This window comes from Anabrus simplex, chromosome 2 (assembly GCF_040414725.1).
Source record: "Anabrus simplex isolate iqAnaSimp1 chromosome 2, ASM4041472v1, whole genome shotgun sequence".
Classification (NCBI taxonomy): Eukaryota; Metazoa; Arthropoda; class Insecta; order Orthoptera; family Tettigoniidae; genus Anabrus; species Anabrus simplex.
Window position 1 is genome coordinate 163636553 of NC_090266.1, and position 72089 is coordinate 163708641.

The following is a 72089-nucleotide window of genomic DNA, read 5'->3' on the forward strand; positions in this document are numbered from 1 at the left end:
CTATAATATCGCGATTGTCCGGCTCCATGGCTAAATGGTTAGCGTGCTGGCCTTTGGTCACAGGGGTCGCGGGTTCGACTCCCGGCAGGGTTCGGAATTTTAACCATAATCGGTTAATTTCGCTGACACGGAGCTGGGTGTATGTGTCGTCCACATCATTTCATCCTCATCACGACGCGCAGGTCGCCTACGGGAGTCAAATAAAAAGAACTGCATCTGGCGAGCCGAACTTATCCTCGGACACTCCCGGCACAGAAAGCCATACGCCACTTCATTTCATATCCCGATTAATTCTGAAAATTGAAGTATTAGGTCAACGAATATCAGACATGTAATTTTCAAATTTATGGACAAATTTTAACTTTGATTCCGTCCGGCTCCTTGGCTAAATGGTTATCGTTTAGGCCGTTGCATCAATGGGGTCCCGGGTTCGATTCCCAGGAGGGTCGGTAATTTTAACCATAATTGGTTAATACCGCCGGCACGGGGACTGGGTGTATGTGTCGTCTTCATCGCAATTTCATCCTCATCACGTAGCGCAGGTCGCCTACGGGGGTAAAATCAAATGGCCTGCATCTGGCGAGCAGATCTTGTCCTCGGACACTTCCGGCACAGAAAGCCATACGCCATTTCATTTCAACTATGATTCCAGTTGTAGAGAAACATGGGTGGTCATAATACTGAAATTCCAGGAAGTTATTTCATCATATTTGTCCACAGACGTAGGCGGAGTCTGAAGAGGATGTAACTGGCAGAATATGCTAATTACAGTTTTGAGAAGCGACATCAGAGTATAACACTCTGCTCCTGTTAAAGTGGCTTCCATGCAGACGATTAGAGCCCTATTTCTATTTGCATGAAAGAAGCCGTTATTGTACTGTAAAAATCATTCACTCTTGAGCGTGGTGTTGTGCAGCGGCCTTATTATGCATTCATGTGATGATGCAGGCAATGGTGGTCTGTTAGTGTTTTGTGTCCTGTTTACAGCCAATAAACAGCGTGTAAGTCAAAGGAGTCTCTTCATACTCGTTGAAATTCCTCTTATAACTACAGCCAGAGATTTGTTGGCATTTTCTTTAGCTTAGAGTCTGATATGAGTCCAACTTCCGCTCCTCTGATAATAATGAAGTATTATTAACAAATACATCGCAAATGGGAAATATACCGGAGGCAATGGTCACTTACAGTAGTGTAATAATAAAGTTAAAACATAGTTACACAACAACAACTACAACAAGAGTACAACAAGCAACTCCATGGAAAGAAAATATTACAAGAAATTCTACTAGATTAACATTCTAAATCCAGCATCATCATATACAAATTCACATACATCGTTTACGATGTGTATTTCAATATATCATTTGGTAATAATACCTCTTACGTTATGGCATTTCTTTTTGCGTCGACACCAGTAAGTCGTACTGACATTTTCGTGGGAAGTGTAAATGGAACTGGTAATTAATACGGATCAGAATATTCCAATCTCAAAGTTCTAAGTTCCCATAATAATTTTCACGTAGGGGAAGGGGGGCAAGATGGGGACGCTAAGGTAAAAGTAGTTCAGGTGCGTTATACATGCTGATAATATGTTCATAAATAGTTCCATTTTGTTGCGTCACTATCTGTTTCTCATAGTGCACTAAAATAGTTTTTGAAAAGTTAAACACAAAATCTCCACACACAAAAAATCATGCATACTACCAATGCCCCGTCTTGCCCCATATGTGGGGCAAGACGGGGTGGAGGTTTCTTTGTCTCCATGGTGCTGCCACTGGCCTGCAAACTTGCATTCTTCAGTAAAAGTTATACTAAAATTTGAATCTATTCCCATAACCTTGAATTACTAATATCAAAGTAAAGTATTACACCATAATAAACCATCATAAGGCTCGTAGATGGCATAATGAGCAAGAATACAATTTAAATTCATTTTTATGGTAAGAATGTATGGATTTAATGACCGATTTTTTCGTGTGACCTCCTGAGAGACCGTGTGCAGGTCTTTAAAGTCGACTCCCGTGGGCGACCTGAGCGTCGGGATGAGAGATGGAATGGATGAAGATGAATGAAACTAGGCAGGGGTGTCGAAGGAAGTGGCCGTGGACTGTCAGAAGGTACCGTCCCAGCATTTGACTGGTGTTGAAAATGGGAAACCACGGAAAACCATTTCAAGGACGGCCGACGGTGAGGCTCGAACCCACGCGTCTACCGAGTCAGCAGAGAGCTTGGTCCCATGACCTATCGCTGCGCTTTAGCCTGCGTAGCCACTGCTGTCGGTAATGACTGATTGAGAAATCCACTACCCTTTGCACTCAGTATTTGGTCCCATGGCCTATACCAGGGGGCATAATTTATAAAAATGAAATATGACTAGAAATTATATAAGTACCTATAAGGGAAATACTATTTATCCTAAAGGGCAAGATTAGGACTGCGGCAAGATGGGGACTAGGGCAAGATGGGGACTAGGGCAAGATGGGGACTGGGGCAAGACGGGGACGTCCCCATCTTGCCCCAAATGTTATACTGAGACTAACGGAATAAAACTATCTTCATTTATTTATGAATTACCTCCACAAGCTCAATATATATACATTAAGGTACAGTCTAATGGATAGTGTTCAAGAACAAATGTATTGCAATTCCAGCTTACCTCATCAAAGTCCAAAGGATACATATGTATAAGATCACAGGGGTGAGAAACAGTAAAAAGGCCACTCCAAGCATCCAGACAGCTCACACTGACTAGAAGTCGTACAAACTGTGTAACCTACATCTGCCCTTCAAGTTATTTCCATTTTCAGGCCAGTGGCAGCACCATGGTGACAAGGAAACCCCCACCCCGTCTTGCCCCGTGTCCCCATCTTGCCCCCCTTTCCCCTACTCATGTACAATTATACTCAATGTCTTCCCTGAGGCATATATCCATAGAAACCTAATTCGAAATATCGTCGCTCCTACGCCAAAACCGCAAATGTGTCAGTGAGTGCTCTTCCTATCCATTATTTTCCTTAAGACTGATCACGCCCCTCATCTACATACTGATATGCAGTCCATGAGAACAATTTTCGTTGAGTTCATTTTCCTATGCGCGTCTGTAAAGGAAAATGCACTTTAAATACATCATTCTCTAGTAGCGGGTAAATATGACATGCAAACATACATTCCTACAGTACGATACTGTAAGGTTCATTTTCCTTTACACATTAGCATAGGAAAATCAACTCGACGACATTTGTTCTGATAGACTGCATATCAATACGTAGCTGGAAGGCGTGACCAGTCTTAAGGGAAATAATGGATAGGAAGAGCGTTGTCACATTCCCGGTCTTGACATAGGAGCGACGATATGATTAACGACGCCGGGATCGTTACTGTCGTTGACGGTGGAAGAACTACCTCATAGGGGCGCCTCGAATGGTTTTCTTGAGTGTCCGTCCTCACTGACTCCCGGGACAGAATATTTGGTGAATTTTATTTCTTACCGACACTGAGGTAAAATGAAATGTCGTATGGCTTTTAGTGCCGGGATATCCCAGGACGGATTCGGCTCACCAGGAGCAGGTCTTTCTATTTGACTCCCTTAGGCGACCTGCGCGTCGTGATGAGACAACACATAAACCCAGCCCCCGTGCCATTGGAATTAACCAATTAAGGTTAAAATCCCCGACCCGGCCGGGAATCGAACCCGGGACCCTCTGAACCGTCGGGCAGTACGCTGACCGTTCAGCCAACGAGTCGGACGACACTGAGGTTAATGAAATACAGTAGTTTTGTATGATGTGTTCGTATATTGTATGATATACGAATTGTGTTTGTTCTTTGAGATCGTTCATTCCTTGAGACAGTGTGTGTGTGTGTGTGTGTGTGTGTGTGTGTGTGTGTGTGAATAGTTCATACTGCTCTAGAGCAGAGGTCCTCAAAATGTGGTACGCGTACCCCTAGGGGCACGCCTGAGACTTTTAGTTGGGTACGACCTACGCGAGCAGCCTTCAAGGGAAAATTTGAAGAAAAATTAAAATATTGAAAGAAAACCGAATAAAGTTAAAATATATTTACTTTAAAAAGTCCTCATGTCGCTGACTGTGCCATCAAATATATGATCCGTTTTTCAATAACTTATCTACACAAGGGCGGGTTTTCATTCATGGTGTATCTAAGCAGTAAGTACGGTACCACACATCAGAAAACTGTGTCACGCCATGTAGGCACACCCATCCCTCTGAAATTTTGATGATTCGTTATATCTAAATTGCAGAATTAATGTTAAAGTTATTCATTCTTGGTTATTGTTTTGGTATTGAGGCGAATATCTAACGTTTAGTGAAACATTCATACAAACAGGGAATGGGGCGTTGTTTTATTATCGTTGCATAATACTTGACGCAGATAAGTTACAAACGATTACATTTCTTGTGGTTCGTTATAAAAATTGTATTTCATTTCATGATATTGTCTTATTTATTCTGTGCATTTAAAAACTGCCTTAATAATTAGGCAAATACCGCACTCATATTTTTTAATCATTTAAGGATTTTTTTCGTGGGTAGGGGGTCATAAGGGAAATAATGGATAGGGAGAGCTTTGTCACATTCGCGGTTTTGACATAGGAGCGACGATAGGATAAATGACGCTGGCTTGGTTACTGTCGTTGACGGTAGAAGGACTACCTCATAGGGGCGCTTTCAATGGCTTTCTTACCGAGCTCGATAGCTGCAGTCGCCTAAGTGCGGCCAGTATCCAGTAATCGGGTGATAGTGGTTTCGAGCTCCACTGTCGGAAGCCCTGAAGATGGTTTTCTGTGATTTCCCATTTTCACACCAGGCAAATGCCGGGGCTGTACCTTAATTAAGGCCACGGCCGCTTCCTTCCAATTTCTAGGCCTTTCCTATCCCATCATCGCCATAAGGCCTATCTGTGTCGGTGCGACGTAAAGCGAATAGCAATTTTAAAAATGGCTTTCTTGAGTGCCCGGCCTCAGTAACTGACTCCCGGGACAGGATATTTGGTGTATTTTGTTGGTTACTAACACTGAGGTTAAAGAAATAGAATTTTTTTTTTCCAATTTGCTTTACGTCGCACCGATTCAGATAGGCCTTACGGCGACTATGGGACAGGAAAAAGGCTAGGAGTGGGAAGGAAGCGACCGTGGCCTTAATTAAGGTACGGCCGCAGTATTTGCCTGGTGTGAAAATGGGAGACCACGGAAAACCATATTCAGGGCTGCCGACAGTGGGGTTCGAACCCGCTATCTAACGAATTCTGGATACTGGCTGCACTTACGCGAAAGTTTGAGAACCTCCGCTCTAGAGTGTTAAGATGGTGTCCTTTTGAGCTGAATTGGAGAAATCCATGTTTGCGTTACTGTGTCCTGTGTCTAGTAAGTAGCTTATTTTTGTCTTAAGGTTTTTCTTATTATGTTATAAATTGTAATACCTTCGTTGCCCCTGAGAAAACCCCCATGTCATAAGGCTGTGGGAGAAATATTGGCCCGCAGCACATATATATCAACCAGAGCTAGGGCTGTGTGAAATTACTCGCAAAATATTGAACCTTAGATGGCAGAGAACCTTACCGATCAAAGTTGAAATATTTCGCATGGCGGTTTTCGCAGGCGCAACGGCGATGTACCAATGCATTTGTTGGATGTTTGACAAGATGTAACTCAGACGAATATCAAAAGAAATACAGACCATGACGAACATTTAATTAAAATTACCTCCAACGTAATATTTTAAAACAATTTTTAAATTGAATGGTCGTTCGGTGGATTGTAATTTTGACAATGTGGCTGTAGAATAAATCGTGAGGACGACTCGATTTCCAAGGAATGCCGAGTAGATTCATTCCGTTCATGGTAACTCAATGAACTGACTGGGTTTTTATGGACCGAGAATTCTTCGGTAGGTCGATATATTTTGGATTTGGATGGTGAGAAAGTTCAGTGTTATATTGGAGGGCACCTACTGTATAATTAAAGACGAGGAAGCTGTTGCCTGAACAATAAGTTCATTGGTAATCGAGGAGATGGATTTTAAACCCAAATAAGTCAAAATTTTACTTTTTCCAGTAAAGCGGAAAAACTAAAAGAATGATTTTGGGGCTGACAGTAGGAATGATTTTTGTTTTACTAGATTCGCCACAACATCGGTGCGTTTTTACAAAGATGTTATGTAGTTAATACTTATTGTACATTCTTCAATTTATAGACAAGTATTTTTTTCAAAATTGTACGTGTTCGGGTTCTTTTACTTTTTCACGTATAAAATTTGAAAATCCTAGTTTTACTTGGAAAATAATTTAGAATATTTCACAGTACCGTTTGTTTGAAACATGGTGCATTAACGGAAGGAAGCATTCATATATTTATTATTACATACTAAAAATATTTACATGCCAAATTTAACAAGAAATTTTACATTTTAATGCACTGAAACAAAATAGTGGACCATAATAGTTGTAAAAAGTGAAAGAAAAATATTACACTTTAATGATGATTATCGACGATACTTTCACACTTTACATGTTCGTGATCTTTTACTTTTTCGACATTTTTTAAAAAATCTTGAATTGAACATTTGTTAATGTACCGGGCGGTACACCTCCACGCCGCTAATTCAAACTTTGCGCCAGTTGAAACTCCTCTGCTGGAGGAAGTCTGAACTTTATCTACTGTATTAATTTTCAAGTTTCTCAGAAGATGTCACTACTTGGAAATTTTGGAGTTTCTGAACTGGGTCGTTTTCGATGTATTTTTGTTTTACCTGTAGTAAGAAGTGTGAACTTTCTCTTCTAGAGGACACTACTGAAGAACTACCATGGTGCACCCTAGTGCGAAGTGAAAGAACTGTTTTTTGGAGAAATTTTTATTTCAAAAGTTTGTTCCTTGTTAAATTTCTTTCTGTTATTGTTTTAGTTGGCTGTATAACCCTTTCTTTCCCCTTGTTTTGAATTTAGCCAATCCCGAATTTCTTTAATTAATTTATGACCAATCAGATGTATCTTCTCCAACTTGAATATCTTGCTTAACCCTAGCCAATAAAGTTTTTGTGGGCGGGTGTTCTCATTTCCGAAACGCCTCGAACTTTCCACGAGAGTATATAAACTGCTGATTTTCGGGTCTCTGCGCCACTTCAGTACCAACTTTCAAAGTGTAAAGTACGTAGCAGGGGGCGGAAAGCGCCTGTTTCTTCGGGCAGCAGTTCAACAACAAGGTAATGGCCGTTTAATAACTTCTTTTCTTGCTAGCTCAGCAGTTTAACTCTCGGGGCGGGTCCGAAGCGTTTCCACCATGTAACCTTCCCTAAAATGTAAAGACTCTTAGCATCTATTCTCTTTTAAAGCTACATATTGGGATAGAGAGTGCTTAACCCTCTCGAGCTCCCACTCATATTGTTTTGGGGTGAACTTATTTTTCATAACCGATTCTTCCTTAACGTAATGTAAATTGTTTCCTTCTAAAGTCACCTCTTTAGTATGGGATTAGCCCTTGCATTAGCGGCCTAGAGCCAGATTAGGTTTTAAACAAAAGGTATTAGGAGTGCAGATCGCCTCCTATCAAATTGTTATTTTGGAGGTCATGTAATTAACCTTTTTCTCACTTAATAGACCTCAGTAGGTTGGGTATTTTACCCCCGTGTCTATGTCCTTAGAGGACAACTTGAAGGTGGAGTTTGGTGTGGCCTTTGATAGGCTTAAAGTTGAGAGCGAGTGGCTCTTTCTTGAAAATTGAGTACGTATACCTCGAGGAGGCTTTTCTGTGTAATTTAGAGCAAGTGCTCCTGGGCATGAATGGGGTTTTCTGCCCCTCTGTTAAATCTTGTTTTGGGGTAAAGTTGGGCTAGTTGCCCAAGAATTGTGAGTTCGGGGCTCGAAGCCCAAATCCTGTAAATACTGTAATTGTACTTTTGTTGCCTTGCTACTCTGTACCTGCCATTCTTGTTATTTCTGAATTTTGAAAAGAAAATATAACCTTGTTAAATTTTAAATTAACTTTAATGTCGTAGCCTGAGACCTGTTCACCCCCGCACCTTCTTTCACCTCTGCTAATCCAGCAAACCACGGTAACAGTTAATTTTATGACACAGTGATGTAGGAGGAGTGGTGGAAAGATAAACATAGCTTGGTGGAAAGTAAAATAAGAGGAACCATATTTGCCTGATAATAATAATAATAATAATAATAATAATAATAATAATAATAATAATAATAATAATAATAATATGATTAAAGCCACGGCCGCTTCCTTCACTCCTAGCCCTTTCCTACCCCATCGTCATTATAAGACCTATTTGTGTCCTGCGACGTAAAGTAGCTTGTAAGAGGAAGAAGAAGAAGAAGAAGAAGAAGAAGAAGAAGAAGAAACTCGATGGGTAGATTTGTTATATCTACTCGGGGACTTTTTCGCAAGTCTAGAGCAAGAATATTGGAACATGTTATCAAGATAAAAGGCAGTGAGAACTGGATATCCACTTACTTAAATTCGACAACGAAAAATCTTATAAATAAAATTGTAGGGGTCCGGCTGTCTGTATTTTCACTTATGTCATCTTATTTTGATATATTTCTCCGTTTTAGGTCAACTCAAGACCGTGCCAGTAGTTTTTAGCTTTCGTGTCTGTTTGTTTATCTGTTTGTTCCACCAACAGGGTTAAACGTTCGAATAGATCTCAATCAAACTTTATATTTGAAGTCTACTCATCCAGGAGCTGGCTTTGATATGCATATGATTTAAAAATCGCTGAATAGTCTGGGAGTTTATAGGAAGACCAGAAGAGCTTTTTTTAATGTTCTCTTACACCATTGATTAAATCTCTACCAAATTTCATATTTAGAGCCTACTAATCCAGGAGCAGGTTTCGATATGCATGCAATTTAAATATCACTGAATACACTGGGGGTTTATAGGAATACCAGAAGTGGTTTCGTTAGAGGCGCGTGGCTGTGAGCCAGCATCCGGGAGATAGTGGGTTCGAATCCCACTGTCGGCAGCTCTGAAGATGATTTTCCGTGGTTTCCCATTTTCACACCAGGCAAATACTGGTGCTGTACCTTAATTTTTTTTTCTAGGGGCTTTACGTCGCACCGACACAGATAGGTCTTATGGCGACGATGGGATAGGAAAGGCCTAGGAGTTGGAAGGAAGCGGCCGTGGCCTTATTTAAGGTACAGACCCAGCATTTGCCTGGTGTGAAAATGGGAAACCACGGAAAACCATCTTCACGGCTGCCGATAGTGGGATTCGAACCTACTATCTCCCGTATGCAAGCTCACAGCCGCGCGCCTCTACGCGCACGGCCAACTCGCCCGGTGTACCTTAATTAAGGCCACGGCCGCTTCCTTCCAATTCCTAGGCATTTCCTATCCCATCGTCGCCATAAGACCTATCTGTGTCGGTGCGACGTAAAGCAAAATAGCAAAAGAAAAGGTCTTATGGCGACGATGTTTTTTTTTATTCGTGACCAGTTAGGGCTCAAGTCCCTCTCTTACACTTAACCACCAGAAGAGTACACATCTGCATAACTTATAATTAAAAATACAAATACTATTGAAGGTAACGATAGGCAGTGTTTCAAGCAGGTAAAAAACAATAAGGGGCCATCCATTCCAGTCGTATTTATAGTTCATAGCAGGCAGCCACATTCAGCAACGCAATTATTTCCACAAAGGAAAATTGAAGTAAACACGTTTTTAAATGAGGTGACGTCGGACCCATAGATCAAGAAATCAAGGTTTACAATACCTCGTACTGATGTCAAAGGGAAGACTGAACCTGAACATAACCTCTGACAGATAATCATAACCATGCCATCACATATGAAAACGTGAAAATATTCATTTTCACAGCGTTACATGTCTGACTGCGAAAAATAACTGCATCGCTGAATGTGGCTTCCAATAACCATCTATGTATGCGACAAAAAGAGATATATTTCAATTTTAAGAGAGCAACTTGGTATCGCTACCTCGGTGGTTGTTACTAAAACACAGGACTGAGTACGTCGGTTGGCGGCTTAGTTCAGGTCACATAGATGTGAGTTAACATTCGGGAGACAGTGGGTTTGATCCCCACTCTTGGCATCCCTGAACGTGATTTTCCGTAGCTTCCCATTTTTACACCATACCAATGCTGGGGCTGTACCTTACTTAAGGCCATGGTTGCTTCCTTCCCATCCCTAGACCTGCCCTAAACCATCATCGTCATAAGAGCTGTCTATGTCGGTGCGACGAAAACAATTGCAAATAAATAAATAAATAAATAAATAAATAAATAAATAAATAAATAAATAAATAAATAAATAAATAAATAAATAAATAAATAAATAAATAAATAAATAAATAGCAAAGCAAAGTCATCTCCATAGAGGCCATGAAGGCCCTTAGAGGGGTGGAAGGTAAAGGCTTCCACTATCCGTCACCTCGGCACTTGATGATGTAGAGTGGTTAGCTCTACGCCCGGCCATCTTTGCCCCCAGGAAGTAACCTGGTACTCATTTTTGATGTAGGCTGAGTGAACCTCAGGGCCATGTGCACGTCCGGAAGTGGAAATCTCGTTTCTTGAGTTTTCGACTTCCTGACGGGCAACTGAACCCATCTCCTTCCGGGCGAACCAAGCACACCTTTACCGCCTCGGTCAGGCAGCCCTTAAATAATAAATAAATAAAATTATTATTATTATTATTATTATTATTATTATTATTATTATTATTATTATTATTATTATTAAGGAATGATTGTCGAAGAAAAATAAAGGACAGAGGATAACAGTGCACAGGTTTTATAAACTTTATGCCACAGCGTAACGTTTAAACCCCCACCTCCTCCTATTTGTGAGATCAGCAGATTAGTAAGATTTAACACTTGGCGTATCTTTACTTTAACTTGCTTCATACATAGGACTCGGTATTTTGAGTATCATGAAGTTAGTCACCATAGGTGGAACGGAAATTTACCCAAAAAATAATATGAATATGTTGTGGAACGCTTTGCAGTAAGGTGTTCGTGAGAAAGCAGCCCCATCGCGTGACACGAACCTGCATATCATTAGCTTTAATCCAATCTCAGTGGTTCCACGGGTTGAACATACCCACAGATGAGTTTTTCACAACACAGGGCTCTTGTAAGGCAACACTTCACGGAAGTACAATAGGAATTACTGAAGGTGTGTGTGTGCTCTAGTTCCACGGCGGCAAGTCTATTCATTGCTCAAAGAATGGACGGATTAGAGCAATCTGATATTCTGTGGCATAATTCCTTTATTGTTCCACTTGTCACCGTAGTTGCCGATTTTATTCTTGTTGTTTTATTTCAGAGAAATTTCCGCCTCCTGGGCTGAATGGTCAACGTAACTGTTTTCGGTCCCGTGGGCCCCGGCTTCGAGCGCCGTCCGAGCTGGGGATTTTGATTGCGTCTGATTAATTCCTTTAGCTCGGGGAGTGGGTGTTATTGTTTGTCTTGATACACATCTTCATTTTTTATTTACATACTGCACAGCATATCACACTACAAACCACCAGAGAAACACGCAGTAATGAATACTTCCCTCCACATAGGATTGACGACATGGAAGGACTTCATTTTCTTCTACCTCTTTTCCCACACCTGTGGGGTTGGTTTAGGAACTGTGCCGCACATGCTTAACGGTCTGATGTCCTTCCTGACACCAACCTTATGTGCAGAGATGTAATCACTATTGCGTGTTTCTGCGGTAGTTGGTAGTGTGTTTTCTGAATAAGAAGAGGAACGTGTCGGAACAAACACAAACACCCAGTTCCCGAACCAGAAGAATTAATTAGACGCAGTTAAAATCTTCGAACCCGGGACCTTCTGAACCAAAGGCCTCAACGCTGACCCTTCAGCCAAGGAGTCGGGCGGTTAATGTAATGGGAGGTATCTGGCAATAAAACTAGTTTTTTTCTACGACTAGTGTCGACCCCAATTAATTCGGAAAAGGACAGGTAGAAACATATTTGTTCAGAAAAAAGTACTATTCCATTATTAAAGATATGTTTCTAACGTTCTCTTCACCCCACACCCCTCTCCGGGCTAAATAGCTCAAATGGAAGAGCCCAAACTGAAGGGTTCGATTCCGGTTCAGTCTGTTGTTGTTGAAGGTGCTTAAAGACGCCAGCCTCGTGGCCAGATTAAATGTTCTACAACTCGGCGTCACAAGAACTGTGAACGTAGTGAGTGGGGTGTAAAATTATTATCATTATTACTATTACTATACCTTAACCAACTGGCAATGCCAAATCTACAATCGGGAAGGAAACTTCAGCTCCGATGTCTAATGCACGACATTTAAATAGCCTACATTTAAATCTACAGTAAATTGCTCCTGTCCAGCATCCAAATTAGCCTATCTCAGCAATTAATCATTCCGGCGCCCTTTCTTACAATAGGAACACCCTCACCATCACCAAACGGTGCTGCAAATTTCTTCACCATTGGTGAAGTACGTGTCTGGAACTCGAGACGACAGGAGTTACGGGACCTGACGTCAAATCATAATTCAAAAAGATAAGAAAAAATCTCTTTTGGGAACTACACTTACGGCAATTAATATTCAAATGATGATGATGATGTTGATTATTATTATTATTATTATTATTATTATTATTATTATTATTATTATTATTATTATTATTATTATTATTTTCGTTTCAGCCATCTATGGGCTGCGATTACGCAACTTCCATTGCTTTCTCAAGTTCTTTCTCCTTCCTCTTTCGGCAGTATTTCTTCATCCGTTGGCTTGCTCGTGCTCGTTCTTCTGCCGAAAATACTCTATTCTTCCTCGTTTTCTCATCAGCTAGGTCCTTCACCTCCGCAACTCTCTGCCTGAAGATTTTTATGGTTGTTATATCTTCTGCCGTGATCCCACATTTTTCTAAATCTCGGTGGACTTCTTTTACCCATGGGACTTGTGTCTTCCTGTTCTCCTGGAAGGTGAGGATCCTGTTGGCGAGTCTCTCCGATCCCATCCTTTTAATATGTCCGTAGAACGTCAATCTCCTCTTCTTCATCGTGGTAGTGGTGGTGTTTTCAAATTGTTGGTATAGTTCTCAGTTTGGTCTCATGCGAAACATAAACTTGTCTGATGATTTTATAGGTCCAAGAATCATTCTAAGGAACCTCCTTTCTTTCTTTTCCAAATCTGCGAGTCCCTTCGTGGCTATCGTCTCAGCTGCGTATAAACATTCAGATTTGACTATCGTGCTGTAGTGCTTGAATTTGGCCTGGTAGGAGAGTGACTTAGATTTGTAGGTGTTCTGACATAATCTAAACGCAGTTTCAATCTTTCTTGCACGTTCTTGAATTGCTGCTTTCTCATTCATGTTTGGTGTCAAAATCTCTCCCAGGTATTTGAATTTTGTAGCTCTTTTGATGTCACCGTACTTCGTCCTCATTGTCCAGGTTGGGTCAGTGGTATTTATGTTTATGTACTCCGTCTTCTCAAAGGATATTTGCAATCCTGTTTTGTCTGCTGTTTCTTTGAGGACTTCAATCTGCTTAATTGTAATTTGCAATTTCTCTGCAAGAAAGACTATATCATCTGCAAATGCGAGGCATTCAAATTTAAGCCCAGTTCTCTTGTGACCTAATCTAATTCAATTTGGAAAGTTGAATTTGCTCATTTCTTTTCGCCATCCCTGATAACTTTCTCTAAAACACAGTTGAACAAAACTGGAGAGAGGCCATCTCCTTGTCTCAAACCTGTTTTGATTTCAAAGGGCTCTGACAGTTCTCCTAAAAATTTTACCTGCGATCGTGTGTTTTTTAGTGTTTGATGAATCAAGGTTGTTGTCTCATTGTCTATTCGAAATTCCTTAAGCACTTCCATTAGTGTGTCCCGGTCTATGGAGTCGTATGCTTTTTTGAAATCCACGAATGTCATTATCACTTTCTTATCTACTGCTAATGTCTTAGTTTTGATTAAGGTCTTAATGGTAAAAGCCTGTTCCGCACATGACCGCCCCTTTCGAAAGCCAGCTTGATATACTCCTAATTGTTTATCTATATGTCCTTCTATCCTACGCTTGAGTGCTATAGAAAGTATCTTGTAGGCTACTGGCAAAAGTGATATCCCTCTGTAGTTATTGACATTCGTTCTGTCTCCTTTCTTGTTCAGGAGGTGGATGATAGCCTCCCTCCATTCTTCTGGGATCTCTCCTGCGGACCAGATCTGTTGAAAGAGTGTTTCAAATTGTTCCAGGAAGTTATCCCCTGCATATTTAAGAAGTTCAGCCACAAGTGAGTCATTGCGAGATGCTCTGTTATTTTTTAAGCTTTTGATGATCTCCTTTATTTCGTTCTTATCTGGCGGGGTTGATTCATGCAGTGTACTTTCTGGTTTCTGGAACGTCAGTTTTTCTTGAGGTGGATCACAGTTGAGCAGTTCTTTGAAATATTTAGCCAAGTGTTCACAGTTCTGTTTGTTGCTCATGATCAGCTTACCTTGATCATTTTCGAAATAAATGTTGGGTGACGAGTAACCTCGAAGTTTTGTCTCAAACGTCGATAGAAGTTCCTGGTGTTGTTTTTCTTGAAATTACCTTCTGTCTCTCTCAGCTGGTATCTTTCGAATCTTCTTTTGGCACTCTTGAACACCTTTGCTGTCCTTTTCCTTTTATTATTATTATTATTATTATTATTATTATGCCAGCTTCCGTACCGTAACGGTTAGTGTTATTAGCTGCCGTCCTCGGACGCCCGGGTTCGATTCCCTGTACTGTCAGAAATTCAAGAATGGCAGGAAGGCTGGTGTGTGGATGGAATGGCACATGCAGCTCACCTCCAATGGGGGTGTGCCTGAAAAGAGCTGCACCACCTCGGGATGAAGACTTGAGTTTACTACTACTACTACTACTACTACTACTACTACTACTATTATGTCCGGCTCCATGGCTAAATGGTCAGCGTGCTGGCCTTTGGTCACCCAGGGGTCCTGGGTTCGATTCCCGGCAGGGTCGGGAATTTTAACCATCATTGGTTAATTTCGCTGGTACGGGGACTGGGTGTAAGTGTCGTCTTCATAATCCATTTCATCCTCATCACGACGCGCAGGTCGCCTACGGGAGTCAAATAGAAAGACCTGCACCTGGCGAGCCGAACTTGTCCTCGGACACTCCCGGCACTAAATGCCATACGCCATTTCATTTCATTTTACTACTATTATTATTTTTATTTTTGCTTCCTTCCTTCCTTCCTTCCTTCCTTCCTTCCTTCCTTGCTTCCTTCGTAAAACTTCGGTGGTTACACACAAAAAGTTTCAGTGGTTCTGATCATATGACAGCTGTCCTATATAACTGCCTCTGCAGTTTCTAATAGATGATGTAGCCTATGGCAGATTCGGTTGGTGTAGAACTGTCAGCGACTGGTTTTTTTTTTTCGACTCCAGTTTCAGTAGCTTTAACTGTTTGCTCTTTTCAGATGAGTTTCATTTCTGCTGCCAGGTCCGTGTATTTACTGGATTTTTCTTAGTTTTCGGGTTATAGGGAATAGGTATAGTAATGTCTACGATGTATGTGTTCCTATGTATTTTATCTGTGACAAGAAAATCAGGTTTCTCAGCAGCTATAGGCCAGTTAGAAATATTATTATTATTATTATTATTATTATTATTATTATTATTATTATTATTATTATTATTAGTAGTAGTAGTAGTAGTAGTAGTAGTAGTAGTAGTAGTAGTATGATTAAGTGTTAAAAATTAATATAAGTTTATTAATCCAAGCTGTATTATTTCCTAGTGTCTGTAGATGGTATTAGTTTCATATTTCGCCTTGGCTCAGTACAAGAGAAGACATCATAGCCTCACGCAGTCGATTAGTCTTTGTCCTTTCTTCTCACGATAGCAAGTTCGATCCCAGCAGAGGCCAGTGGCATTTAAAGGTGCATAAATGCAACACTCCAGCGGGTCAAAATTTCGATATTGCGGCATTTCGTAAAATTTGTACCATTCGAAGAGACGTTAAAAAGTTAACATTGTCATCAAAAGAAAGAAAGACAGAAAGAAAGAAAGAAAGAAAGAAAGAAAGAAAGAAAGAAAGTAAGTGCAATATTTAGGAGCGATAGGCCACCGGCCGCCATGCCACCTGGCGGTGGCGATAGGTTGCTTTAATTGTTCATTTTTGTGCCTCTTGGTTGCGTGTGAAGTAAAATAAAACAAAATCGAAGCTTGAGAATGACTAACAAAATAATACGTATACACTGGAACAACAGTCACTAATGCTATATTTATTGAGAACTTCAAAACAGGATATAACTTCCCTTTTTGCAATTAATTCACTAATTCAACAGCAATACCGTTACCGGGCGAGTTGGCCGTGCGATTAGGGGCGCACAGCTGTGAGCTTGCATCCGGGAGATAGTGAGTTCGAACCCCACTGTCGGCAACCCTGAAGATGGTTTTCCGATATTTCCCATGTTCTCACCAGGCAAATAGTGGGGCTGTACCTTAAATAAAGGCACGGCCGCTTCCTTCCCGTTTCTAGGCCTTTTCCTATCCCATCGTCGCCGTACGACCTATCTGTGTCGGTGCGACGTAAATTAGATTGTTAAAAAAAAGAACGGGTAATCTCGCAGAATGTTTTGGATAATTCCGCGTTAGTCCGTAAATTCATAGCCAATAACTCTGCAAAAAATACTTCCTGGAAACGGTAATAAATACTGTACAAGTACTGAAGTTTCTTGACGCTACCATCAAATGGATACGCTGCTACTATTTGCAACATTTACCATTAAAGTACAAGATGTTTTGATGACTTAATAAGCCGATAATTGAATGGCGTGTGACCTCCGAAGAGGCCTGGTGCAGGTCTCTCGAGCTGACGCCGTATAGGCGACCTGCGCGTCTGTAAGGATGGGGCCCTAACTACGATGAACTGTAATGATGAAGACGGCACACACCCCCAGCCACCGAACCATCGGAATTAACCAAGGAAGATTAAAATCTCCGACCCGGCCTGAATTTGAACCCGGGATCCACTGGAGCAAAGGCCAGCACGCTAACTATTTATCCATAGAGCCGGACCAATAAGCCAATTAAACCTTCTCCTCACGCTGGGGCAAAGCTGCAGTAATGTTTTATTTCATTTAATGTGGAATTGGCCGTAGTGTGTATTTAGCCGGCCAGACCTCCTTTTTGCTATCGAGGCAAAGGTAATTCCGTCAGTAAATAAATAAATAAATAAATAAATAAATAAATAAATAAATAAATAAATAAATAAATAAATAAATAAATAAATAAATAAATAAATAAATATTGAGAAGCAGGTTTTTCACAGGACCTACCTTACCTATCCATGTATAGACGGTTACGTCCGTGAGGGTAGACTTGTAAGACCATTGCGATTTAGATGCACCCATCCATCTTCCTTGCTTGACCCCCATCAAGTGTAATCACTCCTCCCTCTTCGGATCGCTTTGAGTGCAGTTGATGACCCACTGCGGTACTTCCTCCTAGCCATGAATTATGACATTTACAATTCCTGGTTCAACTCTCCATTGAATTTGAATAGTAAATTGAGAAGCAGTTGTGGAATATTCATGAAGTCTTGAGAATTGAACTGTGGCTCCAAACCTCGGGAGGTGAGGTAGGAGTTTCTCTACGGGCAAAGAGCACAAAGTACTTCATGAGAAGCGTGGAATAAAAATCGTGACAGTAAATACACCTTAGAAGTGTGAGATAGATCGCTCAGTGTTAAGAAATGTACTCCCACGTTCCTACTTCAAGTCCAACGGCTTGTTCGGTGAAACTACACAGTTAACCGTGGACCTGTACATCTTTATGTAATGCATATCTATCGATGGCTTACTTCTAAAACCTCGTATTTCCCAATGCTCTTCCTATCCATTGCATTCCTTAAGACTGGCCACGCCTCCCAACCACATATGGATATGCAGCCCATCAGAACAATTTTCGTTGTGTTCATTTTCCTATGGTTATGTGTAAAGGAAAATGGACCTTATCTACATTATACTGTGGGAGTGCGTAAATTCGCTTGCACCGAGCTCGATAGTTGCAGTTGTTTAAGTGCGGCCAGTATCCAGTATTCGGGAGATAGTGGGTTTGATCCCCACTCTCGGCAGCCCTGAAGATGGTTTTTCGTGGTTTCCCATTTTCTCACAAGGCAAATGCTGGTGCTGTACCTTAAGGCAACAGCCACCTCCTTCCGACTCCTAGCTCTTTCCTATCCCATAGTCGGTGCGACGTAAAGCAACTTGTAAAAATAACAAAAAACAAAAAACACTTGCACCGGGCGAGTTGGCCGTGCGCGTAGAGGCGCGCGGCTGTGAGCTTGCATCCGGGAGATAGTAGGTTCGAACCCCACTATCGGCAGCCCTGAAAATGGTTTTCCGTGGTTTCCCATTTTCACACCAGGCAAATGCTGGGGCTGTACCTTAATTAAGGCCACGGCCGCTTCCTTCCAACTCCTAAGCCTTTCCTATCCCATCGTCGCCATAAGACCTATCTGTGTCGGTGCGACGTAAAGCCCCTAGCAAAAAAAAAAAAAAAACACTTGCAAACGACATCCCTACGATACGGTACGGCCTTGTCTGTTTTCCTTTACACTTTAGCACAGAAAAATGTACACAACGAAAATTTTTATGATGGCCTGCACATAAGTATGTGGCTGGGAGGCGACGAGTCTTAAGGAATATAATGGGTAAGGAGAGCGTTGGGAAATATGAGGTTTTAGAAGCAAGCCATCGATATGCAATCTGCGACTCTTTAACAAGAAAAGCTTAAGAAAATATAGGTCACATTTTATGTATACATTTATTTCTGCGTAGTGAACAACACACACATGATTTCGGCGATACAGGAATTGGAAATGGCTAGGACTGGGAAGGTAGCGGCCGTGGCCTTAGGTAAGGTACAGCCCCGGCATTTGCTTGGTGTCAAGTTGCTTTTTTTTCTTTTTTGCTAGTGGGTTTACATCGCACCGACACAGATAGGTATTATGGCGACGATGGGATAGGAAAGGCCTAGAAGTTGGAAGGAAGCGGCCGTGTCCTTAATTAAGGTACAGCCCCAGCATTTGCCTGGTGTGAAAATGGGAAACCACGGAAAACGTTTTTATATTATTTGCTTTACATCGCACTGACACAGATATGTCTTATGGCGACGATGGGACAGGAAAGGCCTAGGGATGGGAAGGAAGCGGCCGTGGCCTTAATTAAGCTACAGTACAAGATGTTTTGATGACGTAATAAGCCGATAATTTAATGGCAGCCCTGAAAATTGTTTTATGTGGTTTCCCATTATCACACCAGGTAAATGCTGCGGCTGTACCACGGTCACGGTCGCTTCCTTCCCATTTCTACCCCATCGTCACCATAAGAACTATCTGTGTCGGTGCGACGTAAAGCAACTTGTAGGGAAAAAAAATCATCGCGTTAACCACGCGTCACTCGTATTCTGCAGGCCTCCGGGTCGCATGGTAGACCAATGTTTATTGGGGTGTAGTGCCATGGGGTGTGGTTTGATTTGGTTCGGTTAAGGGGCAAAGCCCGAAGTCAGGAAAAAATTCCAAATTATTGTTGACTTTGAAGCCTTTTTCATTCTTGTAGTGCGTTAGCTCGAAACTCTTGAAATTCACCTCTCAGAGCTTCCGAACATACCTCATATAAAAAAGAAAGCTTCATTCTTACTGCTGACTGCACTGCCATAAACATTTACAGAATCTAAAAGAAAATTTTAACAACCTAATTTGGACGTTGATTCCGATCGACAAATGGTGCAATATGTGTTTTTGTGTGCCTTAACTATATGCTCGTATTTCCCAGTTTGCCATTTTCACAAGTTTATTATGCGCAGATCAGAATGACTTGGAAGTATCACCTTCCAATTTTCATTGTATGCCTATATGTTACAGACTCTGCTCCTCGTTTTAAGTATACACTTATAGTTGTATCTTGGTTATAAACAAGAAAAAGTTCTGAAAATTAAAAAATACGTTTGCAAAGCAAATTTCTTCAAGGTGCTACCATCACAATTACTTCAATATTATGTCTGAAGTATAGAAAACGAGTCGTACAAACTACAGAATAATTATTCTGGCTTCAGTGGTTTAGCGGTGGAGCGTTTCGGAACAATTTAGTATGGGAGAAATTGGAGAGACTTGGTCCGCTTAAGCTGATACTAACTTCGTGAGGACAACTAAGAGAACTAGAAGAAATTTATTAAAAGTTTGGAGTTTTACGTGACAGTTGATGTCTTAGTTATTGGGAGACTTGACAAACAAACAGTCTCAGCAAGCAAGTTTGATGTTTTGCTTAACTGCTGATAAATGTGATATTGTGCCTTTTGATGGTTTTCTATTTCAACTCCAAAGGACTGTCATAATGCTATCTAGCTTACATGAGATCCACGCCGCTTCTTTCCCAAATTCTAACCATAATCAATTACAAATATGTTCAACTCCATGGCTGAATGGCTAGAGTTGCGGCCTTCGGTTTATAGTCTCCGGTTTGATTCTCTGTCGGGTCGGAGATTTTAGCCGCATCTGGTTAATTCATCTCGCTCTGGAGACTAGGTAAGTGTGTTTATCTCAATCAACACAACACACCACATAACCAACCACCGCAGATATACCCAAAAGTGAATACACTGCTCCACATACTATTGGCGTCAGGAAGGACATCCGGCCGTAAAAACGAACCTAGTCCACATGTGCAAAACAGTTCGGAGCCGTGGGTTATCCAGGATGTGTTAAAAGTGTAATAATAATAACAACAATAATAATAGTAATAATAAGAGATTGATTGATTGATTGATTGATTGATTGATTGATTGATTGATTGATTGATTGATTGATTGATTGATTGATTGATTGAACGAACGATTTATAAATATAGGCCCTGTACACAAGTACGGACATCTAAGACACACTGGTTAACAAACTCACTTCAAACGAAGTAAGCCACTCTATGAAATTGACCGCAATGCCACCATTCTACAAAAATTAAGTAGTGATACTTCGGCTCCCTAGTGATGAATCGGTAGACCTCGGTTATCTTCGAGATTCGTATTGGCAACCTCTGACACAAAAAATAGGAATCGATTATTCATCGCTGTGAAACATCTGGCGGTATAATTGCAAAACTTTAAATACTGTAGTCATATACACAGCAAAGTCAAAATATAGCTTAAGCTTGAATGTGAGTGAGGAAAATCAAAGTACATCACAGGAACAACCTAGAACTCCTACACGGAAACGACGGTTTAGAAGATTAATATCGATAGATCATACTATCGATTCAATTTAGATTTCATTTCCATTCAGTTGGCAGTATTACCCCAACCGTTGTAGCTCCCTCCTTACTCCTCACGCCGTAAAACGAAATGTCATTAAAAGTTTCGCGGATAGTAGTTAGAATGGTACATGCACCCCATCTCCATTCACGGTGTGCCTGTAAAGAGCTGCACAACCTCGAGATTGACATTAAATAAGTCATAGCTTAATAATAATTTTATTGATTTTACATCCCGCAAACTACGTTTACGCTTTTCGGAAACTCGGAGGTGCAGGAATTTTGTCCCGCAGGAGTTCTTTAACGTGCCAGTAAATCTACTGACAAGAAGCTGATGTATTTCAGCACCTTCAAATACCACCGGCCCAGTCTAGAAGTCAAGAATGGCGGCCGAGAAGATTCGTCGTGCTGACCACACGACACCTCATAATCTTCAGCCCTTCGGGTTGAGCAGCGAACGTTTGGTGGGTCATGACCCTTCGGGGCTGTTGCACTATATGGTTTAGTTTTTTAATACCACCGAACTGAAACAGGATCGAACCTGCCAAGTTGGGTTCAGAAAGACAGCGCTCTAATTATTATTATTATTATTATTATTATTATTATTATTATTATTATTATTATTATTATTATTATTGTCCGACTCATTAGCTGAATGGTCAGCGTTGAGGCCTTCGGTTCAGAGGGTCCCGGGATCGATTCCCAGCTGGGTCGTGGATTTTAATCGTGTTTGATTAATTCTTCTCCGTCGGGGACAGGGTATTTGTGTTTCTTCCAACACTTACCTCTTCATATTCAGACAACACACTACACTACCAACCACCACATAAACACGCAATAGTATTTACATCCTTCCATATAATGTTGGCGGCAGGAAGGGCATCCGGCCGTAAAACAGGGCCAAATCCACATGTGCGCCACAGTTCGCACCCGCGACCCCACAGGCGTGAGAAAAGCGGTAAAAGAGAAAGAGGAAGATTATTATTAGTATATTTGCTCGTCACCGTAAGACCTATCTGTATCGGTGCGACGTCAAGCAACTAGCAAGAAAAAGTATATTTGCGCCAATCTGTTCTACTGAATTACAATTTTAGCTTCATCTTGTGATCATTTCTACTTTTAAAACCACCGGGCGAGTTTTCCGTGCGGTTAGGGGCGCGCAGCTGTGAGCTTGCATTCGGGTTAGAGCCCCACTGACGGGCACCCTGAAGATGGTTATCGGTGGTTTACCATTTTCACACGAGGCAACGGCTGTACCTTAACTAAGGGCACGGGCGCTTCCTTTCCACCCCTAGGCCTTTCCTATCCCATCGTCACCATAAGACCTATCTGTGTCGGCGCGACGTAGAACAAATTGTAAAAAATACCAACTTTTAAAACCTTCATTCAAACCTATTCGTCTACTAATGGCCAGCTTAGTCGTGCAGCTCATCTCCTTACTCCCAAGCCTTACCAGACCAAAGTTTGTAAAATTTTCGTACACAACCTATTTTGGTTGTTGTTGTTGTTGTTGTTGTTGTTGTTGTTGGAAATCGCCCACAACAAACTGCGTTACTGTCCTTCGGGACTTTTCCAGTTCTCGAATCAAGTAATCCTGGTGTGGGTCCCATATAGCGGAACAATACACAAGGGTCTTACCTGCCCTGTCCTTTACAATCTTACTACAACTCCTAACTACCCTTATATTTACATACGGTAACGAGTTTTATGACCTTTATTTACAAACTCGTTAATGCGATTACCCCAATTAAGATCATTCCTTATATTAACATCTGGGAACTTCAGGTGATCCCTATGAAGTACAGGGTCTTTCATAAAGAATGAATCGATTTCATCAAGCTATATTCTCCCAACAGTCAGTAGTACAAGATTAAACCTAAGACACATGTGTTTGACTGATGTTCAAGTTTAGTCCTACGAGTGTTCAATATGACCACCACCAGCAGCACGGACCACATCAAGGCGATAGGACAATTCCTACCAAACGCGTTGCAGCATATCACGACCCACTGAGGTGATCACACGTGTTATCCGCTCTTGAAGGTCATCCAGTGTAATGGGTAGTGGCGGAACATAAACTTTGTCCTTGACGTATCCCCAGAGGAAGAAGTCGCAAGGAGTGAGGTCTGGGGATCTGGGAGGCCATGCGAGTAGAGCACGATGCGTAGCAGTGTTGTATGGAGTAGTGAGGAGGGGTGGGGAGGGGACGGGAGGAAGGCGCGGAGCACTCTACTGACTACTAATAGAAATGTGAGGCCACGCCCTTTGTAACGATATGCGACTCGTCCCGCTGCGTGGCTAGAGTACGGCGCAATAAACCTTCGAAATCTGTTCATTCTTTATGAAAGACACTGTACTTTCGCCCATTCAACACAGTGATTAAAACAGAGAGGACTTTCCCTCTTGGTGGAACTTTACACCCCGTTTTCCATCATTCCTTTGTCTGCTGACCATCTTACAACACGGTCGACGTCCTTTTTTGCAATCGGTCACGATTCTACAACTTGTTTATTACTCTACACAGCGTATCATCTTCCGCAAACATCCTCATCAGTGATTCAAGTTCTTTACTCATATCAGGTGAATCAGCTACCCCTACTGATATGATATTCTAGAGCCCAACTGACGTGTGAGATGGTCATGACGTCGACATTTCTCTGCTACCATCCCGTAGGTAATAATGCATTGTAAATACATCCTGCAGACGATTCTGAACAGTGTTATCGTTCCCGCCATGTGACTACAGACCGTTCGAAAAACATGACATCCTTTCAATCATTTATCGTACGTCAGCCTGCCATGAAACTATGTTAAGTTGTTGTGCCAAGTGACCGGGTATTAAAAAACGCGAAATTAACGCTTACAATTTCGATACAGTGGTGTGAAGAGTGCACGAAACAGCGAACTGAAGGAGTAACGCAGGTACTCTAAGTCATTTTTAACACAAGTCTCGCTCACATCTTTGGAGCAGCGCGTGTGGCCTGCCAATTAACGGAATGCAATATTGATAGTTCGAATCCTACACTGTACACTTTTTTTTTACATCGATAAGAAGCTTCAGTGCTTAAGCACATGCTAGTGTGTGCCACACGCAAGCAGTAAAACGCCGCTATTATTGTTTTTTGTGCACTGCGCACACTTCACTGCTATACGCTCGGAATGAGGTTGCTCCAGTCATTCGCCATGAATTCCACGTTCACATGCTACTTATCTACGGCGAAGTAAGAGAGAATTCGTTGCAGACGCTACGTCTATATCAGAAAAGGTATCCGGACAGGCGATCTCTGATTACAAAGACTTTCCACAGTGCTTAAAGACAACAGAGGGTCTGATGAGTATGAGGAGGCTATTCTGGGGGTGTCTTATTTGCTCCATTCCCACAGTCCCATTTGCGATCGCTCAAATAGAATTCAGGACTAATTTACATTTGTCTCATTTGCGATCACTCTTACCAATGTGATCACTCTGAGAAGAAGAAGAAGAAGAAGAAGAAGAAGAAGAAGACCCCTCCGAGCAACCCTTCCACTACACTTCCAAGAACACCTCCTTCCCTATTGCCCCCAAAAGTAGCTTCCTCATCATCCCCCTCACGAACCCCGGACCCATCCCACTCACCAGGAAAGAGGGGCGATGAACCAGATGTTAGGCCCCTTTAAACACCAAGCATCACTTATACTTACACTTACAAAGACTCCGATTGCTGTGAGAGAATTCCCAATTGAAGAACTGGTAGAGGGAGACAGCCATGAAATAACAGGCGACAATTGAGAAGTGTCTGTTCAGAAAGTGCTATTTTCACCATAAGGAAATTGCGGGAAAAAACGCAAGAAGCGTACAATAAAAGCCACATGGAACGTATCATGATCGTGTATGGCACAAATTTTAAGTAATTACATCATTTTGGTCTGGATTGCTCATGCCATTCGACAGTATTCAACGACTGCAATTCATATGGAAAAAAATCTAATTTTTTAATTTGGAGTGGAAATAGCACCTTTGAACAGACCTCCTCAACTATACGCTATGAGCCTGATGCTGAAACTCATTAAATAAATTGTATCTATCGTTTGTGTCTGATGTGCTAATTACTTATTCCTTTTTACAATTTGTTTTACGTCGCACCGACACAGACAGGTCTTATGGCGGCGATGGGATAGGAAAGGCCTAGGAGTGGGAAGGAAGTGGCCATAGCCTTAATTAAGGTGCAGCCCCGGCATTTGCCTGGTGTGAAAATGGGAAACCATTGAAAACCACCTTCAGGACTGCCGACAGTATGGTTCGAACCCACTAACTCCCGGATGCAAGTTCACAGCTGCACGCCTCTGACCGCATGGCCGGTAATTAACTTATCGGGGCAGACAAACAAACAGAGAACGCGAATAATACCCATACATGCCTTTCATTTAGGGTTACCAGACGGGCAATGGTGTAAAAGCAGACAAATGAGTTTTAAAAGGCAGGAAGAAACCAGATCTTCTTTCGTTACGGCCTCTGTAGCACCACGGGTTGGGTTTCCTTCTTCTCCTACCAGAACCTCTTCATCCTTTCTCTCCTTCTCCTCCGCCCTTCAGCTGATATTTTCAGTATCCTCTTTTCTTGTCTCCTCAGATGAATTTTACACTTTTCAAATTCAAAACAAAGATTTGGCCTGTAACACTCTGCCTCCTCATCAGTGTGACCCTTTCTGAAGCATCTCTATCTCATCTTCAACTCAGCAGTTAATTTACACTTTCTTGACCCCAATATGCAACATTATGAAATGAATGTGTAAACAATTCTCAATCTATTCAAATATTCATTATAATTAGCCTACTTTCATCTATGTGTTTGTCTACTTCTTAGTCCCGTTTCTTGATACATGAGACGAGACGAGACGAGACGAGACGAGACGAGACGAGACGAGACGAGACGAGACGAGATGAATTTATATGCCATGTTTTTACGTTCTGGCGCTGTTTTTGATATCATAGTTGACGAGCAAATTCACATGAAATAAATGATGATGAATGAAATTGGGTAAGGAGCTGGAAGGAATCGGCCATGGCATATGAATAAGAACTGTGCCTGTATTTGCCAGAAAATGAAAATGGGAAACCACACATAACCATTCTCAGGACAGCTGACGGTGGGGCTCGAACCAGCCCGTCTCCCGAATGCAGAGTTTGTGTCCATAGCCGTAGCACGTTAACACGCGTGATCACTTAGCCTACTTTCACATGTACATATAGGCCTATAAATAAAATTATAATTTTGTATGTATAGGGTGGGCCAGAATTCACGATCGGAAAATATTTCGAGTAACTTAACATGTAGTTTTGCGGTTACATGGATCTGGAAATGTGTTCTAGGTTGAGAATAATGTTCATCCTTGCCCGTAGTATCTCAGTCTTCTGGTAGATGTTACTCAAATTACAACAAAGCAGGCGGTAATTGCTATGCGTCACTCCATGAAAATACGGCATGTGACGGTGTTCTCTTCTGTTTGTGGTTCTCACGATTGCTAACAAGGTGATACTATTCTAAACATTTGTGTTATAACGGCGGATACAAGCAGATTCACAATTGTAGAACATCTTCTTCTTAGCGTATGGGTGCATGACAAGGAATGAAGGATGAGACGTATGATGAAATGAGGGAAAAATTTTCCAATCGCTTCAATAATGAAGCCGCAACAGATGTTAATCTTCGGAAGCTGGAATGAAAGACCTCTGCAACTGGGTCTGTGTTTGATGCACCACGCAGTGGAAAACCCGAGAAATATGACAACGATAATGAAGTCACTGAAGGCTTAAATGCATCATTGCTTCGTTCGCCAGCAAAATCGACAAGGGAGATGGATATTACCAGAACCTCCATGCGTCCTTGAAGAAGGACTAAGGTTACCGTTCATTTCGACCCGGCAGATTCCATTAATTGAAGAGCTGAAAGAAGAGATTACTCCTACCCTGAGAATGATCACTCCCGAAATGCTGCGCCGGAGAAGCAGACGCACATGGCAGCGAATCCAAATCCACGCCGAGAATGATGATCAGCACACCGTGAGAGTTTGAAATATGTACAAACATTCATTTCTGTCTTATTCCATTCTTGCATGTATTTTTTTTCTGTTAAATACAAGTGTTTGCTTTTAAGTTGCTTCTTTTTGAATACAATAACATTACACTCGGATTAAATGGCCGAAATTCGGAAGCTTAATCTTAAGAAAACCGAGTAAGCTGGTCGCGTGGTTAAGGTCGCGTAGCTGTTAGTTTGCATTCGGGAGATGGTGGTTTCGAATCGCGCCGTCGGCAGCCCTGAAAATGGTTTTGCGTGATTTCACATCTTCACACAAGGCAAATGTGGGGCTGTACCGTCATTAAGGCCACGGACGCTCTTTCTCACCCTTGCGTTGTCGAAAACCTTTTCTGTGTTAATGCGACGTTAAACCACTAGCAAGAAACAAATCTCTTAGCTGATACAGGCTTTTGGGCTTACACCTCGAAAATCTCCTTCAGAAGCCTTTCTTTTTAACGGTCGAGATTTTCTTCTAAGACGCAGAGCAAAGTTCTCCGCGAAACTTAAAGAATGTCGCCTTATGTTCTTGACAGGCTTTAAGCCCAAAAGCTTATATTGTGTCTATAAGTATGCGCCGTGAAAGCATCAATGGCAAAATTTCTTAGCTATCTCAAAGTTTCGTCTAATATTGTTTCTCTGCAGAAAATATGATTTTGCCGATATCCCTATAAGGCTAGACAAGAAGAAACTATGAATAATTGGTAAGATAACTTCTACAGTCAATCCAGTGGTGGAAGTATGTAAATATGAAGTAAAAAAAATAGATACGGGAGAGGATGAAATGGTTACTATCAAATGATGGCACTGGTTAACAGCCAATTCAAGAGGATGATTTTGAGTGCGTTTAAGAGAGAATAGTTGTTACAAAAAGCAAAGCAAAGTCTTCTCCGTACAGGCCATGAAGGCTCTGCGAGGGGTGGAAGGTAAAGGCTTCCACTATTCGTAACCTCGGCACTTGATGGGGTAGAGTGGTTAGCTCTACGCCCGGCCGCATTCGCCCCCAGGAATTAACCTGGTACTCATTTTTGGTGTAGGCTAAGTGAACCTCAGGGCCATATGCACCTCCAGAAGTGGAAATCTCATTTCTTAAATTTTACGACTTCCTGACGGGGATTCGAACCCACGTCCTTCCGGTCGAACCGAAATAGTTGTTACATTCATTGGCAATCTCAGTCTCATGTCTGAAACTGTATAAAGCTGGTGTGTGCATTTCGGTAAATTCTGGTTGGGTGAGGAAACTTATGAACCTACATCGCTACTAATTTTCATAATGGACATCTTCAAAGACGCTGGATTTTTGAATGACCGCTGATCATAGCACAGTTACCTACTCGGCTCTTGGACAATAACTTTCACATCTCAAACGGTTTCCATTTTCTCCTTTCCCTACTTGCTGGATGGCTTCCATGCCATCAAAGCCAAAGCGACTAATGCGTCATAATAAATCAAACTTTCTTCCAAATTAATAAAAGTTATCTTTTGTGCGTACAGATTATTTAGTTATAACAATAGTCTCAAATTGTAGTATTCAATAACGTATTTCACGATTTGCCAGATTCGTTATCAACATGCCTGTATCAAATAAAGCAATGATATCATTTATTTTCGCCTGGTTAAAATGCATTTTAGTCTTAATTCTAATGCTGGGGCTGAAACTTAATTAAGGCCACGCACGCTTCCCACCCCTAACCCATGGTTGCCATAAGACCTGTCTCTGTCGGTGCGACGTAAAGCAAATTGTAAAAAAGAATGTCCGCCTCTGTGATGTAGTGGTTAGTGTGATTAGATGCCAATCCCGAAGGACTAGATTCGACACCCGGCTCTTCCATGAAATTTGGAACGTGGTAGGAGGACAGGAACGGGGTCCACTCAGCCTCGGGAGGTCTAATGAATAGAGGGTTTCGATTCCCGCCTCAGCCATCCTCCAAGTGGTTTTCTGCGGTTTCTCACTTCTCCAGGCAAATGCCGGATGGTCGCTTAAGTGCGGCCAGTATCCAATATTCGGAAGATAGTAGGTTCGAACCCCACTGTCGGCAGCCCTGAAAATGGTTTTCCGTGGTTTCCCATTTTCACACCAGGCAAATGCTGGGGCTGTACCTTAATTAAGGCCACGGCCGCTTCCTTCCCACTCCTAGCCCTTTCCTGTCCCATCGTCGCCATAAGACCTATCTGTGTCGGTGCGACGTAAAGCAACTAGCAAAAAACTGCCGGGTGGTTGATAACTTAATGCCACGGCCGCTTCCTTCCCTCTTCCTTACCTACCCCTTCCAATTTTCCCATCACAATCAAGGCCCCTGTTCAGCATAGCAGGTGAGGCCATCTGGGGGAGATACTGGTCCTCCTCCCCAATTGTATCCCCGACCAAATGTCTCACGCTCCAGCCCTCGCCGAGTCCGCGGAAAAAACAACCCTGGAGGATAAACGGATTAAATAAATGATAAATTATAAAATACATCTTAAGAATCAGGTCGTCTATTCTACAAATAGTAAGCTGCTCGCTATTTTACGATGCAACCAACCACTACAGGAATGAGTGTGTGTAAGAGAGAAGAAGAGAAGCACCATTCTGATGCATTTGCAGTATAAGGAACCCATTCCTATGTTTATCGACTTCTCCTGATGCATAATGCTTCGAACTATTTTTAACTGGAAAAAGCGGAAATTATCGACCCTACGATCCGCTTCAAAATCCCAAGTACTCAACCAATGGATATCGACACGGAGAAAAATGAGATTTATGGAACCTAGCGTACCACAAATTTTTTACAATCTAATAACTTGCATGAATGAAATGAAATGGCGTATGGCTTTTAGTGCCGGGAGTGTCCGAGGACATGTTCGGCTCGCCAGGTGCAGGTCTTTTGATTTGACACCCGTTGGTGACCTGCGCGTCCTGATGAGGATGAAATGATGATGATGACACATACACCCAGACCCCGTGCCAGCGAAATTAACCAATGGAGGTTAAAATTCCCAACCCTGCCGGGAACCGAACCCGGGACTCCTGTGACCAAAGGCCAGCACGCTAACAACTTAGACATGGAGCCGGACACTTGCATGAATTATATTCGTATATGAAATACTTTGTTATTATTTAATATTGTTTGTTGTGAATGGAAAATTAATCATAAAGTAACATACAATAATTCTTACTACAGCTGTTTTTTAAATTACACTAATTATCACCCGGGGCCCCTATGAGGTGACGGCCCTGGTCCATGCCCAATGAACACATGCTTACAGTTGGCACTGCTACGCTGCAATAAAATTAAGAAGGGAACAATTCAATTTAAAAAAGTAATTCTATATTACGTGGTGGTCATTTACAACTTCGAAAATCAGCTATGCATAACGGAGTGTTAACCACATATTTCAGTAAGAAATTACTCTAGTTACAGGATTTCTCCAAGAAAATCTATAAATAATTACACACAACCCAGATTTACGTCCGACTGGACGCACCCATCAAACAGTTTCTACTGCAATTATCGCAATGTCATTATGGTTTTGAAGAAGGAGTGTTACTTGAAATATCTTGCAAGGTTTGTGAGTAACTCAGTGGTTGTAGTAAACAGGTTTGTCCAAGATTCCCTTTGGTTTCCTTGCCTCTTTATAACCTGTTTTGTTTTGTTACGAATTCCTTGTTGACTCGCGACCAAGCGCGCTGCGTCTCTTTCAGCTTTCTTCAAGTGCAGTCACGCACCCAGTTGGTGCGTTCCTTGTTGGTATTTTAGCTTTTGAACTACGGATGTATGGACTCCCACATTTGCGATTGCGCTCTGATATTCCATGCTGAGTAAAGTACCCCCCCGCCCCGCCGTAACTACAGAGTTTGAGTAGAAACTCCTGAGATACAAAGGATCTTTTTCGCAACTTACATTATGTGAAGCTTATCGACGCAGTTAATATTAACTGAGAAATATGACGTTTCCTATTATGGCCATTTAATAGGGCCTATTATACACAGTAGAACTTCATTAGTTCGAACCAGAAGGGTCAAGAAAAAATCGATTTTTTCTTTTTTTTACAATTGGCTATACGTCGCACCGACACAGATAAGTCTTACGGCAACGATGGGATAGGAAATGGCTAGGAGTGGGAAGGAAGCGGCCGTGGCCTTAATTAAGGTACAGTTCCAGCATTTGCCTGGTGTGAAAATGGGAAACCACGCAAAACCATCTTCAGGACTGTCGACAGTGGTGTTCGAACTTACTATCTCCCGAATACTGGATATTGGCCGCACTTAAGCGACTGCAGCTATCGGATCCCGCTGTTCTACTCAAGACTTAAGGTCTCCATCCGCCATATGAATTACTATAAAGAGTGTCATATGAACACTGCTGAGAAGTCCGACTCGTTGGCTGAATGGTCAGCGTACATCGGTTCAGAGGCTCCCGGGTTCGATTCCCGGCCGGGTCGGGGCTTTTAACCTCTATTGGTTAATTCCAGTGGCCCGAGGGATGGGTGTTTGTGCTGTCCCCAACATCCCTGCAACTCACACACCACACATAACATTATCCTCCACCACAATAACACGCAGTTACCTACACATGGCAGATGCCGCCCTCCCTCATCGGAGGGTCTGCCTTACAAGGGCTGCACTCGGCTAGAAATAGCCACACGAAATAATAAACTGCTGAGAAGTGTTGAATTGAATCCAGGCTTCTGGCACGCAAACTTAGTGATTATATATTGCTACCACCACTTTTCCTACCCCGCTGGTCAACATTCTGATGGTGAAACTTGTTTCCACCCAAAGGGACTCGAACAGGCTAACCACGGTGTAAGACCACATGGACTGGACACCATAAAGAACAAGGTCACCAGGCGGGTTCAAACTCTGGTGAATGTTGCGACGGTGTTGATCAGAGGATCGCTGTGGTGTGCGTTTCAATGAGCTAGAGAGACTAATGTGACAACAGTATGGCTTAATGAGGTGACAACGGAAAACTGCATGCACCCCCCTCCCCCTCATTTTCCTAGTAGAGCTCTTTTGAGGAACTTGGACTATCTATGATATGTGATGCTGTACGCGACAGGATCAGCCTTTGGGCTACATATACGCATACGACTTAGACATCTCATAAAAATTTGCGCCCGAACTTCAAATCGGTATTGCATATAATCACAAATAATAATTTTTGGCTCCTTTCGATAGAAAAATAACGAATATTTGGTAATTAGTTAATTTTTTTGGTTCTCTTTCCGGCTGACAATCTCATTTCAACACACTCCGACCGGGCGTTCCAGACTCTAGAGTCAAGGAGGTGTATTCGTATCCCACTGTGGTTTCTTCGCCGATCTCTATTCACTGAAAAGGAAAAACATTTCCTGGACCAAGACAAATGCTGGGGCATTCCTATTCCATCGTCGCTATAAGACCTATCTGTTTCGGAGCGACGTAAAGTAACTTTTTCCTGGACCATACATTAAATTTCAAAGAAAGGATGACTCTCCCGCGGATTTCGACGAGCTGAGCGCGAGAACAACGAACATTTGATGTTATTTGAAGCATGGTGCCCATACAGACAAAATGAAAAGAATGCTAACCTTACTGAATGTTTTGATGATTTCGATATTACAGAACATACCATATACAGTTTAATTTAACAAGTCAAAGAATATTCACAGTAGGTACTGTGTGCTCTGAATAATAATCAAACCGTATTATTAGACCGATTCCATTGTTCTATTCAGGGAGCGAGGCTTCAATTGACTCTTAATTCCAGACTTGGCACCCCGAGGATCACAAGTACGACCTTGTCGGGAGCCAAATTCCTGGTCCAGACAAATACGTTCATTTGCAACATCAAACCTTGGTAGTTAACATAGCCTACTCAATTCTGGTGGTCTGGAATTACGTCATTCTTTCAAGACTTGTAAACCAGCAGTTAAAAGTGTATCAATCTATCAATTACAGTAAACATATATTCGGTTCGAACCTCACTATCAGCAGCCCTGAAGATGGTTTCACATTAGGAAAATGCTGGGGCTGTACATTAAGGCCACGGTCGCTTCCTTCCCACTCCTAGGCCTTTCCTATTCAATCGTCGCCATAAAACCTACCTGTGTCGGTGCAACGTAAAGCCACTTGTAAAAAAATTAAACAAGAAAACAACATGTATTCATCATAATGATAATGTTCCTTGCCCGCTTGTAATGACCCAGATCCACTAAGATTGCAGAGAATACAAAAGCATCTATGTAAACTTAAGCAATGAGACTTAAGTGCACCTGGACGTAAAACCTGCATGTCTTTACGCCTATATTATAGATTCATATCAAAGAAATTATTTGTTTCACACGTCAACAGGCGCAAAATACATGCATAAGGGTATAATTAATTTATGCTCGATTTCGCGAAAAGGAAAGAATGTTTCGCGTTATTTTGCGAAATAGGCCTGACCCCATTGCTTTAACTTCGCTTTAATCATTTCCTAAAATTATTCACAAAAGGTTAATTCATGAGGTTTGTGAATTATTTATGTGAAAGGTAGATAAATAAAGAGGAACAATATTGATAATCATTCATTATTCCTTATATAATCATGATTAGAACTATAACCGCTTCAGTCCCGAAACTGTTCTGCTTTCGATGTGTTATATTTTGCTCAAATAATTTTAAAAAATTCACCATAGAAAATTAGTTTGTTTCACCAAGTTGTTTTATGGTATGTAGCATATATGCTACATCAGGACTCAGAGTTGACTTTCCTACCATTATTATTTGTTCCTTTAAATTGTTTTGCATTATTGTAGATAAACAAAACCACATGTAGAGCATATGCTACATATGGACTGAGGAGGTATAATCAAGATTAATAACAAATTGCCCTTTCACTCTACGTGGCCGTAGATTTCACCCTGATATGGCCACACCATGAAGGGATCATTTAGAATATGAATACGAAGAGATACTTCTGTTGAAAAGAAATCCTTGTTCTGGCTTCTGTTTCCCTTCACACACGAGATATTGGAATACAGTTTCAAAGTTGTTATTTTTCATGAATTTCGCTGAATTTTTGCACTTATCGCAAAACAAGTAAATTTCCTTTCAAACTGGCCTCATCGCTTTAATTCACTGTAATTCGCGAAAACAAAATCACTATATTTTTAACCAGAATCATATGATACGTTAAGATATCTCAAAACCACTTCAAAATTATTTTGTCGCGATTATCGTTAATGCGAAAAAGTCATGCCTCTATACATTCATTATATCAATTATCTCTCTCAATTTATTTCATCAGCGGAACGACAGACGGACCCGCCGGAATAAAAGTAGGTGGGTAGTATTGTGTTCTCAGTAGAGAAGCAGCAACAGCTAACACGGCAAAAGAGTGCTACATAAAGAAGCTTCAAAAATACCAGAATAAAGTCCTCCAGACAATCGTCAACGCCCCTTACCACCTGGGTAACCGAAAAATTCACAAACAGGTCGGAATCCCCACAAATAAGAGGAGATAGTAAGAAGAGCGAAGCACTTCTATACACCGGGGCAAGAACATGTCACCACGACAATACGACAAATCCACGATGTGGACGCTAAGGTATATTCCAGATACAAGCACCCGAAATCACTCATCAATGAGTGATACCGACCTGTATATACACTGTAGATAATATTATGTATATGAATAGACTAGTATTAGATTGTGCATATAGAACATAAGAAACACAACACTCCTGGCCTCTAGGGTAGCACATCAAATATTAGAATTCCATAACAGATATTGTACCATAAATTAACATATGTTGCTCACTCTAAGAACTTCAAATTAAAATGGAATTAAGGACTCATTAAGTCAGCAATTCCAATCATTTTCAATCGCTTTCGCTCTTCAAGCATAGCGTATTGGAGGAGGAAGTGAGTGCTCTCTCGTAGTTAATAGGCGGTGGCGGCAGACTGCGCTAGTATAACTATGGGTGAACAGCGCTGCTCGCGTTAATACAATAAGCGGGCGCGGCACTATACAAAACGTGCACGAAATAAATCATCTAAGACATCCAGTTGACAGAATGACCGTATTCTCTTTCATGTGCCATGTGTGTACAGTCCAGGAATATTTGAATACAGGAAGCTGGTAAACACACTAGTTTAATGGCTTAATGTTATCCTCTGAAAAGATTTGAACATCAGTAATTCTGAAATGACTTACAAAGTATTGAGATATAGCTGAAACTATTATGCATTTCACATTATCTAAGACATATACAAAAAGTTTTAACTCACCCTCGAAAGCGTAAGTTGTCCGAAACCTCGAAGAAAAAAGTTGTAATTCACCTCTTTGCCTTTATACAGCAAAATAACGTTATCGTGGAAATAATTACGTATGCACTTCAAAATATGTACGGAATCAGAAAATGCCCACACTCGCCTTTGATGATCTGCCGGGTTTTCAATGGAGCATTTTATTTTATCCTTCTTCCCTGAAATTCCCAAATTCATCCACACCCTTTTATTACACTGATTTCCATCACACGTACAACCAATTAGTTTCACCCCAGCTTGTTCCAAATGAATTATGACCTGAATTATTATTTTTGACAATAGTTCTCCAGGAGTTGCAATTTGCTAGCATACACTGCTAGAGGCTGGATCCAGCTGTGCAACAAAGGGACAAACATAAATACAAGCGCGTGATTGGCAAGGACGTTCTTTTTGTCGTAGGGAGTTTCATCTCCTAAATCAACAAATACGTCAGCTGTCAGTGTAGTTGTATTAAATATAATGTCTTCTCTCAATTTCACTTCATCAAAGTCACAATACCTAGTCGCTTGTTTTCGTCTTGCTCGTTTAAATAAATATCTTTAATTGCATTCACGGCATTTCCATTAATACCATAATTACATTTGAACCCTTTGCATAGTCGTCTCAAACGAGCTTTGGTAAGGAGAGGAAGTGACTCATGCTTCAAACAATGTCTGTAACCCTTAGGGGATTTGATTTTCAAAAGCAAACTATCTAATATAAATTCATTAGAATAGCGCATACAGTTCGGGCTGGTGCTACAGTTTTTGAGCATTGTGTCCACAATTATTTTTTGCTTCTTGCTAAGGAACTTAAGACTGTCTTAAGCTTCACTTGACACATTGACTTGATTTGCAATCTGCTTTAATTTAGCTCTGCACGCAACTACTTTCTTTTTGGTTCTAATTAAATTCCTACCAAGGATTTTAACTTGTCTCCTCAAATTTAGAATAGTTCTAGAAGCATCAACGTCACTATCTGCACCTTTACAGAGCAAGCTGAGACCAGGTTCTTTTATTCTTACATTATCGTTACTGTTAAGTATTTCAGATGTCGAGAAAAAATTTAGTTCATTACATTCTAAGCTACGACTGTTAATATTGTCATTGCCAACATGTTCTTTGACTAACTCTCGTTTTAATGGGCGTTTTCGAATATTCATGGACTTGCTTAAAGGAAATGGCGTATGGCTTTTTGTGCCGGGAGTGTCCGAGGAAACGTTCGGCCCGCCAGGTGCAGGTCTTTTAATTTGACTCCCGTAGGCGAACTGCGCGTCGTGATGAGGATAAAATGATGATTTAGACGACACATACACCCAGCCCCCGTGCCAGCGAAATTAACCAATTATGGTTAAAATTCCTGACAATGCCGGGAATCGAACCCGGGACCCCTGTGACCAAAGGCCAGCATGCTAACAATTTAGCCATGGAGCCGGACACTTGCTTAAATAGGACGGTAAGTTAGGAATAATGTGAGGTACAGCTCCTGGTTTTTAGCTTCACCTTATTCTCGGAATTTCAACTTTTCCCCGTTAAAATAAACGAGTCTACCTTTATAATAACATCTTCCGAAACATGACACTCACAAATCCCAGACTTACGTGTAAGCTGCATGTCATTGCTTGGGATCGCTCTAGCCCACTGAGAAAAATGCTCCTCATTTTCAGGTGGAGAGAAGAAATGTTTACCTTCACCTGACCTGTAAGCAGATCGAAACCCCGGCGCAAAGCACGACGGCATTTTCACACTCACTATATTCTAAAATATAGTTATTACACTCAAAAAATCACTCCCGCTACAAGTAAAACCGCGCGCGCCCAATATAAACAATGCCATCTGTTCACCCAAAGCGATCGTTGCGCTGCACTCTCAAATCTCCGCACTGTAGCCACTAGTTTATCCATTGCTGTAATGGGAAGCGAGTCGAAGTGCTTTCACTTCCTCTTTCTATTCGCTATGCTTTAAGTGTAAGAAGTTGCAGCGCGAGGCTCAGGCTCAGAAGCAGTAACAGCTGGATGGGTGGTCAGAAGAGCTCAGTGATTTCGAACGTGGATTAGTCATTGGATGTCACCTGAGTAACAAATCCATCAAGTACATTTCAACACTTCTAAAACTGCCCTAGTCAACCGCTGGCGATGTGACTCTAAAGTGGCAACGAGAAGGAACAACCGCAGCTAAACCGAGACCAGGCAGATTTCATTTAATGACGAAAAGAGAACGTCGAGCATTGCAGAGGGTGGTTGTAAAAAATCGCAAGAAATCAGCGGAAGGAATCACTCGTGAGTTCCAAAATGCTACAAGCAGTTCAGGCAGCACAATGGCTGTGCGTAGGGAGTTTAAAAGAATGGGGTACAATGGAAGAGCTGCTGCTCATAAGCCATCATTTCTGTAGTCAATACTAAACGACAACTGAGATGACAGCGACGCCACTGGACAGTGGATGACTGACAACGAGTGATATTGCATCCGACAGGGGCATGATCCAAGGAACTTTGGGTATGACTGGCCATTTAAATTGCAGACGTAATGCTATTTGTGGAAAGGAATATCGAAATTATGTAATATCGATATCATTGAGACCGATAAAATAAGTCTACAAAATTTATTCTACAGAATTTCGTTATTTGCGCTCTATTGTGCAATATACTTCCTTGCCCAGCGGGGAGCCCGCAGGAGAGCCAAGCCGTGAAGTTTTGGGTGGGGCTGCAATCGGTGGTTCACCGTGACGTAACTTGAGAGAAGTCATCCCTACCTCACGACCAGGAAATCGAGGGGAGGCAAACTTTTTTCGAAGCGAAATATGGAAGCCATCTTTAATCCAGCCTAGCCAACGTGATTATCTACGATGTGAAAATTAATACAATCTGAATTCTGGAGTCGTTTTTCGATTTAAAAGAGATAACTATAATTGGGGCCTTTATTTAGAGTGTTTAATGTTTTCTTGGTTGATAACTTACGGTTGGAGAAAGAATACTGTGTTATTTCTGCGTGGAAAATTACCAGGGGCCATCTGGTTTGTGTCAAAACACCTCCTTGATGCGGGAGTTCACCCTAGTGTGGAAGGGGAAGCAGGAAAAACTTTAATTAATTACAGGAGATCCTACGAAGAATAATCGTACGGAGATGTCTCAATCACATCACGTCACCTGATGGCCGTACTATTTGACCTCTAGTGGGCCGTGGATAGGGCATATGCAGATTTGGAGTGGGGGCAATTGCCGTCTTGTAAAAAGCACTGCCGAAGGGGCAGCCATTCATTCGGGACTCTCAGCTCACCGAGGGCGAAGCTATGTTTAGCTTAGCTCCTATTAATCCTCTGTTTAGTGACTTCAAACTTAAAATTCAAATGCAATAGAGTAATTCGTGGGAATACTGCATAGAGCTGATATACGTGACGCTAGTGATTAAACTTTTAAAACTGTGACGTTTCGCAAACACTCAGTTCGAATTGTAACATTATTATTATTATTATTATTATTACAGCACAACCGTGTCGGGTAGTAATACATAAATAGTGGCTGAGAGGTACAAGGAATTTGATACCGAACCGCGGATTACAAATTACTAATCCGAAATCGTGGCCGGACGCCAACGCTGAACGCAATTAAAAATATTGTGAAAATAAATAGTGACGTGTTCTGTGCTCAGGATACTGCAAGCGACTTCATCGACCAAGAACCATGCACTTTCATCTTGAAGGTGAAATGGAGCTACCAGTGATCGCCTTGGTGCCAACGGGTCAGCCGTACAACCCGATATGGATCTCCCTAGCTGATCAAGGTGTCGTCAGATGATAGAGATGAGTATTATTCATAATTAAATGACATGATTAGAAGGGACGGAAATTATTTATCATAAGCTGACGCTATAATGTTAGGGATGTAACTTTATTTGAATGTAGAAGTGCCAGAGATGAGCACGTGGTTTTTATTTATTTTACTTAATTAATAACAGGTCTGAGTGATTTAATTGTAAATAGGGTAAACTATAGTCTGAGAGATTTGGATGCGGTTGAAGATTTACTTATTCACTTAATTTTGGGAAACTTGTATTCAGTTAATGCGTCAGGAGACCAGTAGTTTAGTAGATTCAGGGACTGATAACTTAAGTTAGGTTGTAGTTCATCCAGTATTGATAATTTCATGAGTGGTAAGTAATATAATCAAGCTACGTGAGGTGCTAGAGTTACGAGAGATGTCTATAGGACTGATACCCCCTATACCTCCTTTGAAATATTTAGCTAGGGAGTGTTTCAATTTAAGATGGGTTGTTTTGATCAGTTTATGTACGATGTAATTATGATTTAAGTACCGTGTGACAATTTAATTATGGTGTAACTACGAGTTAATTAGCGTGTGAATATTTAATGATGATTTGATTACCGTGTGACAACTTAATTACGGTGTGATTATGAGTTAATTAGCATGTGAATATTTAATTGTCAGTTGATTACCGTGTGACAATTTAATTATAAATTAAGTATGTGTTAACCATAAATTAATGAGGGTTTGATTATGAGTTAATTATCGTTTGATTATTTAATGACGTTCTAATGATGAGGAAGTTTCCGTGTGATGGTTTGATATGATTTAATTACCAGGTAAATCACGTAAGAGGGTCAGTGGACAGCTGAAACCAATAATAATAACAATAATACTAATTATTATTATTATTATTATTATTATTATTATTATTATTATTATTATTATTATTATTATGCACATGTTAGTATTATATGGCCGGTGTCGTGATGTGAGATAGGTGTGATATTAGAAGTCATGGATTGGCCATGAGAAATATATGTGTTGAATTGAGGTTATTTATTTGAAGTCGATGCGGTTTGACAAATGAGGAATAGACCTCAGTATTATCGAGAGTGTACCTCGGGACGAGGCGTTTTTAAAGAAATGGTTTGTTATGCCTGTGAAGGCCGAGGCTAATGACCACCCGATGTGGGGTTGGAAACGCTGACCGGGCGCCAGATGAGTTTCTTTTGTGTGTCTCTCGCCTCTAAGGGAGGGAGGGAACTTTTGCTGTGAAGGCAGGCCTGAATGAGTAGGCTAAGAGCTAGAAATATTCACATTCCAGAATAATGTATTCGCTAATAAATGACACGGTAATTGGTACTAATATTTGGTAGATTATTATTATTATTATTATTATTATTATTATTATTATTATTATTATTATTATTATTATTATTATTATTATTATTTGATTATAAATTAGCTAGGGTTTCCAGTGCCACATGTTCATCTCTGGGGTCTTCAGTTCAGTCCTCTACGTGGGCATTGGTATTCCACAGTGCTGGAATGGAGGATGTGTGCCTCACGTGTTTATTGTACATAATGTGTGACTATTTATGTTGTTTTATGTGACATGTTGTGACTGTAATTAGCGTCGGCGATGGTTCATCCCATCGGCACGGCGAATTGTGTTCCATTGAGGGTTTGGTTCGAACCTGGGTGTTTGATCCACACCTGTATAATTTATTTTATGATATTCCGTTGGGGAAATAATTGTGTGCTTTTAGAAGAAGGATCACTCAGACACGTTGCATGATTGTCAATGTCATTTGTCAATAATGTGAGATAACTTCAGTATTTATGGTAAACGTTTCCTTTCACGCTGTGCCATGGCATATCGCTTCGCGATAAACAGTACTCGGATCTATCATACAAGACTGCAAGTCAATAAATAATCCACAACAAATGTCAATAAATAATGTACTTCATTTGTGTATATATGCGTCATCCCCATACTCATCAGGATTTCATAAACCTTTTGCATTAACTTAAATTCTATACGAATGTGTTCTCATTATAGTTAGGTATGCCCCGTTTCTCCTACCCTGTATGCCGCTAAGTTAATTTAAGATATGCGCCTATTTATTTTACCCACTAATGCCCTGTAGATTTTCTCGCCGGAGCCTTTTCGGGTAAGGGGCGGGTACAATATGGAGTGATGAATCACGCTATGCCCTGTGCCAATTCGATGGAACGGTTTGGTTTTGGCGAATGCGTGGAGGACGTTTACCTGCAGTCATGTCTAGTGCGAACAGTGAAGTACGAAGATACTTGGTATGGGAGTGTTTTACGTGGTTAGGATGTGGTCTACTTATTGCGCTTAAGAAAACTCGAATTGCGCAAGTATACGAAAACGTTTTAAACCATTGTGTACTGTGTATAGTAGAGGACCCTTTCGAAGACAATGATTGTTTTTATCAGCATGACAATTCACGCTGTCATAAAGCTGCATCTGTGAGGCAATGGTTTGTGGACAATAACATTCCTGAAATGGACTGGCCTGCTCAGAGTCCCGACCGGAACCCTATCGAACACCTTTGGGATGAGTTAGAACGTCGACTTCTCTCCAGACCCCTGCGTCCAGCATCACTACCATCTCTGGTTTCGGCTCTTACGGAAAAATGGGCTGCCAATCCTCAATAAACGGTCAGAAATCTAAATGAAAATGTCCCCGGCAGAGTTAAAGTCGTCATAAAGGCGAAGGTGGGACCCACCCAATATTAATACCCAATACTAGGGAACGTGACAGGTGTAAAGTCTACAGGGTCTCTTTTATAAACCCAGACCGTCCAGCGGGGTTTCTACTCTGCGAGATAGAAGCAGCTGTTCGGGAGGCGCGCGCATAGTTCTTGACCTTGCAAGGAGCGTGCATGTGTTCGACCGAGCATCAATAGCCAGTCTGAATCTCAGCTGTTAACATGCTGAGTTAGGTATCGTTGCAACACCGTGTTTTTGTATGTAAAAGTTATTTTAAGTACGAGTCAGCTCGACGGGGAAGCGATGCATTTGTTCAGCAATTTTCTGGTGAAGTGCCACCTTCATGAGCACAGATTCACGTAACTGTAAGTAAATTTGAATGTACTGGCTCAGTGTTCAATAAAAATAATGCGGCCACACGAAAAAGTTTTAACAGAGCAAAAGCTAGATGACATTGGTGCGAATCTTGAACGGTCACCGAATAAATCACTCACAAAATTAGCACAGCAAGTAGGGGTTTTGGTTTGTTTTTCACACAGAGGTACGAAGCTGTTACACATCATAACGTACAGGTTTACACGGGCCCATTGTTTACAACCTGCTGATCCAGCCACAAGAGTGAGTTATTGCGGGTGGTATCTTGCATCATTGAATGATCGTTTATTCGACCCACAACTTGTGTTCTTTTCGGATGAGGCCTGGTTACATCTTAATGGTCGTGTGAACAGTCATAACTCTCGCTATTGGTGTGCAGAGAATCCTAATGGTGTTTATGGCGCCCCTCATTATGAAGGATGACACTTCCATCATCGTTTATAAGGTAGGATTTCGTATAAGATTGTATTCACACTTAAAGCAGGGCGGCCGCACGCGACGTAAGTTGGGCTGAGGCAGCTGCCGTAGCGCAGAGTACAAGACCGTGCCCTCGATCTGGGTATATACTGTAAGTGAGAGCCTATATGTGCAATTTCATATAGGTGTCCGGACACTTTTGAACTTGTGGTGCATCTGAGAAGGAGAGACTAAATCTTCGAACATTTTGAACCCGATATTTTCATAGGTGGAAATAAGAAAGGGTTAGGCTAGGGTCTTGAAGGAGGAAATCGTAACCTTACTTTTTTTTTGCTAGCTGCTTTACGTCGCACCGACACAGATAGTTCATATGGCGACGATGGGACGGGAAAGGGCTAGGAGTGGGAATGAAGCGGCCGTGGCCTTAATTAAGGTACAGCCCCAGCATTTGCCTGGTGTGAAATTGGGAAACCACGGAAAACCATTTTCAGGGCTGCCGACAGTGGGGTTCGAACCTACTATCTCCCGAATACTGAATACTGGCCGCACTTAAGCGACTGCAGCTCTCGAGCTCGGTAACCTTACGTTTAATGTCATCATTGGCATTTGTCAAAAGATGAACTGGAAAAAACTACGGATAATCCATTTCAAGTATGACCCAAGATCGGGATTCCAATCCAGCTCTACTCAATCCCACCCACGACACTACTCCAGCCATCACGCCAGATTTAAATCTCTGGCAGAATCAGGGATCGATCCTCGAGTTTACGAAGGTCTTCTTCTTCTTCTTCTTCTTATTTTAAAGGTACATAGATTTTCGACGATTGGATATGGAAAACCATCTTTAGGGCTACTAACGATGCTGTTCCAAGCCATCACCTTAACTCGTGTTCTGAGAAATGTTGAAATTTTGAATAGTAAGAGAAATAAAAATAAATTGAAATTAATGACAAGCAAAATATTTAAATCTACTATGAAAGTATGTTTGCCTCCTTAAGGCCTCTGCTCATTGAAGGAATATTACTTTTATACTCTGTTATAATTATGAATAAGAATATTTCTTATTTATATTGCAATGCATTCAATTCTGTGTAGTCTGCAAGTAAGCAAACAATATCATCTCCGTAAGTTGCAAGCCATGAAGACCCCCGGAGGACTGGAAGATAAAGGCTACCCAAGAGCCATGAGCTGCTCCAGAGGTGGAAGTCTCGTTCTTTCATTTCTCGGTTGTGACGGGAAATCGAACCCACGCCCTCCCAGCGAACCGTGCCCATCTGTACTGCCTCATTTACCCATTCCTCATACTCTACAAATACGGAAATGAACACTGATTTGATTCGATTTAATTTACTGTGGCTGTAAGTTCCGTCCTATGTTTACTTCGTAGGTACACTCAAATTTCGGCCACAATTTTAGATATAATTCTCATCGAAGACGCTACTTTATGAATCATATCTATCGAACCTCAAGATTACGAACGTATTATTATTATTATTATTATTATTATTATTATTATTATTATTAGATGATGATGATTATTATTATTGTTATCATCATCATCATCATCATCATCATCATCATCATCATCATCATCATCATCATCATCTAGAATAAAGGAGTGTCCTTGCAAATTAATATTCTTTCTTTCTTGCTTTGTTTCTTTCTTTCTTTTTTCTATTATTTCAGGGCAATATTTTATGCGCATATTGAATATGTATGAACTGTGTTAAGGAAAACGTACTGAGTAATAAGCAAACAGTCTCCTCTCCAATTACAGGCTTGGGTCTGAAATTAACACTTTAACATTAATTATAAATATTGATATTAATAATATGTACTTATGGTGTTGAGGTTAATGTGCTGTTAAGTTGTTATGACGCAACATGCTACCCATGACCGATGTATTCAGAATAGCTGATATTTAATGATCTTGTTTAAAATAACCTTGTGGAACCCAACTTATGTATCTCAAAATTTCTCCTTCTAATTTACGAAATACGAAATGTACGAAATCAAGGGGACTGTTGACCGCGTTACTCCAAGTATCAACGTAAGTACAAGAACAAGAATTTAAGTTAAATAAGAATAATAAGTCCTATCCATCGTTCGCCTCTGTAGTGTACGGGTTAGTATGATTAGCTACCACCGCCGGAGGCCCGGTTCGATTCCCAGCTCTGCCACGACATTTGAAAAGTGGTACTAGGTCTGGAACAGAGTCCACCCAGCCTCGGGAGGTCAACTGAGTAAAAGGGTTCGATTCTTACCTCAGCCACCCTCGAAGTGGATTTCCGTGGTTTCCCACTTCTCCTCCGGGCAAATGTCGGGACGGTACCTAACTTAAGGCCACGGCCGCTTACTTCCCTCTTCCTTCTAATCTCCCTCCCCCCCACAATGTCCCTGTTCAGCATAGCAGGTGAGGCCACCTGGGGGAGGTACTGGTACTACTTCCCAGCTGTATCCCCTGGCCCAAAGTCTCACACTCCGAGACTTTCCCTTGAGGCAGTAGAGGTGGGATCCCTCGCTAAGTCCGAGAGAAAACCAACACTGGAGGGTAAACGGATTAAGAAAGGAAAAGAAAAGTCCTTTCCATCACTTACTGACTGTTACCGCTCCATCGTGGAGAATAAAAGAATTCTGTATCCCATCTACAGTATAACTCAAGGAAACCTTCCTCGGTATGTTCATTATACTGCAGGGTAAACGGAAGCAACTTAGAAAGTAGTCTCAAGTATTTGCATTGGATATAATACTGATGCAGATAATTGCTAACTGTGTACACCTGTTCACTTGGCCTTGCCTATTCCAGGTAGTATCTTGTACTGAGACCCAGTCATTTCATTAGAAACCTTCATGGAACACTTAACTGTCCACCTCGAGGCAACAAAATATGCTCAGGTGGATACACAAATAAAACTGAAATAGAAATCCCATTATCTACTCAATAAAATGTATATTATTTTTATATGACTATTATATGGCTACTGCCAGCTTGGTGCACCCCTCATACGGCAGACACTCGGCGAGGCTGGGCTGCATCTGTTTGGGAAACTTTCTTCTTGCTAGTGGTTTTACGTCGCACCGACACAGATAGGTCTTATGGCGACGATAGGATAGGAAAGGCCTAGGAGTTGGAAGGAAGCGGCCGTGGCCTTAATTAAGGTACAGCCCCAGCATTTGCCTGGTGTGAAAATGGGAAATCACGCAAAACCATCTTCAGTGCTGCCGACAGTGGGATTCGAACCCACTATCTTCCGGATGCAAGCTCACAGCCACGCGTTCCTAACCGCACGGCCAACTCGCCCGGTGTTTGGGAAACTGCCTGATAGAGAGGTGGATAGGCTGACCTAGACGTTAGGCCCCTTTAAACAAACAAACAAACAAACAAACAAACAAACAAACAAAGTGGTAATAATAATGGCATGCGGCCTCCGATGAGCCCTAGTGCGGGTCTTACGAGTTGACATCCTATAGGCGATCTGTGCGGCTTTGTGGATAGTGCCCTACCTGTGATGAATTCTAATGATGAAGATGGCACACACCCAACCCCCGAGCCATTGGAATTAACAAATGAATGTTAATTTCCCGACCCGGCCGGGAATCGAATCCGGGACCATCAGGACCAAAGGCCGGCACGTTAACCATTTAGCCATGGTGTAAAGGTAGATTGTCTGACTCTTATTCGTTGGTTCCTGATTCGATTTCCGGTTCATTCCAGGATTTTAATTATGGACTAAGTGCTGGGAAAGGTTTCACATATCCTCATGAGGATAAGGACCGAGCTGTCTGATGCGAGAAATAAAGGATTCGGTCAAGGAAGGTAAGCAATATAGCAGAGGATGTCGGCACTCTGACGACGTGGGACTCCAAAATATGCAGGCTATATGACTGGTTAAGAGCTGTCTTGGTCGTTAAGGTCTTGAAGATCCCTACGTACCATGGGTTTGTCCCTTTTTTAACTGTTACAAAAACCAATCTAGTTGCTACACCCAGCACGGGAGGAAGTATATTGCCTCCCATGTTCGCTCTTGGTGTGCCGGCCCCGCGGTATAGGGGTAACCTGAAGGCTCCGAGTCCTTTTTTACTAGTGGCTTTACGTCGCACCGACACAGATTGGTCTCATGGCGACGATGGGATAGGAGAGGCCTAGGAGTTGGAAGGAAGCGGCCGTGGCCTTAGTGAAGGTACAGCCCCAGCATTTGACTAGTGTGAAAATGGGAAACCACGGAAAACCATCTTCAGGACTGCCAACAGTGGGATTTGAAGCCAATATCTCCCGGATGCAAATTCAAAGCCACACGCCCCTAACCGCACGGCCAACTCGCCCGGTGGCCCCGAGTTCGATTCCCAGCCAGGCCCAGAGATACCTTACCTGGATCTCAGGGCTGGCTTGAGGTCCTACGTGATTACAATTGAGAAGTTATCTGACGGTGAGATGGCGGCCCAGGTCTAGAAAGCCAAGAATAACGGTCGAGAGGCCACACGAAACCTCGTAATCTGCAGGCCTTAGGGATGGGCAGCGGTCGCTTTTAGGTGCTGGGGTTTGTTTTAGTTTTGTTTTACTCCGAATGAGACATTCTGAGGCACATAGGCTTAAGTTGCGTCCCAGAAGGGGTATTCCAAACTAATATCAACTATTCTGAATTCACCCTTCATGTATAGCATATTGCGTCAAAACAGCTAACAGCTGACTGTTGTATGGTTAACAGATGCTTTCAGCGAATGTAGGACTTAATGTTCTAAACTTTAGGATATCGGGAAATTATACATCAAAAGCAAATATATAGGGATGTAAGCAATATTTAATGTATGTTATCCTCACATTATGCCTTTGCTGGCAGGACCTCGTGTTTACGCTGCACTATGTCTTCTGGTATGGGCTAGAGCAATTTTGTTACTTTCATTGATCTGTCTCTGTCTTATCCTTGGCTTTGCCAATATGAAAGTGACTGAGGTATGAGCGATACTAGTAATGCCATTCCTTCTGCAGCCAGTCCCTGCTATGAATGGTGTGAAAATGTTGCTCATAGGGTTGGTTGGTGCATGCATTTAAGTGGGCTTGGCAGTCTGATATGTAATAGCAACTTCTGGCCCGGTGAGGAAAGCAACGGGAAACTACCTCACTCCTCATTTCCCTCGTACGCCTCTTCAGTGATGCCTAGGCCATCTATGACAGCTGATGGCGGAGCTTTTGAGGATCCAGCCAGCCTTAGGGCTGAAGACTGAACATACATACATCCTCACATTAAATATACCAAGAACAAAATCAGGCCTAGTTTTAATGTATAAAAAAAACACGTCATTGATATTTGAGAAACATACTGACTTGTTGCAAAATAGAATATATAAAATATAATAAAACTCTCAGCAATTTAAGAGTTTAAAGTTATTCAAAGTGTACCCTTTACTCAGTATGTTTCTCTCATCTGTCCATTGAACAGCAATCAATGCAAAAATCCGCTCTCCATAATTTGTATAATGTGGAGGAATAGCGAACAAATATTCAACAATTTTCAATGGTTCAGAATATCAGTTTTTGTAATTACTAACACAAAAATATCTCACCCACGTATTGTTAGAGGATTTCACTTAAAGGCCTTTTGAACAAGAATCTCAGGGCAACGTAAAATAAGGATATTGTATAGACGACTTTTAGCAGAAGGGAAACGTATATTTACGCAGGATAGGTACCTGCTCTCTTATCAGGCACATAATGGCAGTCGATTAACAAAAGCAAGTAAATCACATTTTCTTCTTCTTCTTCTTCTTCTACTACTTCTTCTTCTTCTTCTTTTTATTATTATTATTATTATTATTATTATTATTATTATTATTATTATTATTATTATTATTATTTCGGGCACATGGTATATCTTGGGAAACAGAAAGTCAACGAATTAACTAAGTGCGTGCTGGGGTTGGCAGTAGCTGTTATAATTAACAGGGGTTATGGTAATAATTGTATATATCGTTTCGGAGTGTTTTCCCTGGGTTATATAAGTCTAATAACGTGATCTATGATGTATCATTTGTGAGAGGAAAACCTAAAATTTAGCCTTCTTGCTAGTTTGCTATTTGCTTTACGTCCCACCGGCACAGATAGGTCTTATGGCGACGATGGGATAGGAAAGGCCTAGGAATGGGGAGGAAGCGGCCTTAATGTGAAAATGGGAAACCACGGAAAACCATCTTCAGGGCTGCCGTCAGTGGGATTCGAACCCACTATCTTCCGGATGCAAGCTCACAGCTGCGCGCTCCTAACCGCACGGCCAACTCGCACGGTAATTTAGCCTTCGAGTACTGACCGACTGGTGTGTTTAAGTGAATAATGTATGGTAAAATTTATCAGGTTCCTTGACCGAATGTTCAGTGGCCTTCGGTTCGGAAGGTCCGGGGTTCGATTCACAGTCATGTCGGGTTTTAGCCACGTCTGTTTAAATCCTCTGTTTAAGGGAGTGTTCGTGATTGATTCAATACACATCTCTTCATGTACAGAAACAACCTACACTACAAAGCACCACATAGGGTTAGAATCAGGAAGGGCATCCGGCCGTAAAACTGGGACATGGCAGTATGTGATCCTGAAGAAACTAAGGCCAGGAAGAAACTAAAACAATGCCGGGCTGAGTGGCTCAGACTGTTGAAGCCCTAGCCTTCTGACCCCAACTTGGCAGGTTCGATCCAGGCTCAGTCCGGTGGTATTTGAAAGTGCTCAAATACACCGGCCTTGTGTCAGTAGATTTACTGCCATGGAAAAGAACTCCTGTGGGACTAAATTCTGGAACCTCGGCGTCTCTGAAAACCGTAAAAAATAGTTAGTGGGACGTAAAGCAAATTACATTATTATTAAAATAAAATAAAGAATTGTAAGGGAATATTTTGCTTGTTATGTAATATGTTAATCATACCCCGCAATCAGATGCTTGCATTTTTACGGTCTTAATTCGGGGATCGTTATTTATGAAACCTCCAGTTTTACGCTGAATCTCGGTAACAGGGACGCGACATTTGTTTCAAAAGCCATACATGTATTGGTAGGGTTTCGAATCACCAGATGCCAGTGATGACGCAACTAATAACCAGCTAGCTGTCGTTATTCCCTCTCCCCTCTGAGCTAGTTAATGGAAGACGACCGTACAAGTTGTAAGAGTTAGCAGCTGCAAAGAGAAAAAGTAATTAAGTGGTGAGGTGTTAGCTCCTAATCTTGATGAGCAATCAAAGAAAGGTTACGTTCAACAATGTGTCGGCATGTGTAGTATAGCACGCTGAGTGGTTCAACGCATCAATACGGTATCACGGAGTAAATGCCAAGGTACGGCTAGATGGGTGGAAGGTGAACAGCATTCAGAGAATGCTAGTTAACATTTCTCGTTTTTCAATACATCTTCGTCGTTCGCCAGAGTGGTCAAAATGTTAGTCTTGTCGCAGTTTCGATTCCTGGTTCTGCGACGAATTTAGTACTTTTTTTTTTTTTGCTAGGGGCTTTACGTCGCACCGACACAGATAGGTCTTATGGCGACGATGGGATAGGAAAGGCCTAGGAGTTGGAAGGAAGCGGCCGTGGCCTTAATTAAGGTACAGCCCCAGCATTTGCCTGGTGTGAAAATGGGAAACCACGGAAAACCATCTTCAGGGCTGCCGATAGTGGGATTCGAACCTACTATCTCCCGGATGCAAGCTCACAGCCGCGCGCCTCTACGCGCACGGCCAACTCGCCCGGTGAATTTAGTACTAGTCTGGAAGTCTGGACAGGGAGTACTCGGCATTGTGAACCCAATCGAGGAGAGAAATGGGTTACCTTCCTATAATAATGTGTCCGGCTCCATGGCTAAATGGTTAGCGTGCTGTCCTTTGGTCACAGGGGTCCGGGGTTCGATTCCCGGCAGGGTCGGGAATTTTAACCATAGTTGGTTAATTCTATGTGCTGTCTTCATCATCATTTCATCTTCATCACGACGCACAAGACGCCTAGGGGCATCAAATCAAAATACCTGCACCAGGCTACATGTTACTTTTTATAATAAGGACGTTACGTCCTACTATCTACTTTCACGCCGGGCTGGGTAGCTCGGACGGTATAGCGCCGGCCTTCTGAGCCTAACTTGGCAGGATCGATGCTGAGTGAGCCCGGTGGTATTTGAAGGTGTTCAAATACGTCAGCCTCGTGTCGGTAGATTTACTGGAACGTAAAACAACTCTTGCGGGACAACATTCCGGCACCTCGGCGTCTTCGAAAACCGGAAAAGTAGTTCATCAGACGTAAAAAGAATAATTTTATTGTTTATTATTATCCGCAAGTCTCAACCGGTTTACACGTTATTATGCAGGTACCGCGTGTATCACTATGTTTTTGCAGTGTATTTCTTTGAAAAGTGATCGTAAGCGGAGAAATATATCTGAGCGTGATTTCGGGGAGAATTAATAAATTCCTACCAAAAGTACACCTGTCCATGTATTCAAACAATGATAGTCATAGTGACAGACGTGGCAAAAACAATGCGTTCGAAATTTTGGTTACTTTTTGTCAAAATAAAAATTGCAAGTCCAAGAGATAGTCCTTCCGTGGCAGTTACTGCTACCATTGTATCTTGGTTTTGAATTTCAGGGCCTATCTATTCTAACGAAGTATGAAATGATTGAATATCCATCCTCAAATAATTAAAGAAATCTTGTGGAGCAGTATCCGCCAACTGCGTTAAAAGTGAAACATGAGAGTAATTTACTCCCTTTGCTAACCATTTTTAGACCACGTTCGTAGTATTTTCCTTCAATATTTAATCAAACAAACACTATGACCTATCCCCATATCGAGCATATCATGTTAGCACTCGTAAAGGGAGTTTATTCTCATTTAATTCGAATTTGTTTTTAGAAAATCCATCAACGTTCTTCCCAGCATTTCGTCCGCTGGAGGATGGGAAGCCATATTCTTTCCACGAAAACTAGCAACAAATCTCGGCGTGTATAGCGCCACGGAGACGAGAGACTTGTTCCTGCTCGCAGTTCAGAACCAACGCACTAAACACGCACTGTGTCAAACACGGCACACACAGGATGCGCATTTCCTATCTGTTATTTTCCTAGCCTTTTCTTAAATGATTGCAAAGAAACTGGAAGTTTATTGAACATCTCCCTTGGTAAATTATTCCAGTCTCGAACTCCCTTTCCTAAAAGCGAATATTTGCCCCGATGTGTCCTCTTGAGTTCTACCTTTATCTTCATATTGTGATCTTTCCTGCTTTTAAAGACACCAATCAAACTCATTTGTTTACTGATGTCATTCCATATCATCTCTCCACTGACAGCTCGGAACATATCACTTAGTCGAGCAGCTCGTCTCCTTTCTCCCAAGTCTTCCCAGCACAAACTTTGCAATGTTTTTGTAACGCTACTCTTTTGTCGGAAATCACCCAGAACAAATCGAGCTGCTTTTCTTCGGATTTTTTTTTCCAGTTCTTGAATCAAGGAATCCTGGTGAGGGTCCCATACACTGGAACCATACTTTATTTGGGAGTATTATCAGAGACCTATATGCCCTCTCCTTTACATCCTTACTACAACCCCTAAATACCCTCATAACCATCTGCAGAGATCTGTACCCTTTATTTACAATCATATTTATGTGATTACCCCAATGAAGGTCTTTCCTTATATTAACACTTATAATGATCCCCAAAAGGAACTTTCACCCCATCAACGCAGTAATTAAAACTGAGAGGACTTTTACTATTTGTGAAACACACAACCTGACTTTTAACTCTGTTTATCATCATGCCATTGCCTATTGCCCATTTTACAACATTATCGGGGTCATTTTTCAGTTGCTCACAATCTTGTAACTTATTTATTACTCTGTACAGAATAACATCATCTGCAAAAAGCCTTTTCTCTGATTCCACTTCTTTACTCATATCATTGATATATAGAAGAAAACATAAAGGCCCAATAACACTGCCCTGAGGAATTCCCCTCTTAATTATTACAGGGACAGATAGAGCTTCGCCTACTCTAATTTTCAGAGTTCTATTTTCTAGAAATATAGCCACCCATTCAGTCACCCTTTGGTCTAGTCCAACTGCACTCACTTTTGCCTGTAGTCTCCCACGATCTACCTATCAAATTCCTTAGAAAGGTCAATCGCGATACAGTCCATTTGACCTCCTGAATCCAGGATATCTGCCATATCTTGCTGATATTCTGCAATATTCGAATTATTTTGATTATTCCCTCAAATCGATTATTGAATACTGTCATAATTGCAAAACAATAGACTATGTAAATTATATGAAGCAACAATGAAGACTTTGTCATAAAATATGGAGGTATTTAAAACACTTTTATTCTATCATATTATAACCATCATAATAAAGGGAATACATGGGAATTCAAAAAAAGAAATTAGTGCATTGGTACTATTAGCCTACATATTTTGAATATTGCACATTTCGCTGATATTTACTACATTATTGTGTACATATTTCGCACTTTACGTAAAAATCGGGACCTTGTAATAGCCTTACCTGGCACATTCCACGGCCAGTAGCTGTCACCATGTTGGTGTACACGCATGTACAGGAATTGTGTCCCGACATAAAAAATCAACACTGCCCCACGCCAGTATTTTAAAGGCGGGGAGGGAGTGAAAGACTAGTGTTGCAGGCCACTCCAGTACCGAAAAGGAGGGGAAGGAAGTGAGCGGGTTATACTGAAGGCACAGTGTGTGTATTGCTATACCCCCACCGTGCTCATTTCAGTCACAAGGGAGTCTTGTAGCAGCCTGTCTACCTAACGGCGTGTGGTCTCCGGAGGGGCCTGGTGCATGTCTTTTGATTTGACTCGCGTAAGCAACCTGCGCGTCGTGATGAGGATGAAGTGATGATGAAGACGGCACAAACACCCAGTCTCCGTGCCAGGGGAATTAACCAATTATGGCTAAAATTCCCGACCCTGCCAGGAATCGAACCCGGGACCACTGTGACCCAAGGCCAGCACGCTAACCATTTAGCCATGTAGCCGGACGCCTGTCTACCTGCACCAATGCGTTAGGCGAGGAGGTGGGGAGATACCATGCTTTGTTTATATCGGGACACCATTTCTGTGCATGCATATACCAGCACGGATACTGCATTCTGATGCATGAACTGCACAAGAACGTACGACTGAACACGCCGCCTCATTGATTATCGTACATATTCGAACACTCCAGGCATTGCACGTATTTGACGGCTACACTGTTCCACACGCTGGCGAAGTACTGCAATGTCCGGAACGGCATACCTGACTCCAATCTTAATCCTACATACGAGCTCTCCCCAATCATTTTAGCCAAAAACTGAAACAGGCTTAGCTCGTAGACGATCGACCGCAGGACATATGTTCGTAAGGACTTTCTGTGTTGTTCACTGATTATTTCCCACATATTTGGAAACAGGTGATGGCGGTTGTTATTGTTTTAAGAGCAAGTACAACGAGGCAAGCATTCTCTATTAACACTAACCGAAGGGGAAAAGAAATGAAGGAGTCCGACACTTCGAACACTGAATGTAGCGGCAAAGAAAGACAAGGGCCATGAAGGGTGTGGAAATGAATGACTCCCTAGACATCGAATGCTCTAATATCGTCAGGGTCGAAAAAGAGCAAGGGTTGACCAAGGAAGGTCAGACAGGAGAGTTGAAAGTAAGGAGCCTGCCACAAGTAAGTGGAAGCAATGCCAGGACTCAGATAAGGACCCTGTGGTCGACAACCCACGCTCCCAAGTTAAAAACCCCTCGTTTGGGAACAACCTGTATAGAACGAAGACAGAGAGATCTATAAATGAACGAGTATGGACAGACTCGAACATCGGCGGATGCAGAGTGGGTCACGTCTGGTCTGTGGTCCGAGAGCTCTGCATTCCGACCGGCCAAGCGAGCAGAGGAGGGCTCTACGACTCTGTATTCGGGAGACGGAGAGGGCCTGGTCTCCATGGGCGGCTGTCCTGAGAATTGCATCCCGTGGTTTTCCATTCTCCTGCACTAAGACGAATGCTGGGACAGTTCCTAGTATAGACCACGGCCGCCAACCCCCTCACCTTCTTCTCCGATACATATCTTCTGGCCTGAGAGACGGCGTCAGGGAGGAATTAAAGCATTTAGTAGTAGTAGTAGTAGTAGTAGTAGTAGTAGTAGTAGTAGTAGTAGTAGAGTCGAACCAGACTCACTGCTTGGCAGTCAATGTGTATGACATATGAACAGTGAGCTCTTGATAACAGGTCCGGTACACCAGACCACACAGTTGTTCAAATTGAGAGTTGTTGCTTTGTTTCTCTGCATGCATTCCTAGTGTTACATACAGTGATAGCACAAAGAAAAAGACTATGCAATAAAGATTTGCCAAGAACCAACACATGTGGCAACAGTGCACCAATGAGTGAGCCGAGAGTCCGAGCTACTCGATTCTGCCCACATTCGTTCTGCTCATTGTGATCAGACAGCATAAACATTTCAGTAGACTCATGTGTTCAATGAAATGAAATGGCGTGTGGCTTTTAGTGCTGGGAGTGTCCGAGGACAAGTTCGACTCCCCAGATTCAGGTCTTTTTTGATATGACACCCGTATGCGACCTGCGCGTCGTGATGAGGATGAAATGATGAAGACGACACATACACCCAGCCCCCGTGCCAGCGGAATTAACCAGTTATGGTCAAAATTCCCGACCCTGCCGGAAATAGAACCCGAGGCTCCTGTGACCAAAGGCCAGCACGTTAACCATGTAGCCACGGAGCGTGTGTTCAATAAAGTTGACCGTCTTTTCACATACAAAATGATCAGAGTGCTCGAGCGGGAAGCTTCAAACGAGTCTGGACTTCGCGAGACTAATCTCGGCCGGGCTGAGTGGCTCAGGCGACTGAGGTGCTGGCCTTCTGACCCAAACTTGGCAGGTTCCTTCCTTGATCAGTCCGGTGGTATTTGAAGGTGCTCAAATAAGTCAGCCTCATGTAGGTAGATTTACTGGCACGAAAAAGAAGTCCTACGGGACTAAATTCCGACACCTCGGCGTCTCCGAAAACCGTAAAAGAGTAGTTAGTGGGACGTAAAGCAAATAACATTATTGGACTAATCTCTTATAAATGTGTTTGAATTAGTCTACTGTACACGTCGTTCTGCAGAGCTCTAGTGCAGATATCGTCAAGTCAGAGCGAAAAACCGTCCGAGCAAACCTCAGCCTTCGGAGGGGTGCGAGAAGCTGAATGAGGAACGGAGGGGAAATTCGTGGCGTCAGGTGTACAGAAGCTAGCTCTGATTGAGTTACAATACAATACTGGAATTATATATACACATACAGACATTTTGACACAGTTTTACGTTACCATGCAACTTAGTCGTGCGTTTAGGGGCGCCCAGCTATGAGTTTGCAATCGGGAGATAATGGGTTGGAATCCCACTGTCGGCAGCCCTGAAGATGATTTTTCGTGGTTTCCCATTTTCACTCCAGGCAAATGCTGGGGCTGTACCATAATTAAGGTCATGGTCGCTTCCTTCCCACACTTAGTAGCCTTTTCCTACCCCATGGTCAGCGTAAGACCTATCTTTGACAGTGCGATGTAAAACCAATTGTAAAAAGAAAAACAGTTTTATGTTAGTATTCCAAAGAATAGATTCCCTAAATGGTACAAAATGTAAATATGTTAAACATGTTCGGATTCAAATGTTTTCATCAATGAATATTTATAGATCTAGGCACAGAGGTAAGCTCACTGGTCTAAATCTGAAATGTGTTTAACGACTTGCTAGTGCACAAAAAAACTCCAAAAATTAATCTAATGCAATCTAAAAGAGTCCAAAGTTCCCATGGAGCAGATGTACGCCAATGACGAAGTATATTTTCTTTGCTTTCAAAGCCATCAATACAAAAAATACACTGACTGACAGAGCAAATGCAACACCAAGAAGGAGTGGGCAGAACTTTATGCCAATTGCAGGGTAGACTGACGTCACTGAGGTATGCTCATGATGTGAAATGCGCCGCTGTGCTGCGCACGTAGCGAACGATAAATGGGACACGGCGTTGGCGAATGGCCCACTTCGCACCGTGATTTCTCAGCCGACAGTCATTGTAGAACGTGTTGTCGTGTGCCACAGGACACGTGTATAGCTAAGAATGCCAGGCCGCCGTCAACGGAGGCATTTCCAGCAGACAGACGACTTTACGAGGGGTATGGTGATCGGGCTGAGAAGGGCAGGTTGGTCGCTTCGTCAAATCGCAGCCGATACCCATAGGGATGTGTCCACGGTGCAGCGCCTGTGGCGAAGATGGTTGGCGCAGGGACATGTGGCACATGCGAGGGGTCCAGGCGCAGCCCGAGTGACGTCAGCACGCGAGGATCGGCGCATCCGCCGCCAAGCGGTGGCAGCCCCGCACGCCACGTCAACCGCCATTCTTCAGCATGTGCAAGACACCCTGGCTGTTCCAATATCGACCAGAACAATTTCCCGTCGATTGGTTGAAGGAGGCCTGCACTCCCGGCGTCCGCTCAGAAGACTACCATTGACTCCACAGCATAGACGTGCACGCCTGGCATGGTGCCGGGCTAGAGCCACTTGGATGAGGGAATGGCGGAACGTCGTGTTCTCCGATGAGTCACGCTTCTGTTCTGTCAGTGATAGTCACCGGAGACGAGTGTGGCGTCGGCGTGGAGAAAGGTCAAATCCGGCAGTAACTGTGCAGCGCCCTACCGCTAGACAACGCGGCATCATGGTTTGGGGCGCTACTGCGTATGATTCCACGTCACCTCTAGTGCGTATTCAAGGCACATTAAATGCCCACCGCTACGTGCAGCAGGTGCTGCGGCCGGTGGCACTCCCGTACCTTCAGGGGCTGCCCAATGCTCTGTTTCAGCAGGATAATGCCCGCCCACACACTGCTCGCATCTCCCAACAGGCTCTACGAGGTGTACAGATGCTTCCGTGGCCAGCGTACTCTCCGGATCTCTCACCAATCGAACACGTGTGGGATCTCATTGGACGCCGTTTGCAAACTCTGCCCCAGCCTCGTACGGACGACCAACTGTGGCAAATGGTTGACAGAGAATGGAGAACCATCCCTCAGGACACCATCCGCACTCTTATTGACTCTGTACCTCGACGTGTTTCTGTGTGCATCGCCGCTCGCGGTGGTCCTACATCCTACTGAGTCGATGCCGTGCGCATTGTGTAACCTGCATATCGGTTTGAAATAAACATCAATTATTCGTCCGTGCCGTCTCTGTTTTTTCCCCAACTTTCATCCCTTTCGAACCACTCCTTCTTTGTGTTGCATTTGCTCTGTCAGTCAGTGTATATCTTTTTGCAATTTTCTTTAGGCTACGGCACACAGACACAGATAGGTCTTATGGCGACGATGGGATTGGAAAGGCCTAGGAGTGGAAAGGAAGCGGCCGTGGCCTTAATTCAAGTACAGTCTCAGCATTTTCCTTGTGTGAAAATGGGAAACCACGGAAAACCATCTTCAGGGCTGCCGGCAGTGGGGTTCGAATCCACTATCTTCCGGTTGCATGGCCACAGCTGCGCGCCCCTAGCCACACGGTCAACTCGCCCAGTAAACAAATATGGAAATGTATGTTATGTTAAGGAGAATACGTAAACACATTATTTACAATGTTTCTTTTTTATGAAATAGATATGACAAGTGTGTCTAAACCATCATATGTAAAGGCAAAGAATATACATTTATTGAGAAAAGTATTATGTAATGTCGCGCCTGTACCCTGTTTGTTCTGAATTATGTATACCCTAAATACCAATATGATGCACAAATGAATTCGCATGGTAGCAATATCCACCACTGTATGGATGGAGCCTGCCTGCTGCTTGCTACTCGCGCACTCCTCACAAGACAAGGAAGCAGTTTCTGCCCCCTAAAGCATCGATTAATGACATATAGTGGCGTGTGTGGTGTGTGAGTTGCAGAAATGATGGGACTGCACCAACACCCAGTCCCCGAAACAAAGGAAGTAACGATTTACGATTAAAATCCCCCGACCCGGCTGTGAACCCGGTGCCCCGAGGACCGAAGACCAAGGCACCGATCATTAAGCCATGGAGCCAGGCTGTTTTGCCCCCTAAAACCACCACCACTGCAGTACCGTTCGCAGAAGTTCATCAAAGGGGGCCACTTTTAACACTGCAGAATTTCATCAGAGAGGGGTCACTTTTAGCAGTGACTATTCAAATGCACTTTACTGGTATTTTAATTACTGCGTTCGTCGCCATAAGACTCTGTGTCGGTGCGACGTAAAGCCACTAGCAAAGAAAAAATTACTGTGTGTTTCTTATTAATAAGTTACTATGAACCGTTAAAGAATATTTGTTATTGTTATTATTAGGCTATTATTTCCGGTGTCCAACTTGTCGGCTGAATGGTCAGCGTACTGACAGTCCATTCAGAGGTCCCGGGCTCGATTCCCGGCCTGGTCGGGGATTTGAACCTTCATCGCATAATTCCAATGGCCCGGGGCTGGGTGTTTGTGCTGTCCCCAACATCCCTGCAACCCACACACCACACATAATACTATCCTCCACCACAATAACACGCAGTTACCTACATATGGCAGATGCCGCTCACCCTCATCGGAGGGTCTGCCTTACAAGAGCTGAACTCGGCTAGCAACGGCCACACGAAATTATTATTATTAGTCCGGAAGCCTACCAGGTGGTACTTTGAATGTGAAAATACCCCTGAGAGATTCGATATATAATATATTTTATATATTGTTTTATGTTCAGTGAAAATGGGAAGTTCACATGTTCAAGGACGGAAGGTTACAACCGGGAAAACCATCCCTCTTCTGTAGCCTACGCCAGTGCCTTCATGATATTTTGCCTACAACTCTGTTATTCTCTGTAGAAGGGGAGAACATGATGAAAACGATATGAAAATCATTATGGAGTACCTTAAGTTTGATAGTCTCTAAAGATCCACATTTTGAGTAGCTCCTTAATGAATTTTGTGGAAGCTTGGTGCTAAAAAGCAGGAGTTTTAAGCACAAAGACGCCATCCTCTCCTCCCTCCCAACCCCTCATTACCCTGCCGTTCTGTATTAACACTGCCTTTCCCAGCCACACACAGTCCTCCACGAGGGGAAAGAGAAGGGCTAAGTGCGGGTGTGTATGTGTGTTTATTTCCACTGAATGCAACAAACACTGTGTTCTAATCCAAATGACTTGTATGAAAGCAGTGTTAATGATATGAAAGTGTACGAGCCATTAAAATGCTAATTTTATGGTAATGACCGTTAAATTCCCCTCGGTGCTATTTCGCCATAAACAGAAGCAGTGTCAACGAAAAAATAAGAACAAGTGAAGTACGCAAGCTGATATAACAGTGGAGATAATCTGCTGGCAGAGATTCTATTTTCCAGGGTAATAACAATGAAATGACAGGCGAGGTGAGAGTCTATCACATGTTGCCATGGCGAATGTGTAACTCACCTATCAAGTGATATTAACGAACAGACCATTCACTCTTTACGAGTCACACTTCATAAAACTCGACTTGTCTAGCACCACGCCTTGAATATGGAAGTGAAGTGCTTAATGAACATTATCGTTTCTGAGGGATTCATTCCCTAGAAAACCACAGCTGTACGTAAGTACAGTTCATAACAGAATGAGAAGTCTTTGCGAGAGAAGTATGGTACAAAAATACATTGCACTTAAATTCTGATGCATAACGAGGCGGATTATTTGAAAGATGTGTTATAGAATACCAATAATAATAATAATAATAATAATAATAATAATAATAATAATAATAATAATAATTGTACCGGGCGGTACACCTCCACGCCGCTAATTCAAACATTGCGCCAGTTGAAACTACTCTATTGGAGGAAGCTTGAACTTTAACAACCACATTAATTCTAAGATTTCTCAGAAGATGTCCCCACTGTAAATTTTGAAGTGTTCTGAACTATGTCAGTTTCGATTCGTTTTTGTTTTCTCTGTAGCAAGAAGTGTGAACATTCTCTTCTAGATGGCACCACTTAAGAACTACAATTGTGCACCCTAGTGCGAAGTGAAGGAACCTTTTTTGTTTTTGAAGGAATTTTGTAGTCATAAATTTGTTTTTTGTTAAATTTCTTTCTGTCATTGTTTGAGTTGGCAATGTTAATCCGTTCGTTCCGCCAGTTTTGAAATTAGCCAATCCCGAATTTCTTAAATTCATTTTCGACCAATCGGGGCTTTCTTCCCCAACCGGCTCTGTAACTGTGTCCGGTAACCAATAAAATTTTGTGGGCGGGTTGTAATCATTCATGAAACATCTCGAATCTTCCACGAGGATATATAAACTGCTGATTTTCTGGTCTCGGGGCCACTTCAGTAACATCTTTCTTTGTGTGATTATGTAGCAGGGGGCGGGAAGCGCCTCTTTCTTCAGGCGGCAGTTCATCCATCGGGTAATGGCTTTTAATAACTTCTTTGTTTGCTAGCTCAGCAGTTTAACCCTCGGGGCAGGTTCGAAACTTTTATCATGTAACCTTCCTTTAAAATGTAAAAGACACTTGGTATAAAGTTCTGTCTCTTTAACTACAAATTGGGATAGACAGTGCCTTACCCTCTCGAGCTCCCACTCATATTGTTTTGAGGTGTCTACATTTTTATAACAGTTTCCCATCTCTTCGTAATGTAATAAAGTTTTATTTCGTGTCACCTCCGTAGTATGGGATTAGCCCTTGCATAAGCGGCCTATGGCCAAATTAGGTTTTAATAAAGTGTATTAGGAGTGCTGAGTATGCCTCCACTCAAGTTGGTACTTTGGGGCCATGTCATTGTCCTGTTTCTTTACTGAATAGGCCTCTGTAGGTTGGGTATTTTTACCCCTGTTTTTATGTGTCCGGAGGACAGCTTGAAGGTGGAGTTTGGTGTGGCCGTTGATGGGCTTGAACTTTGAGAGCGGGTTGCTCTTTCTTAAATTTGGGTTCTGTGTGCCTCGAGGAGGCTTTACTGGGTAATTGGGAGCTAGTGCTCCTTGGTATGATTGGGGTTTTCTGCCCCTTTGTTGAACCTTATACATAAGTAAAGTTGGGCTAATTGCTCAAGAATTGTGAATCTGGGGCTCGAAGCCCAAAATCCATTAATAAACTGTAATTGTACTTTGTTAACTTGTTGATATACAACTGAGTTCCTGTTATACTTGTTATTTCTTGACCTTGGAAAGAAAATATAACCTTTGTTGAATTTTGTTCATCCCAGCATCTTCTTTCACCTCTAACTACCACGGATAACTCCGTAACAACAACAACAACAACAATAATAATAATAATAATAATAATAATAATAATAATAATAATAAAATTAATTTCGTACGGCTATAACTGGCCTGGTGCAGCTCTTGTAAGGCAGACCCTCCGACGACGGTGGGCGGCATCTACAGTGTTTGTGAAACTGTGTGTTAATGCAGTGGGGGATAGTGTTGTGTGTGAGGTGTGAATTACAGGGATGTTATTGACGTTACAACCCCCAAATCCCCGAGCCAGGGGAATTAATCATTTAAGGTTAAAATCTACAAACCGGCGCGAATCGAACCCTGGGCTCTCTGAACCTAAAGTGACTACGCTAACCATGTAGCCAATGGGCCGGAAATAATAATAATAATAATAATCATCATCATCATATGACTACATAAGTGAATGTCAGCATTGCGGCTTTCCGTTCAGAGGAATGTGGGCGCGACTCTTGGCTGGGTTGAGTTTTTTTTTTACAAGCTGCTTTACGATGCACCGACACAGACAGGTTTTATGGCGACGATGGGAGAGGAAAGGCTTAGGAATGGGAAGGAAGCGGCCGTGGCCTTAATTAAGGTACAGCCTCAGCATTTGCCTGGTGTAAACATGGGAAACCACGGAAAACCATCTTCAGGGCTGCCGACAGTGGGGTTCGAACCTATTATCTCCCGGATGCAAGCTCACAGCTTCACGCCACTAACCGCACGGCCAACTCGCCCGGTCGTTGAAGGTTTTAGCCACGTCTGATTACTTTCTCTATCCCATGAAACCACGTGTTTGTGATCTTAATACTCATTTCATTACCAACAATTACAACACACTCCACTACCAACCACCACAGAAAAATGCTATAGTGAATGAAACCTTATTTATAGTGTTGGCGTTAGGAAGGTCATCCGACAGTAAAACTGGGCTTCACCCATTTTACTGCCGACCCCAGATAATTGTAAAAAATCAGGAATAATAATAAGAATAAGAATAAGAATAAGAATCAGGGCTAGCATTTATACGTAATAAAAATGACCAAATCTGTTGCCATTTCTTGATGGATGCAGTACTCTTGTATACGTCTCTTGGCACAGGCCAGAGCAAAGTGTAGCTTTCACCGAAGTCCCAGTCTCATCCATGGCTGTGACAATATGGAAGTTGCTGGGGTATGGGTGGTGCTGAGTAATAACATTTGGAGCACGATTAGTGTGTGAGTGTTATGAAAGCTGTTGCTCATAGGGTCAGTCGTGCTGCAGTAGCACCTTCTGGTCCAGTGAGGAAAGCAATGGCAAACTACCTCACTCTTCATCTTGCCTAGTACGCCTCATTTGGGCTCTGCCATTGGTTTTTGTGGTTTCCCTATAGCTGCATGGCCTATGGTGGTGCAATTTGAGGATCCAACCAGCCTCTGGGCTGATGAGCTAACAGACAGACGAATATAAACATACGTTTCTTTCTTTCATAATTTGTTTACCCTCCAGGGTTGGTTTTTCCCTTGGACTCAGCGAGGGATCCCACCTCTACCACCTCCTTCTTAATCTTTTCATGAGGATTCCCTATTTGCGAAGCAATGGGTTAACAAACATTGTTTTACATTTTCAAAAGTGAAACTGGGCCTAATTTCTCTACAAATTGCTTTGTACTGACTTCTTCAACCTTTCTACTGCAAGTAGCTTTACGTCGCACCGACGCAGATAGTTCTTATGGCGACGGCGGGATAGTAAAAGGCTAGGAATGGGGAGGAAGCGGCCGTGGTCTTAATTAATGTACAGCCCCAGCATTTACCCGGTGTGAAAATGGAAAATCAAGGAAAAGCATCTTCAGGGCTGCCGACAGTTGGGTTCGAGACCACTATCTCCCGAATGCAAGCTCACAGCTGCGGGACCCTACGCGCACAGCTAACTCTCTCGGTTACTGAAGCACCGTTCAACATCACAAGAAGTTATAGGGACCATTCTAAACCTTACAACATATTCAGGAGGGAAATCCAAATCTAGTTCCACAATTGATTCGCCACTTAAAATTGCACTGAATTTGCACGTTTCACTATATCCTGGATTTTTTTTGTTGACTTTTTCGACTTCTCCAACCTTTCTACTGCAGCAGCAGTTGAGACGTTCAATCACTTCCCTCAAAATAGCTAGGCTTTTGGGCAGTTTGCTTTCCTGCATTTGGAGAGCATGTATTGCTGCTGTGAAGCATGAGATGTTTGCTTAGATTTCCATATCATTTCTCGCTGTTTTGTCACCAACAACTGGCTTTGCAGAATTCAATTGAAGCAGTGCTGCCAGAGTCTAAAACACTTAACGCATTCTCGATGGCTTCACTGTTAACTGCATGGTATGTTACTGCCTTTACCACGTTCCTTATCAGGTTGTGATTGGTTTGGGTGGCAGTGGCCTATCAGAGGGTACATATTTCTCAGAATCTGAATTCTGCAATGAATCTTCGTATACACTTCCTTCATTGAAGACATTAAGAGGTCCACTTTAAGGCAGCTAGCTCGAATAAGTTCTGCGCAAGTCAAGTGAATCATCTTGGTATATACATCTTTCAATGCTTCACCAGCTTTGAACATATACGGAGCTGGATCACTCAGAAACATGAGTATATTTTCATATCTAATAATATTTGCCCATAGAATTGCCATATCATTGAACAGTTTGGCTATGCCCTTATTGTGACATGTATCCAAGACCTCACATATTAACAGGATTACAAAGCTCACAATTCATTAAACCGACGACAACTTTCCCAATCATTCTCCTTGCGCTGTCTGTCGTCTCATCAAGTGATACCCATATTGGAGTGTCTTGCATAATTTCTTTATTTCTCCCAGCGTTTCTACATGGACCAATGGTGCACAGTTCTTCCCTAGTTTGACTAGCCTGGTAAACAACACACTGTATGTTTTTTACAGGAACTCCTTAAAAGCACGGGTTGTTTAACATGTAGAGAGGGATATGCGCACCGGTAAGGGCTCGGCAAGGCTTCTTACTGAATTCAGTCTTCACGCTCAGTTGCAAATCTGATAGAAACATGTGTTTTTTCTTGATTTTTAACTTCATTTCGGCCTCGTGCTTTCTGTAAAAATGTGTTATTGCGCTGGAAATCGCTGAGAACTAGTCACTAGATACCGTACCATCCGTTGAGAGCATTGATCATCAAAAAAAGATTTGCGGCGGATATCTTGGTATCCAACACGCGTTCTAGGATGACTGAAACATTCATCTTTATAATATGCAAACCATTTGTCTATATCACCCACCATTAGTCAGTATTATCGGACCTTTATGTTTTCTTATATATATAAATGATATGAGTAAAGCAGTGGAATCAGAGGAAAGGCTTTTTGCGGATGATGTTATTCTCTATAGAGTAATAAATAAGTTACAAGACTGTGAGCAACTGCAACGTGACCTCGAAAATGTTGTGAGATGGACAGCAGGCAATGGTATGTTGATAAACGGGGTTAAAAGTCAGATTGAGAGTTTCACAAATAGGAAAAGTCCTCTCAGTTTTAATTACTGCGTTGATGGAGTGAAAGTTCCTTTTGGGGATCATTGTAAGTAGACCTATCTAGGTGTTAATATAAGGAAAGATCTTCATTGGGGTAATCACATAAATGGGATTGTAAATAAAGGGTACAGATCTCTGCATATGGTTATGAGGGTGTTTAGGGGATGTAGTAAGGATGTAAAGGAGAGGGCATATAAGTTTCTGGTAAGACCCCAACTAGAGTATGGTTCCAGTGTATGGGACCCTCACCAGGATTATCTGATTCAAGAACTGGAAAAAATCCAAAGAAAAGCAGCTCGATTTGTTCTGGGTGATTTCCGACAAAAGAGTAGCGTTACAAAAATGTTGCAAAGTTTGGGCTGGGAAGAATTGAGAGAAAGAAGGAGAGCTGCTCGACTAAGTGGTATGTTCCAAGCTGTCAGCAGAGAGATGGCGTGGAATGACAATAGAAGGCGAATAAGTTTGAGTGGCGTTTATACAAGTAGGAAAGATCACAATATGAAGATAAAGTTGGAATTCAAGAGGACAAACTGGGGCAAATATCCTTTTATAGGAAGGGCAGTTAGGGATTGGAATAACTTACTGCGCCCTGGTGGGGGTGTGATAAGCGTCATGCAATTATGATGAATTATTGAGGAATATATTTTTTTCATTTTCAGAATAAAGAATATCTTACTGTACATACAGTAAGAGCACGCCAGGCCGAGATGGTATGGTGAAACATGCACAGACTATTGTCTCCACTGAGATTAACAAACATAATGAACGACAGAATTAGAATTCTCAGAAATTGTGACGAAGGGGGAAAGAGAAAGGCACGAGTTGTTGACAAGTTGCGGAAAGTTTTCATAGCCCCGGGCAGAATAGGTAGTGGCAACAGCGCAAAGAGCTGGGTGCAGATTTCTGGGAAGTGATGGCAGGGTATCTCCATGTACTAGCGGGAGTTGAACGCGGGGTTGGCACTGGAAGAAAAAAATATGAGCCTTCCCGGTCCCGTGGTTTATGTGGACCAATAGAAATTTTCATCGACCAGTCGCAGGTACGCCAACTTCGTATTGTAAGCAGCACTAGCGAGATTAACTCCACGGATAAAATTGATAGGAGGAAGTGAGATATCAATTTAGAATAAGGTGAAATTTAGGAGCCTTACTATATTGTAAAACTTATAAAAGGTTAATAATTGCGGGAGATTGCATGGTGTAATTCTGAGAATTCATGAATGCTATCCGATGATTGGCTGGAGGCAAAGGACGCCACAATAGAGCGCGAAATCCCAGGCCGGGATACGGCAGCTAAATTCGCAAATATATCCATTACCAGCGAACGATAATAGTTGAGAATTGGTATAGAGCCTTTGAGAACACAATTACATCATTGGATATCATATTTAAGCCACGGACCGAACCGCAAATTGTCGTATGAAGATATCGGGACTGCGCGTCCCAAGATGAACTCCGATGAACTCGGAAGAGAACGGATACAGGTATAAATATGAGGTCGTGGACAAGGACTGACAACTACTTCTGACAAAGTGTCGGAGCGGATACCACGCCTGGGGTGCGTGACAACTTCTGATATTTTGTTCGAGCCGTGATTACGCCAGGGGTGCGTGTGTGTACTTACTCGTGGAGTAGGGTTCGAAGTATTATATGGTTACATCGTACAGTGATTCATGACGTGATGTAGCTCATATTACAGCCTTGAGCAGTCTACTAGTATGAAGTGTTTCAAATAGACAGGACTCAGTAAAGCATAACTTACGGAGTGGGAGATTCTACCAACAGATTAAGTAGTGCGTTACGTGAGTACGGTCACGAGTGTTTATGTCACCTAGTAAACAGTCGATTCTAAACTGATACCTGGTCAGCTACACGAACGTGAGACGGGAAATTCAAGTGCGCGCACGGGCCGTTGTAAAGGGGATCCCGAGGTATCCCATGTTCCTAGTGTCCGGGAAAGGAATGAAGAATGTATATCTACATTAAGTGGGCTAGATACAAGGCCGAGAGTGTAAAATTTGTGAGTAGAATTTAGGGTGGAAATTATTCCAGAGTGCAACAGTTATTTTATTTGTTTTTATTCAAAATGTGTAAAGTTGAAAAGGGTCAAGGATTAATTCTTCAAGCTGGCATGAATACCAGTGGAATGCAGTGCTAAAAACCGGAGGGGCCTGTGCTTCTGGTCCGGTTTTAGCAGACTACAAGGGCAGAGATGAGTAACCTTTTAAAATATTTGTAGATTGCTATCGTTAGGGAGAGGAAATCATATTAATTTATCATGTAACTTAATTGTGAAACGAGCCGTTTCCGGCTCGTATAAATTCAAGGATAGATAGACAAAGGGACAAATTAATATGTATATAATTAGATCAAGCACTCATCATAATTTTGATTATTAAATAGAGTAGATTAGGGTTGAATTGTTCATTCGAGTGCTTGAGTTGTTTGATATGATATGGAGCACGTTTCACGTAAAGATAATGTTAATTTTCATTTAGAAGTGCCTCCAAAGCGTTTTTCCGTTATCGGAACTTTTATAGATATTAAGGCCTGTTGTTAAGATAATCCAGAGGTAGGGTTGCCAAGTGATATAAATTGTTGTGGGACGGAATGAAGTCCATTGATTTGTTTGTAAATATCGCGAAGTTCGCCAGTGGACAAAATAATAATAATCTGTACAAGTGTCGAAGTATTACATTAATATTGGGTAATGTGTAAAGGCGTGTTTAATAATAATCTTTGAGAATAAAGGCACGGGCCTAGTTGGATAGAATGATTACAAATTAAAGTAATTTAAATGTGGAGATATTATGTGGCATGAATAATTAATTTGTGCAGTGAATCCGGTTTTAACACTAATTTTTGATTTAACGTTTTTGGACTCCATAATAATCATAAATAATTTTGGTAGAAATGAGATAGGCATTTTGATAATATGGTCACGCTATGTTTGAGGCCCAGAGTGATTTGAGCCAAAAGGTTGAGATTTGGAGTTTTATGGGACAGAAATCCGGCCCGAAATGAAAGTGAATTGTACTGATGTTGATGCAGAAATAGATGGATCTTAAGGCCCACATAGAGGTTGTATTTATATACCGGTGTATTGAGTGGCAAAATAGAGTCCACACACCGAGGGTTAATTAGTGAAAATGTTTTGAAGAGTTCCGATGGATAAATGGACTTCAAAATGGGAAGGGAAGGAATAATTTAACACTTGCAGAGATTGGAGGTATTTGCCCAACTGCGAGGTGTTATGGGATTTGAGAATTGTCTTAGGAGCATATGGTCTCCATGAATTAACGACAGTACGAAAATAAGGTTGCGGGTTCGAACACTATTATGTCCCGACCGATGTGAATTCGGATCTTGGCGATTTCTGTTGGGGAGAGAACGTATGTGACTACATTATAAAGATGGGGAATAAAAACAAAATTCTCGAGAGAATAAGAATATTAATAATAATAATAATATTCCAAGTAAATCATGTCTGGATTGATTAGTGCCAAAATAAATCGGAATTATAAAAAGGGGTTATGCGTTAAACATATTAAGAGTGGACTACCGTGTAACAAGCGAAATTAATTTTTTTAAATTAATAATAATAATAATAATAATAATAATAATAATAATAATAATAATAATAAATATTTGAAGAAGAAGAAGAAGATTTTTAAAATGAACAATAATGATGATGGGAGTTGAAATGAAAAATTTGAGATTTTTAACTAATAATAATAATAATAATAATAATAATGAGAATATTTGAAGAAGGAGAAGAAGAATAAAAAGGAAGCTACTATTTTTAATGAGAATAATAAGAGCGAGACGTTGAAGTATTATAGCGAGGATGATTACGGGTTACGATAATCACGATTTCCACTATTAATAATAATGTTGATAATAATAATAATAATAATAATAATAATAATAATAATAATAATAAAAATATTTTTAATATTTTTATTTTATTTTATTATTTCGGATGCTGATGATGAATGATACTAGGGAAGTCAGCTGGCGAATTAACGTAATAATGTCAATTTGTTGTGAATAATAAGTTAAGTTTATAGTTGTAAAATGAAGGCAAATCCCTACATCTGGACCATTAGGTTATAGTCTCTTTGTCGTTTCCTTCAACTAACGATTAGCATATCTTTGTTAGGAACCCGGGGAGAGTTTGTAGTTTCCCGGGTTGGTCTCATCTCAATCAAAGTGGAGGCGATAACATAGTTCATGTGATCGCGACCACTTAGCCAACAGGTAATTGGTCCACGACCAAATATGGTCATGGTGTTAACGAAGGTAAATCTGATACCTTCAGATATCAACGGTTCCACCACCCAAATGGAAGGGTGGTCAAAAGTGATAAATATTATGTAATTATTTTTCAGGAATAATTTGCCAAATTACCGGCAAATCAAGGGTCAACAGATTTTGATTGTGTGTAAAAATTAATTTGTTTACTTAAATAAAATGCTCCTTTAGCATTTGCAAGGAAACAGTTCCAGGTTCTTGTTCTTGTAGAATAGTAAACCCTTGGTGACCGTTTAAATATCCGTCCTTACCGGGCGAGTTGGCCGTGCGCGTAGAGGCGCGCGGCTGTGAGCTTGCATCCGGGAGATAGTAGGTTCGAATCCCACTATCGGCAGCCCTGAAGATGGTTTTCCGTGGTTTCCCATTTTCACACCAGGCAAATGCTGGGGCTGTACCTTAATTAAGGCCACGGCCGCTTCCTTCCAACTCCTAGGCCTTTCCTATCCCATCGTCGCCATAAGACCTATCTGTGTCGGTGCGACGTAAAGCCCCTAGCAAAAAAAATATCCGTCCCCATCCCTAGGATGGAGCCTTCATAATTTCCCTTTGATCTGAATAGATATATAATTTGTGTGTTTTATGATGAGCCTTAAAGTTAAACATTAGAGTGTCCCGTTCAACCCTGTAGTACTGATTGGATGGCGCCCTTACATTTAGTTTGAGATCTTATATCTCAAAATATAAATTTATTGTTTATTAGTTGCGATAGATTCGGACCGTAACACTCCCTGAGATAAATGCTGGTTGGGACTCAGGCTTTGAGCGGGTACATTACCAAGGGAGATGTTCAATAAATTTCCAATTTCTTTGAAATCATTTAGGAAAAGGCTAGGAAAACAACAGATAGGGAATCTGCCACCTGGGCGACTGCCCTACATGCAGATCAGTATTGATTGATTGATTGATTGATTGATTGATTGATTGATTGATTGATTCTTGAGATATACGACATCAACCTCTACTCAGCTGACCTCCCGAGGCTGTGTGGACCCCGTGCCAGCCCTCATACCATTTTTCAGATTTAGTGGCAGAGCCGGGATTCGAACCCCGGCCTCCGGGGGTAGCAGCTAATCACGCTAACCACTCCACCGCACAGACGGACAATTGGTGCTAATACTCTGCTAATTAATTGCCTGGGCCAGACGTGCTGTGGTCAGGTGTAAGGAATTCTATTGTTACGGGGGTTGACTGATAAGGCCAAAGCTGAGGCCCAACTGTAGACAAAACTATGTTCGTATCACACACCTTGTTTTCAATATTGCATTGAAATTCAAGAACCCAGCGTTGAAATACAGGTGATAGTAAAATAGATTTTACCGGGATGAGAAGCTCAGACAGATGAGGCGCTAGTTTTCTGATCCGAACGTAGCAGGTTCGATCCTAGCTCAGTCCGATGGTATTTAAAGGTGCTCAAATACGCCAGCCTCATGTCGGTAGATTTACTGGCACGTGAAATAACTCCTGCAGGACTACATTCAGGCACCTAGGCGTCTCCGGATGCCGTAAAAATAGTTAAAGGGACGTAAAACCAATAACATTATTAAAATAAGTTTTAGACGATCATCTGACAAGAATTAGTTTGAAACCACAAATATGGAACATATTTAAAACGTTCAATTATGTAATGATCGCGATTTTTTCTAAAATTAGGTACTGTACCCCCTATATATGAAAAAATATGGAAAATCAAAATCTGTCTTAAACCACTTCAAATATCCTGATTCGTAGTCGAATAAAGAAACGTTAACTAGTAATAATATACACAAAAATAAATAATAATAGTATTTTCCTTTACGTCCCACTAACTGCTTTTTACGGTTTTCGGAGACGCTCAGGTGCCAGAATTTAGTCCCGAAGGAGTTCTTTTACGTGCTAATAAATCTATCGACACGAGGCTGGCGTATTTGAGCACCTTCAAATACCACCGGACTGAGCCAGGAAGGAACCTGCCAGGCTGAGGTCAGAAGGCCAACGCTTCGACCGTCTGAACCACTCACCCCGGCAAAATCAAACGTGCAAATACATAAAAATCCTAGCCTTACTACTACTACTAATAATAATAATAATAATATTAATAATAATAATAATAATAGATGCTATAACAGTAATGGACTTTGGCCTACAAATCGACCGTTGCTGAGCCT